Source organism: Notolepis coatsorum, assembly GCF_963971535.1.
Source record: "Notolepis coatsorum genome assembly, contig: SCAFFOLD_302, whole genome shotgun sequence".
Classification (NCBI taxonomy): domain Eukaryota; kingdom Metazoa; phylum Chordata; class Actinopteri; order Aulopiformes; family Paralepididae; genus Notolepis; species Notolepis coatsorum.
Window position 1 is genome coordinate 54,479 of NW_028173907.1, and position 59,150 is coordinate 113,628.

General features: G+C 41.4%; 2 protein-coding genes across 4 annotated transcripts; one reads left to right on the forward strand and one right to left on the reverse strand.

The window, feature by feature from the left end:
- Positions 1-10,801: 10,801 nt before the first annotated feature.
- LOC311247661 (mitochondrial inner membrane protease ATP23 homolog) lies at positions 10,802-18,347 on the reverse strand. The gene is made up of 6 exons (XM_084338673.1): positions 18,082-18,347; positions 17,499-17,544; positions 16,061-16,142; positions 14,789-14,926; positions 14,596-14,679; positions 10,802-11,573 (listed from the first exon to the last, which is right to left on the reverse strand). Exons 1-6 carry the CDS (start codon positions 18,230-18,232, stop codon positions 11,370-11,372), a joined length of 705 nt encoding a protein of 234 aa, XP_084194799.1. The 5' UTR covers positions 18,233-18,347; the 3' UTR covers positions 10,802-11,369.
- Positions 18,348-20,119: 1,772 nt separating this feature from the next.
- LOC311247662 (RNA polymerase II-associated protein 3-like) lies at positions 20,120-45,861 on the forward strand. 3 transcript variants are annotated; one of them, XM_084338674.1, is made up of 17 exons: positions 20,120-20,263; positions 20,738-20,902; positions 21,022-21,177; positions 21,280-21,396; positions 22,808-22,935; positions 23,203-23,324; positions 23,894-23,964; positions 24,064-24,198; positions 25,682-25,809; positions 28,448-28,569; positions 30,069-30,139; positions 30,533-30,625; positions 30,714-30,934; positions 36,216-36,435; positions 36,549-36,646; positions 40,154-40,254; positions 45,302-45,861. In XM_084338674.1, the coding sequence occupies exons 2-17, from the start codon at positions 20,747-20,749 to the stop codon at positions 45,385-45,387; spliced, it is 2,025 nt and encodes a 674-aa protein (XP_084194800.1). In that variant the 5' UTR covers positions 20,120-20,263; positions 20,738-20,746; the 3' UTR covers positions 45,388-45,861. The 3 variants fall into 3 exon arrangements, with proteins under 3 accessions (XP_084194800.1, XP_084194802.1, XP_084194801.1); XM_084338676.1 differs by having other exon boundaries at positions 30,825-30,934; XM_084338675.1 differs by having other exon boundaries at positions 20,244-20,365.
- Positions 45,862-59,150: the final 13,289 nt, after the last annotated feature.

Consider the following 59,150-nt stretch of genomic DNA (forward strand, 5'->3'; position numbering starts at 1 on the left):
AAAAAAAAAAACCCACTTCCTCCCAGACACCCATTCCAAGAGCCTGTTCGCTTTCCAGGTCTCTCTCTCTCTGTCTGTGTGTGTCTCTCTCTCTGTCTGTGTCTCTCTCTCTCTCTCTCTCTCTCTCTCTCTCTCTCTCTCTCTCTCTCTCTCTCTGCCACTCGCAGACTGTGTGGATTGACTGCCACTGAAAGTGCTTATGGGCGGAGCCAGGCCAATAACAGGCTGAAATCTTGAGGCTGGAAAATGATGCTTTTGAGTACTCTATTAGAAATATAAAACTATGATTAAAAAAATAAAAATAAACCTTACAGATGTCTTCCATAGACTCACAGGAATTGTGTAAAGTTGCCCAAATAGTGCTAGGAATAGCAATGCAGGTCCCCTTTAAAAACGAAGGTTTGAACGTCTGTTCGAAAAACCCTGACGAAGTTTGAATCACTTTATTCAAATTGAGGATTTAGTTTAAATTTTTTTTTTTTTTTATTATAAAATTATTATTTTTTTATTTAAATTTTTTAATTAAAAACGAAGGTTCGAACGTCCGTTCGAAGAACCCTGATGAAGTTTGAATCCCAAAAACAAGCTTCGGGGACAGCCTTACTACATTATTATATGCATTGTTTATTATTATTATTATTTATATTATTCAAATGGCCCTCAAACATGTTCCATTGTGATGTCACAGTATGATGTCATAATAGGCCATTTGTATGTCACAATAGAACATGTCACAGTATGATGTCATAATCAAACATTCTAGAACATTTGTGTAATTCTCTCAGAAGATCTCATTGTGCATCTTGAAACAGGACTGAACAGTACTGAACAGATAGACAAAACAACATAGATTGAAGCCTGCATTTCTCAACCAAGGTGCCTTGCCTACCGTTTTGCTGTGGAAAGGTGAGTGTCCACAACGGCTAGCTAGCTGTTCTACTTGAATACTGAATGTTAATATTGAATCAGACAATATTGAATACTGAATGTTAATATCAGACCATATTGAATACTGAATGTTAATTCAGGTTGACAGTTGACATCATTTGACAGTTGACAGGGGGCTGGAAAGTTGATTCAAAGGGGACATGCATTATAAATGCCTTTTTTCTGTGTTTAGCATGGTTTTATAGTAATACAGGTTAGTATCAATGGGTCGGTGTCTCTAATTACCATATTAACTCATCAGTCTAGTCTCGAGTTCACGCGATCTTCCCTCACTCAACTAAACTGTTCTGATTTGACGGTTTCTGTGACGTCTACATAGCATTTATCTGCAGTAATGCCCCCTCTATGGTTGTAGTGCAGTGTAACCCTACACTTCCTCAAACAGGTTTTCACAGGCAGAGAACGAGCGAGAGGGAGAGAGAGAGAGAGAGAGAGAGAGAGAGAGAAAGAGAGGGACGGCGGGAGGGACTGCAGAAGTGTGTGTAATGTGTGTGCGCCATCTCTCTCCCTCGTCGGGGACACACACACACAAACTTGACTGCGTGTGTGTCGGGGACATAGGCATAGTGTAACCCGACACTTCCTCAAACGGGGTTTGACAGGCAGAGAACTAGCGAGGAGAGGGAGGGAGTGACAGGAAGAGAGAGAGAGAGAGAGAGAGAGAGAGAGAGACACACAGACAGAGACACACAGACAGAGACACACACAGACAGAGAGAGAGAGAGACACACAGACAGAGAGAGAGAGAGACCTGGAAAGCGAACAGGCTCTTGGAATGCGTGTCTGGGAGGAAGTGGGGGGTCTTTCGATGTTGATTAAACGGCAAGCAACTAATGTCATGAGTGCAAAATTAAAGGACAATAAATCTAATCTAACTGAAATTGTGTAGCACAGACCTTTCTATGGATCAAAACCTCAATATTATTATTATTACGACGAGAAGGCCTACCGGGAGGAGGTTGAGGTACTGGAACGCTGGTGCCAGGACAACAGCCTGCTCCTGAACATTGGTAAAACCAAGGAGCTGATCGTGGATTATAGGAGAGGACAGCAGGAGACACACACACCACTGAGGATAAACGGGGCTACCGTGGACAGGGTGAGCAGCTTTAAGTACCTGGGGGTCCACATCTCAGAGGATCTGACATGGTCAACACACATAGACTCAGTTGTAAAAAAGGCGAAGCAGCGCCTCTACCACCTGAGACAGTTAAGGAAGTTCAGAGTATCTGGGAAGATACTCCAGTCCTTCTACTCCGGAGCTGTAGAGAGCATCTTGACTGGAAACATCACTGCCTGGTATGGAAACAGCACGGCACAGGACAAGAAGGCCCTACAGAGAGTGGTGCGCTCAGCCGAGCATACCACGGGTATTGCACTACCACCCCTGTAGGTTCTATACAACAAGAGGTGCAAATCCAGAGCAAATAAAGACCCACACCACCCCAACAACAGCCTGTTCATGCTGCTGAGGTCAGGCAGACGCCTGCGAACCCCAGCTACTAGGACAGAGAGGCTTCGGCTCAGCTTCTTCCCCCAGGCCATCAGAGTCTTGAACTCTGAACTCTCCACACACAAGCACACATGAGCACACACACGACACACACACTGTACACGCTCACACACTAGCAGCCACTTTAACATGAGCAAGCACACACTCATGCTGCACACGCCAACACTTATGGCCACTAAGGAAAGGTCACTTTAAAAATAGTATAGTATAACCTGAGATTGTATAAAATAGCAATGTACAGAAAGACCCAGTGCCTCATCCGTACCTAACAGTGTATTGCACTACCACAGGACCTAGCATGTCCTCCATGCTCTGTAAATAACTTATGTACAAATACCGATATGCCCTACTATGTTACTGTTTATTGCACAATGTTGTTTTATTGGATTCTATTATATGTTGTTACTACTGTATTGCACATCGTTGTGGGCAAGACCACCCGCATTTCATTGTATACTTGTATGCTGTGACAAATAAAACTCTTGACTTGACTTGTAATACTTCATGTATCCTTAATCCCTAGGCTAATGAGGCACAAAGATGTTAGTAAAAAAAAAAGAATGTATGCCAATGACAGGAAGTAACGGTATATATGTGTGTGTATGTGTGTGTGTGTATGTGTGTGTCTGTGTGTGTGTCTGTGTGTGTGAGTGAGTGAGTGAGTGAGTGAGTGAGTGAGTGAGTGAGTGAGTGAGTGAGTGAGTGAGTGAGTGAGTGAGTGAGTGAGTGAGTGAGTGAGTGAGTGAGTGAGTGAGTGAGTGAGTGAGTGAGTGTGTGTGTGTGTGTGTGTGTGCACTGCACATCTAGGGGCGGGGTGTAGATTTGGTCTCCCTGATGTTGACTCCTTAGCCACAGCCTTGGGTTGTTTAATACTGGACGAGTGTTTCATAACGGCCGTTGTGTGGGCCGGTTTTGGTGTTTGAAACTCCTTACTTGTGAACTCAGTCCTGTTATCTGATCTAATGCATTTCTGCCAGATACTTCTCAGTGGCTTGAACTGTCAATCTTCGCTTTCAGGAGATAAACAAACACTGCCCCTATACACACATCTGTAAATGACTGCATATACTTGAAGCCATTTATGGACTTGTTGGTAACTGGACCAGCTAAATCAGTGTTCAGCAACTCAAGTGGTGTCTTTGCTTTATCGGTCGGATCTCTGTTCTTAGTTTGGGTAAACTAGGAACAGAGATCCGGCTTAGACTTTGTACCCTTAATATGCATACCTACTGTACGGTTACATCCTTCAACTTTAAACATCCTCATAATTACAGTGACCCATAATCTCATGCCATGTTTCAATATCATGGCTGACGTGACACTTATCAACATCACACTCGGTTTGCAAATAGTACATCCTCTTACATACATACATACATACATAGACATAGTACCATTTGGTAACATTAAGATATATTTACCCTCGTCGAAGAACACCTTGGTGCCGTTAGCTGTAGCAGACAAAAGGTACGCCTCCCGTCCACCCCGAAGGTCCGCCTCCCGTCTACCCTGAAGGTCCGCCTCCCGTCTACCCTGAAGGTACGCCTCCCGTCCACCCCGAAGGTACGCCTCCAATCCACCCAGAAGGTACGCCTCCCGTCCAGCCAGAAGGTACGCCTCCCGTCCACCCAGAAGGTACGCCTCTCGTCCACCCAGAAGGTACGCCTCCCGTCCACCCCGAAGGTACGACTCCCGTCTACCCTGAAGGTACGCCTCCCGTCCACCCCGGAGGTATGCCTCCCGTCTACCCTGAAGGTACGCCTCTCGTCCACCCCGAAGGTACGCCTCCCGTCCACCCAGAAGGTCTGCCTCCCGTCCACCCAGAAGGTACGCCTCCCGTCCACCCAGAAGGTATGCCTCCCGTCCACCCAGAAGGTCTGCCTCCCGTCCACCCAGAAGGTACGCCTCCCGTCCACCCTGAAGGTACGCCTCCCGTCCACCCAGAAGGTACGCCTCCCGTCCACCCAGAAGGTACGCCTCCCGTCCACCCCGAAGGTACGCCTCCCGTCCACCCCGAAGGTACGCCTCCCGTCCACCCAGAAAGTACGCCTCCCGTCTACCCTGAAGGTACGCCTCTCGTCCACCCAGAAGGTACGCCTCCCGTCCACCCCGAAGGTACGCCTCTCGTCCACCCAGAAGGTACGCCTCTCGTCCACCCCGAAGGTACGCCTCCCGTCCACCCAGAAGGTACGCCTCTCGTCCACCCTGAAGGTACGCCTCCCGTCCACCCAGAAGGTCTGCCTATTGTCCACCCAGAAGGTCTGCCTCCCGTCCACCCAGAAGGTACGCCTCCCGTCCACCCCGGAGGTACGCCTCCCGTCTACCCCGAAGGTACGCCTCCCGTCCACCCAGAAGGTACGCCTCCCGTCCACCCAGAAGGTACGCCTCCCGTCCACCCCGGAAGTACGCCTCCCGTCTACCCCGAAGGTACGCCTCCCGTCCACCCAGAAGGTACGCCTCCCGTCCACCCTGAAGGTACGCCTCCCGTCCACCCAGAAGGTACGCCTCCCGTCCACCCAGAAGGTACGCCTCCCGTCCACCCAGAAGGTACGCCTCCCGTCTACCCTGAAGGTACGCCTCCCGTCCACCCTGAAGGTACGCCTCCCGTCCACCCAGAAGGTACGCCTCCCGTCTACCCTGAAGGTACGCCTCTCGTCCACCCAGAAGGTACGCCTCCCATCCACCCAGAAGGTACGCCTCCCGTCCACCCAGAAGGTCTGCCTCCCGTCCACCCAGAAGGTACGCCTCCCGTCCACCCCGGAGGTCTGCCTCCCGTCCACCCAGAAGGTACGCCTCCCGTCCACCCCCAGGCGTCCACCAAATCCATGCTGTGTTTCTCCGGCTTGAAGTTCTTGAATCTGCTATTATCGTTGGTGATGTGAGACAACGCTCCCGTGTCTGCGATTAATCCTTTTCTCTGGGTCTGTACTTGCTGTCGTACTGTAGGCTTGTCTCATCTGCCTGTACTCTGAGAGTGTCTTCTTCTTCCGCAGCTGCTCTGGCTTCATCTTGTCCATGACCCGCGTCGCCATCTTGCATGTGCATGCACCGAGCGCCATCACCGCGGTCTTTCTTTGTGCACGCTTAGTCTGTGTGCCCCTTGCTTTCACAGAATCTACACATTCAGCCTGGAGCTGAATCTTCTGCGGCCTCGAAGTTCCTCAACTTTGCCATGAACTGTCCCAACGTCAACTCAGCGTCACCGTGTGTCACCATTAATGTAAACGGCTTGTACTTCTCTGGCAATCCCTGCATGACCATCGCCATCATTAGTCCCTCACTCTGCGCTTTGCCCGCGCTCGTAATGATCTGCTCAGCTCAGATAATGTAATCAGTTACAGTCTTGTTACAATCTTTCTTCAGCACAGTCAATGTTACGTAAAAGGTGACATTCCGGGGTCTACCTTTTCCATTGTAGTAGTCCAGGAATTCCTTGAGACTTTCTCTGCCCTTTGTGTCTCTGAATATCAGTCCCAAACTTGTATTGTCGAGTAGCGGCGCTAACTCACAATAGACGTCAGCATTTAGCTTGTCATCTAGAGCCTTCTGATCCTCGGTCAGGTCTCCAGATGATGACGTTTCTTTCAATACTACTCTGTGCATGCAACACAGCATCCTCTCTTCCCAGAGTTCATACTCGTTTGCAGGTCCATCGAACGTGGGTCACCTGCTCTTCCTTGTTTGCTTATTTGCCATGGCTTTTGTGTTTGTAGCTCTTGGTAGCTAAGCTCCTTGTTAGTGTAGCTTTAGCTTCCCTCGGTTCTCCCGATGCTAAACTAGCTTTTAAAACACTCCTATGCTAATCGTGCTAACTCGCGGCCCTCCCACCCCGTTATCGCACATGCATACTCCATCTTCAAATTGTAGAATAATTTGTTGTAACCTACTGTATATGCAGCGGCAAGTTAAATATACTAGTAATTCAAAAGGATCGTACTGTTCACACTGTGGTGTCATTTAGCCATTCGATTCGGCGTGGCTTATTCACAACTCAGGTGTGTCAAGAGAGATATCAAGAGATCAAGAGAGAGTGTCAGGGTGTGTCGCTGCCCGTTTTATATCCATACAGTGACATCACAATCATGCGACAATACACGGCGCAACAGCGCTTCCCATTGGACACAGTGGTAGTCACAGCCATAGATATATAACACTAGGTGGCTCAAGGCGGAGTCTCCCGCGTACTTCGCCGGTGGCCATTTTGCGAGGGTGGACTACTGCTTTAAGGTGATGATCTGCACAAACAAAAATACTAAATTCGCTGAAATATTGACGGATTTATAGACGGTATGGTTTATTACAAACGTTATTAATGTGGCTATGATTCTAGCTTGGAAGCAAATTTTTTATAATTATTTATTTTTTCATATCAAAGTCCATTATAAGTATGCAGTATGATAACTACATCTCTGACGTTTTTAACAAACCAAACGGTTGAAAATTTAACAAGCTATGGTTATTTCAATAGTACATCATAGACATGCGTTGGCCAGCAGCGCGGGTAAGCCATCTAGTGTAATATATCTATGGTCACAGCTACTCACATAAACAAAATGGTACACAGACAGTAGTACATGAGAAGTCATACAATATACATATCTTTATATGTCATATCTCAACAATCATAACAGGTCAAACTAAATTAATGTGTGTAACTTCGGTTTAGAGTTTTGGGACATGTGAGAGGTTATGTAAACTATACATCAGAATTGTTTTCTTGTTGAAGTATTAACATGATAGTCTCTCAACAGTTCTACTCGGTAGGCCTACCTACTATAATCACTATAACCGTGCTCCAGTTCTTTTTACGAATACATTTCAGAATTTGTTAGTTTAGTTTGTTTATTTCGTGTATCAAAATAGAAAGAAAACAATATTAGTATGACCGAAAAAGTGTAGGAAGAAGCCTAAGCTTATATACCTAGCCTTCTTATATATATCCTTATCCTTTAGTAATTTAAAGGAACACGCCAACATTTTGGGAAATTATCTTACCGTCCAGAGAGAGACAGACAGAGACAAGAAGATACCAGTTTCCTCTCTGTGCGTTCAGTAGAAAGCCATATGGCTGCATGTTAGCCTAGCTTAGCACAATGAATGGAAGCGGAAAATGACGGGTAGCCTTCGGGAGAGGTGTTGGACAATGCCTAGGCTACTCGTCACTGTCCGCTTCTCTGGAGAAGACGATAAGCTAATTTCCCAAAATGTTTGCGTGTTCTTTTAAAACCTTCTAACAATATATTAACTAACCCTTTAGTCATTTAAAACATTATATACCTACCCTTCTTGCAATATATCCTTAACCCTTTAGTCCTTTCAAAACGTGACAACAACAGAGGAAATATAGAAGAAGAATTTAACAAAGAAAATGAAATGGATATTCAAAAGATCAAAACAATACACTTAGACAATTTATACCGGATATTTGTTTACCACAAGAGCATACAATTCGTCTTCAGTTTCACATCAGCCCATTTTTCTAAATAATTTGTAAGTTATTCACCCATGTCTCATAGTGAGAACACCCTTGTGAAGATTAGACACCCTGAAAACTTTTCAAAGACAAGTCACAAGTCCGTGGGTGTCCTCACTTTTCTCATTACCACTCAACTTCACGACTAAATCCAGCATTATTATAATTAATGAGATGAGTTCATCAGTGCTCTCGGGGGTTAATGCGTTACTGTTTTGTGTCCCAGACAGATTAGCGAAGTCGAGGGATTTCAGTGACTGAGCTTTCTCTAATTAGATCACAGTGGGCGCCGCCTGTTTAAATGGATGGAATAATGAAAGGAGATGTTCTGCTCAGTGGTACCGTGATTAGCACGTCGTATCTATTAGACTGTAAAAAAATTAAATAAATAATCCCCTGACATTCACCTGAAAAAGGACTAATTGAAATGGATTAAATTATCGGTCTCAATAAAACAGTGGTAGTTCTTGGTAAGTTGATGGGGCCTCCACTCATCCTGATGGTGAAGATATGTATAAGACTGCCATCCAAAGGACTGCAATGGTACTACTACGGTCACTGGGGGTTAAATTAAGGGCGCGTTCACACCTACCCTGTTTGGTCCACTTTAAGCGGACCATGGTCCCTTTAGATCGATAGTCCGTTTGGTTTGTACAGGTGTGAACACGCCCTAAAAGATTTGTCAAATTCACATATCCACTTGTAAAACAGTTGAAGTTGAACAGTTGAAGTTAAACATTTCTATTCATGACATGCCTCAATTTTATTTCTGGATCACGTCTAACATACTGATAACAAGTTGACAGTAGGCTTCACACAGTAACATGTACGGTACACAGACAAGTACAAGACGGTTGATTCTAGCTTTCTTGCTGAAAGTTCTCTGCATACTGAGGAGACACAATAGTATAAACCGAATAACACACAACTGATACAAGAGACTATATGTGTGTCATGCACTCTGGTTGGATGCCAAACCTCTTTTCATTGTACTGTACAGTACTTGTGCTGTATAATGACAATATATCTGAATCTAATCTAATTCTCTCGAGCACTAGGCAGATCAGACTTTAGGGCCCCACCCTTTTTAATAGGGCCCCCAACCAATCAGAATTTTCTTTTTGAACGATGGATTCCAAAATGTTTTCTCAATATGGCAACCAAATTAGTATCGGAATTATTTAATCAAGGCCCTCTAAGTTATTTAATTGGTCGTAGAGAGGTTAGTCAGCCAATCAGAGGGCCCCTCGGAACATCGATCACCATATAGAAAATAATTTCAACTGAATGGCAATGTGTTTAGGAACCACAATACGCAAAACATTTCTGCATGACAATCACACCATGGCATGGTTTTGCCCTAAAACCACAAGGGACTAGCATAATTTGATCATGGTTGTAAAGGTGAGACCCTAAAGATTGTGCTGAACTTTGCAACAATATTTAGTCCCCCTTCCCAACAAGCTAGCATGACCTTCTTGGCACCTACAGATTCCTATACAGAAATAAGCGATGTACAGGTAAACCAGAATAGTTTTTTGCCTAAACATCTAGGGATGGCTCTGAAGCAGCATCAAACTTGTTTGGCATGTATTGTTTTAACAAATAAGTACATTTAATAGTCATCACTGGATAATAGGGACGTCCGATATTATCGGCCTACCGATATTATCGGCATTAAAATGTGATATTGGAAAATATCGGTATCGGTTTTCTTTTTTTTTTTTACATTTCTATAACCTTTATTTACCCAGGCAAGCAAGTAAGAACAAATTCTGATTTTATTTATTGTCAAAAGTATGCATAATGTTGTGTTAATTCCACAACAAGAGATATATGTAATGTTAATTACCTGAAATTATTCAAATTTTTTGGGGGGGAAAACCCTGCATATATCGGTATCGGAAATTAAGAGTTGGACAATATCGGTATAGGTCAAAAAGCCAATATGGAGCATCCCTACTGGATAAAATATACAATTCCAAGACAAATTCCCATGTTTACTTGAATGTTTCAGCTTTGGTGGGTGGTATTTCTGAGAACCAAATGTCTTCTGCTGCTTTTGTGTTCTCATCATGCATTTGACTCACATTAATCCCAGACAGCCTATAAACAACTTTTTTTTGTTATTGCAAATTTCTTAAGCCTCTCACATTAACGTAATCTTCTTTCCTCATTCCATTCCACTCGGCTTGTTGTTTGATCCCATATAAATCTTGCTTTATACCAAACATGGCCTTTCCGATTGCAACACAGAGGGTGGTCTGCACACTTTGTGATAGCCAGAAAGCTGTCTTGCAGTAAATGGCGGGAGTGATTATGAGGCTAATTCCCATATAATTCTTCCTTATTAATCTTTGGGGACAGATAACAGATTCTTTGAATGCCAATGTCCAATAAAGACATCACCACTATCATTTTACAGAGGAAGTTGTAGATTTGTAAGATGTGCAAGCAATTTTGAAGCACCGATGGCCTCCATCCATCTTGAGAAACATTATTTATAAACGAACTCTTCCCAGTTGTCCAACCTACAAATGTTCTTCAGAATTGTCTCTCAGGAATCCAATTCCTTGAAAAATACATACATTGTCCCCAGAATTATTTACCTTTTCCATCTTTGTTTAGGTGCAGTAGGCCTACAAAGGATTTAAGGGGTATTGGTTCTGTAAAGGGGAGAACTTTAAACATGACCTTAATGTCTTCCATGTCACCGTGACTAGGCAGTGCATGTGCCAACAACTATTCCAAAAAACACAGCAATGCCACAGTACTCTAATACACACAGTGGGAATATGTCACAATTGGGATTAAAAACAAAAATGAAGAATCTGAATTTTCATAAGAATCAAACTTTAATTCCAACACAAGCCAACTCTAATTAAATTAAGTACAATCAAATATATTTACAGAGAGCGTCTCGGGTTCAGTCATTGTGGGTCAACATGGCAAAATAGAAGATGGGCGTTGTTCGCTGAACTGCACCCCCACCTGTGATGAAATGACTTGTCCAAAATCACAGTGACAGAATGCCATGGATGAAACACTGTATACTTTTCTTAAAACTGAGTTATCTATGTCTTTTTAAAAAAAAGAGACATGACAACAACATTGTGGCCACATCTAATCATTTTCACAAATGGGAATTACTCGATAGGATCCCTTTTTTCCCCCCCTCAGAAATAATAATTGTCCAAAAAGCACAATAAAATCGTTTTCATTGGGTCCTACTGTGGGTTTACAACATTTGCTTTCACCAGAGAAAACAAAACTCAGATGTTTCTTTTGAAGGAATTTCTGATCATTTTGGACACACGAGTCATTCTGCTGAGGGGGTCATTGTGGTAGCTGGCGCCCTGCTAACGCCAGGCTCTCTGTCAGCATCGTGACCAAAGCACCATTGGACATTTAATTAGAATGTGCTGATCAGACAGGTTAAAGGTTGGCGGAATATCGATCTCGGTTCTCATAATCACTGTAGGCAAACTTGGCGTCCTTGTTGTCGTGTGGAATCCGACCAAAGGGTGCATGGTCATTGAAGCAGGTGGGAAAGACCTCATCCACCACTTTCTCTGCCTCTTCTCTGGTGATCTTCCTGACAGCCAGGATAGAACGCAAGGCACGTCCCCGGACACACTCCTGGCAAACCAGGGGGAAACCAAGAACCAGTGAGCCAAACAGTACAGTGATGGATGGCCTTTAATTAAAGGAACACGCCAACATTATGCGAAATGCGCTTGCCTTCTTCTCCAGAGTCAGACAAGAGTTTCTTCTCGGTGCGTTCAATAGAAAGCTATCCGGCTGCAAGCTAGCCTATAGGTAGCTAGCGGATACGGACCACAAGCAATTTGTTTGTGCTAAGGTTTGATTGATTGATTGAAAACTTTATTAACAGATTGCAGAATGGGTACAATACAGCTCAATACAAACAACTGCTAAGAGGATGAAGACCAGAAAAAGACTTTCATCTTGTTTACATAAGGGTCCTCCATTTTCAATTCATCAAGACATTAACATACAAGACATACAAAAAAGGTAGGCTAGTTTGCATCCGGATAGCTTTCTACTGAACACACGGAAATTACTAAATGTTTTTGTCTGACTCTGGAGTCGATGGTAAGTGCATTTCCCATAATGTTGTGTTCCTTTAAGGTCTAAAGCACCAAACCGGTCTGATTATTTGGCCGCTATCTCCACCTTCATTAGGCCGGATACACATTCTGCTATTGAGGAAACATTTGCATCCATCCATCTCTGGTTAGGTACAGTATATGGATGAAGCCTCTTTTCCATCGCTTTGGTCTCCTGAGGCTCGCTGAATTTAACATTCATCAAAACGCATCAATTATGTATCAAGTTGTCAACAACATGAATCACAGACTGTCTGAGCTTGTCCCAGTCTGCCAACCACTGCACATCCACAACACAAGAAACAAGCATCTTATATCTGGCAAGAGGAGAAGGCTAAATTGTGCTAGCCTAAGCATAGCATGCAGGGGTCCACAGATCTGGAACAAGCTTGATGAAAATCTAAAAATGACTAATACCTTTAAAAAAATCACTGAAAGAGGAACTGATAAAATCATATCTCTAATTAAAATTATAACTTAGGAATAAAATTGTCTGTATTATGTATCTCTGTTATATGTCAGTTAGTAGGTAGGTGTGTAAACCTACCCACGTTGTATTTTTTTGTTTTGTTTTTGTTTGTTTGTTTTTGTTTATTTGTTATTGTTTTGTTTGTTCATATTCTGTTTGTATCTGTGTTCAGGCTCCCTCCAAAAGCTTTAAATAGCTTCTTGGGAGACCTGGCACATGCACACATTTTGCGACATGTTATCACATGAGGATACTCGCATGTAAAATGTATTGTGTGTGTGTGAATAAAAAATTAATTCAAAATTCATTCATTCACTTTTTCACTGCCAATAACCCACTCTGAATGCTAAACCTTTTAAGTATGGGCTAATACAGTGTACTGATGCAATCACTTACTGTTACTGAACAGTATAGACTTCCACCAGTATAGACTTCCACCAATCATTCATTAGAAAAGAAGGATCGAGGTAAAAAGCCATTTTTCTACATCAGAGAAATCCATTTAGTCACTTTGCTTTGATAATCGACGTGTTACATACGGCTCTTGATATTGGTAATGGGGAGATTCTCCAATGTCGATATCCCATTTTAATCTGGTATCAGCCTGATGGGTGATATTGGTATTGATTGAACACTTTATTAACAGATTGCAGAATGGGTACAATACAGTACAGCTCAATAAAAGGCGCTAAAAACAAAATTACAAACATCTCAAAACAAACTGGTCAGACTACTGCTTGACCTTACTCCTAGAACCCACCTCACCCCTGCCCACTTTGACAACCTAGGATGGCTTAGAGTAGACGACAGAGTACAGCAACTTGCAATGGGCCTGGTCTACAAGATACACTACACGACCAAGGTACCCATGTACATGACAAAATACTTCCCAAAGGTAAGTGAATACCACGATCACAACACCAGAGGGAGCTCCACAAATCATGTTAAACCCAGATTCGGCTCAAACAAGGGACTAAACACGTTTCGCAATTATGCCACATCAATGTGGAACGCCCTACCCAAAGCTGTAAAGGAATGTGAATCACTACCCACTTTCAAAAACACTCAAAAAACACCTAAGGGAGACTGCAACTCGAAACTGGCCCCTGTAAATGTCCGAACACAACCCCCTTCAATGTACAGTAAATTACCAAGTATGGTCTTGTCAATAATCCAATGTACAGTTTTGTTTGTACAGTTGTACAGTGTCCCCCACCCACCCCTCCTACCCAACCCCCCCCCCCCCCACTCCTACCCAACCCCCCCCCCACCTCCAATGTACAGTCCCCCCCCACCCCCACCTACCCAATCCAATGTACAGTTTCTACGTCAAATGTATATACTCTTTTTTTCTGGACTCTTTTTGCATCACAAACAGTACTGTAATTGTCATAAATGTATAGATGTAGCAGTACTGTCTATCTGTATGTCATGTATGTCATATATGTTACGATGAATTGAAAATGGGGGACCCTGATGTAAACAAGACGAAAGTCTTTCTCTGGTCTGCATCCCCTTAACAATTGTATGTATTGAGCTGTACTGTACTGTACCCATTCTGCAATCTGTTAATAAAGTTTTCAATCAATCAATCAATCAATACAACAACTGCTAAGAGGATGAAGACCAGAAAAAAAACGTGTTGTCATAAGGGTCCTCCATTTTCAATTCATCAAAACATTTAAGAGACATACAAATATACAGTACTATGGAAGCAATAAATAGCGTATAAATGTGCGTCTCTTTAGTTGAGTGAACACTGCTACTAAGAATATTTGTACAGGGGAGCTCCAGTAGCTCACCGCGTACCTCGAACGCTATTTCGGCGTCGGGGACAACCGTGCGCGTCACGGATCTGGGGTACACGAGTTCGACTCCCGGACTCGCCGTATTTTCTCAGAGTGTCTTTCCCCGATCTATACCCCATTCAACCTGTCTCTGTCGGTCATACTTGACCAGAAAAAGCGATAAACGTTAAAAGAAACCAGCTGACTGGTCAAAGTTTAAAAAAATATATATATATATATTTGTACGGCTGGCAGATTTATCTCCCCACAGTTACCTGATGGTGCTTTTTCAGGCCAAAATGGAATCTGGACAGTTCATTTCTGAATGAGCAGTCCCCACTAAGATTAGCCGCTCGAATCTGAAAAGATTAAAATAAATATAAATAAATACAACAACATTTAAATACTTTACAGAACATACTGTAGGAACACAGATGAGTGTACAACGTTGAACACATTAAGGCTCACCTCTGAGCAGGCCAGATGTTTGTAGCTGTTGAACCAGTCTACATCTGCCCGGCAATGATCAAAGGCGTGTACGAGCTCGTGTGTAACCACTCTGTTCATGTGGGACTGTTGGTGAATATTGTTCTGACACAAAACAATCTGAAATCAAAGAACATGCCATTAGCTTAACATTATACCATAAATCATACTATAAGTTGCCAGACAGAGGTTTTCTTATATCAAATAAGATAAGATATTCCTTTATTGATCCCTTTGTGGAAATTCAGGCATCATAGCAGCATGGGGGAGGGGAGGTACAGGTATGGACAGGGTAATAGTAGACATACATAAATATAGGCAGTATAATTAGATCTGAATATAAAAACATGAGAATAAATAGTGTAAACAATATAATTAAGTACATATAAGAATATGAGAAAAATAAACAGTGTAAACAAAGGTGCAGATGAGGGTCTGTTTGCCCTATCGGTTATATTAGGCCTACTATACGTTACAATCGGTTATATTAGGCCTACTATACGTTACAATAAATATAGGCAATAAAAAATTTGAATCTGAATTATTGTATATATACTATGAGTAAGAGTAAAGTAAACCGTATACACGAAGGTACCCCAACTGGCATGATTATGTCATACGTACGTACAAATGACAGAACTGGGATTTTATTTGGCAAAATACTTTAAAAAGGGAACACCCCAACATTATGGGAAATGCACTTACCATCTTCTCCAGAGTCAGACAAGAAGATGAGATACCATAGAATAGAAATCCTTACTAATTCAGAGGGAAATTCTGCACTTATCGCTCACATTGAACAACAATAAACATTAAGTAGTCAATAGGACTAAAATAGGAATAAGAATATAATAGTATTAAAAATAAGAATAAAATAGAACAAAGAATTAAATACGGTGCAGGATCTACATTCTGGTATGTATATACATTCTAAAATCTTAAATATACAACTATCCAGCCAGAAATATACAGTAAAATGTACAGTAATAAGTGTGAAAATGTAAAGTGAAAAGTGTCCAGGAGGATTTTGAGAAGTGTAAAAAAAAACATGCAAGTGTCCAGGAAGATTTCGGGAGAGGTGTTTTTGGCCTACAAGCTACAACTAGGCTAGCTGATCTGTATGCGTTTCCATTCATTTGTGCTAATGAGGAAATTGGTATCAATCTTCTTGTCCGACTCTGGAGAAGACAGTAAGCTCATTTCCCATAATGCTGGCGTGTTGCTTTAACAAGTCTACCAAAATATCTTCCTTACTTGAGATGTGGTGGCATCAAAGCCACCACTGACAGTCCCATCGCAGTCCTCACAGGAAAAATGTCGGTCTTTGACGACTGTGCTGTGTCAATAAAAGGATACATAGCATGTCAAAAACCACAACTTTGCCGTGTTGCAGATAATGCGTCTAAAACGTACCGTTTCAAATTCAAGAACTATCGAGCCAATGTTCATACGTGCTTCAGTCAAGTTTCGAATGAGAGGGCTTTGGTGCTCAACAGCAGAGGACAGTACATAGAAGCAAGACTTTCCACCCGAGCACTTCAGAATTGACTATCCAAAGTAAAACACTCATGAAGCCTGCACATTTATTGCAGAGGGGAAGCGTCAGTCAACCCCAGGCTTGCGTTGGTGATTTCAAAACTGGTTGCACGGTGTTTGCATGACGCCAACGTGCACGCGCGCTCCCGCGCATGCGCATAAATGTTCCCTCACGTACGCACAGACTAAAGACAATGCCTAATTGCCTCTACGAATGGAATGTAACATTTCATTCACAAGTTGTGTGTGAATGTATCAGAACGTATTTGAACACACCTGACGACCTGATCTATTGATATGCAAAGTAGCCAGGTGGGTACTTAGCGAGTTGGCGCATCAGTCGAGTGCAGCGCATTCCTGTGTGCACGTGCGTGCACATCCGTGCATGTGCGTGCTTCTGCTCAGAGAGCAAGGTTGCACGGCGTGCAACCCCAGTCCCATGAGCAACGCACCTCTGGTCACCCCACCTGCAATAAATGTGCAGACGTTATGAGTGCTCCAGTGTTCCACTTTGAGTAGTCTATTCTGAAGTGTCCAGGTATGAAAATGGAGGTAACTCTCCTCTACTAACATCATTCACATGGTCGGCTTGGATGCAGCCAACAAACACACACACAACCAACAAGCTTAGGCTAAGCTAGAGGGAGACAGACAACCTGTCTGAAAAGTTTTTCAAGTCACCTGACATTAGTTACATTGAAGACAGCGCTTAACCGGAAATGTTTTTGTTAGCAAGGCTTTAGCAAAAAATGCATGCGTTTGTGAAATACAGAGCATACGACATAAATGAGACTTGGATTATACTGCAGGAGTTGTGAGAGAGTTTGTAAACGGATGTTTTGATATAGTTTTGCTATCGTTAAATCAAATCGCCATTAACTTGAATTCATCAAGTATTTCTACTGTTTCTACGTTCTACCCCAATTTAGACTCTAGGGTATTGATTGATTGATTGATTGATTGAAAAGTTTATTAACAGATTGCAGAATGGGTACAGTACAGCTCAATACACACAATTGTTAAGGGGATGCAGACCAGAGAAAGACTTTCGTCTTGTTTACATCAGGGTCCCCCATTTTCAATTAATCGTATGGAGATATTGAACTGCTGTCTAACTCTATGATACTTTCAGATCTTACAGAAGAAGAATACTTACCATCCTGAACTTTTCATGGCTACAAGGAGTAGTTTTGCATATGGACCTAAAGGGTTACAAATAACAAATGCATTAACGTAATGCCAGCTCATTAGATCAGCAGGCCTTAAGTGACTTACTAACGTTAACAACGTTGGCATTATGACAGCACGAGTAGCATAGCGGCAGACAGGGTTTAAGCAGTAACTGAGCTCATTGATTGATTGATTGATTGAAAAGTTTATTAACAGATTGCAGAATGGGTACAGTACAGTACAGTACAGCTCAATACATACAATTGTTAAGAGGATGCAGACCAGAGAAAGACTTTAGTCTTGTTTACATCAGGGTCCCCCATTTTCAATTCATCATAACATTTATGACATACATCACATACAGATAGACAGTACTGCTACATCTATACATCTATGACATATCAGATTTGCAAATACAGTACTGTTTGTGATACAAAAAGAGTCCAGAAAAGAGAGTATATACATTTGACGTAGAAACTGTACACTGATAGTGCACAGGCAATGGCATACATATTTCAAAGAAAGGCACGACATTACAGCTAAACTAGCTGGCTAACGTGGCTACTTACTGCTGTCCACAGCTAACTGCAACATGACCTGACACTTGTGATGAAAAGAAAACAGGCTTTCCCCAATAGACCCTTTCTTGTACTTCCTCGCTTTCCTATCCGGGAATAAGTTGTATCCATAGTCTTCTTCTTGTTGTTTAGTCTGATCCATTTCATGGAGTTTGTCAGACTATAAAATGTTAAACTTGCATGGATGTGTGGCGCTGGTTAGCTAACTGCCAGCTAGCGTTAGCAAGAGAGAGGTCATTTTCTGTTGTGCGCGTCACTTCTTCTTCTTCTTCAATGGGTTTAATGGCAGATCGCGACCACAAAAGGCGCATACCGCCACCTACTGTACAATCCATTTTACAATGTCTTCTTCTTCTTCTTCTTTTTTTGCACGTCACGTGACACCCCTGTTGGTCATGTAACAACATATTTTTGAAGAGGCATTTCACTCAACCTGCAAAGAAGGGAGACACATTTAAGCACATTTAAGTTAAAAAAAAACATTGTTTTGCCCTCCAAAGTAACATTTGTATGATCAAGTTTTTTTTATTGCTGTGTTTGAACAATTATAGACAACTTTGAAAACAGTTCACACATGTTTTAGTGCTTTAGTAAGCTACACCATGAGTCTATACAGTTAGCATGATGCTAGCTCAAAACAGCTGGTGGATGCATTTCTTTCAAAATGGTATAGGCTTGGGGTGATTTGTGCCAAAGGGCCTGGGTTAAGTTGTGCCAGATGTTCTGTTAGTTAAGTTGCCCCAACTTATAATTATTAACTATATATATATTACTTTATTGTATTTTATTGTTATTGTACATTGTATTCTTACATTTGATCACTAAAACTATGTGATATTCTTAATTTTAGACCAAAATCCATCATGCCACGCACAAACGGAAGACAGACAGGGTTTCAACTCCTCTTGAGAAGTTGGAAAGAGTGAAAGAAGTGCAACATGGGAAGACTATACATCAGGTTGGAAAGGAGATGAAGATCTGCAGGATGCTTTTACCGCTTTTGAGATTAAAATGATCTGTTTTACTTAAAATTATCAATGGCACAATTTACCCCAGTGTATTCTCTCTAATGTCACAACTTACCCCGCACAGGGGCAAGTTGTGCCACAAAACCACTTTTTTTTTTCCAAAGCTATATTTCTGAAACAGTTTATTTAAGATCCAAAATGATTGTCCCCAGGGATGCACAACATCCTAAACTATATGTACATATTTTAGTTGGGGGCCTTACTGTAATCCCCTTGCTTTAAAGGCACTTTAAGTAAAAATTGGCATTCCTTACCCCACTCTCCCCTACATGTCAAAATACTTCCCAAAGGTCAGTGAATACCACGACCACAACACCAGAGGGAGCTCCACAAATCATGTTAAACCCAGATTCGGCTCAAACAAGGGACTAAACACGTTTCGCAATTATGCCACATCAATGTGGAACGCCCTACCCACAGCTGTAAAGGAATTTGAATCACTACCCACTTTCAAAACCACTCTCAAAGAGCACCTATGGGAGACTGCAATTCGAAACTGGCCCCTGTAAAATATACCCCAACCCCCTCCAATGTACAGTTTCCCCACCCACCCAACCACCCCCCCTCCCACCCACCTACCCAACATCCTCCAATGTACAGTTTCTTCCCCCTCAAATGTATATACTCTTTATTTTTTTTTATTTTTTTACCCTTTTTGTATCACAAACAGTACTGTATTTGTAGATCTGGTATATGTCTAGATGTAGCAGTACTGTCTGTCATGTTATGATGAATTGAAAATGGGGGACCCTGATGTAAACAAGACGAAAGTCTTTCTCTGGTCTGCATCCCCTTAACAATTGTGTGTATTGAGCTGTACTGTACTACTGTACCCACTATGCAATCTGTTAATAAAGTTTTCAATCAATCAATCAATCGACGTGACCGCTTGGGTGAAGTGCCATTGAGCGCGTGCACGTTGAAGTAGTCTATGCGCATGTGCAACACAGGAGTGTCGCAAAGCCTGCTGGTCCTCTGCTGTCATGGCGCTGAGCATGAAACAAAAAACCCGATAGTCGAGAGAGACTGGTGATGATAGATTGTATTAATAATAACAAGCCACAACCCTCACTTAACGTCAGCTACAAGTGAACTCCTACAGCCAACCTCGGGGGTCGTGAGGATCCAAGGGACACACACTCTCGGTTTGTTTGTGTATTTAGTTTGCTAGGTTAGCTCAGCTGTGTGTCGATGATCTTCTCGACTGTAATGTTACTCCAAGCTATAGTTGGTTGCCAACGCGTCAGGTTAGCAAGCGAGCATGACAACAACAACACACGAGTCCCGTTTTGGAAGACTTAACAAACGCCTTCCATTAACCCTTTCACTGCCACACGACAGAAGGTTAGCCCTTTACTATCACACAACCGACGGCGATGATCCATCATTAGCATCATTAGCTCCAGAGCAAATGCGGAGCTAATGATGCTAATGATGGAGCATCGCCGTCGGTTGTGTGATAGTAAAGGGGCTAACCGTCTGTATTGTCACAGTGAAAGGGTTAACCGGCTGTCATGTGGCAGTGAAAGGGTTAATAATATATATATATATTTTTAAATCCACAGCTCAACGACAGCATTTAATAAAATAAAACAAACATCTCTCTCTCTCCTTCACAGGAAAGTACTATGGCTGCTGGAAATAAAGCCATCGAGTTACAACTTCAAATGCGCCAGAATGCAGAGGATCTGCACTGTTTCATGAAGGACCTCGACGACTGGGAGACGGACATCAAGAAGAAAGACGAGGCCCTGCGAACTGGGAACCCCGATGGAGACGCTCAAGTATGTTGTTGTCGTGCCGCTGGCTGTAGTAGGAGTCGTTGATCTTTGTCATGATTAGGATATATCTCTCAAAACCGTCATTCAGGTCACAGAAAGTCTCACCACTGTCTTTATTGTAGACAACCCTTCCAGCTGTACGCAACAAGGACTACAAGAAGAAGAATAAAAGACACAAGAAGAAATCCACATGCACTGCCGATAAGAAGACTGCACCCACGCAGGCAGACAGGATAAAAGCATCATATGACTATCAATCATGGGATAAGTTTAATGTGGTAATGATGAATGCATTATTTCCCCACAACTTGCAGTGTTTTGATTGATGAAACTGAGGACAAACTGACGTGTGGTGGGCCTGTTTGTTTCACTGATGGCAGGACAAGGCTCTGGAGGCGATGGATAAAGGAGAAAGCCCGGTGGAGTCGAATGACTCTGATTCAGAGGAAGCTGCTGTGTCTGTGGACCGCGACACTGCACTGGCAGAGAAGGAAAAGGTGTGTATTTTACTGCAAATAGACAGACATTTATATTGACTAGTAAGGTTGGAAAAAATGCATTAAAGGAACACGCTAACATATATAATATGGGGGGGGGGGGGCGGGGGTTGGGGTAGGTGGTGTGGGGGGGGGGGGTAACTGTACATTGGATTATCGACGAAACCTTACTTGGTCCCAAGAAGAGGGTCTCGACCCGTGTATTATTGGATTAGGACATTTACTGTACATTGGAGGGGGTTGGGTTAGGACATTTACAGGGGCCAGTTTCGAATTGCAGTCTCCCGTAGGTGCTCTTTGAGAGGGGTTTTGAAAGTGGGGTAGTGATTCATATTCCTTTACAGCTGTGGGTAGGGCGTTCCACATTGATGTGGCATAATTGCAAAACGTGTTTAATCCCTTGTTTGAGCCGAATCTCGGTTTCACATGATTTGTGGAGCTCCCTCTGGTGTTGTGATCGTGGTATTCACTGACCTTTGGGAAGTATTTTGACATGTACATGGGTACCTTAGTCGTGTAGTGTATCTTGTAGACCAGGCCCATTGCAAGTTGCTGTACTCTGTCGTCTATTCTAAGCCATCCTAAGGTGGTCAAAGTGTGCAGGGGTGAAGTGGGTTCTAGGAGTAAGGTCAAGCAGTAGTCTGACCAGCTTGTTTTGTGATTTTTGTAATTTTGTTTTTAGCGCCTTTGAGGTGCTTTGGTACCATGAGGTGCAAGCATAGTCGTAGTACCCTTGAATGAGTGCTCCTGCCAGAGTCTTCATGGTATTCTTGTTTATCAGAGAGGAGATCCGGTACAGGAATCTAGTTTGTTGGTTGACTTTTTTTTATTACATTGGATGCCATTTTGTCACAGGAAAGATTTGCCTCTAGGATGGAACCCAGGTAGGTAATTTCATCTTTCCTTGTGACAATATTCGTGTCACCCACTGTAACTGAGAAGCCGTCGGTCTTGCTGAGTTTGTTATTTGAACCAAAGAGAATGGACTCTGTTTTACCCAGGTCTGATAGTTTGTTATCAGCGAGCCATATGCAGATTTTGCCTAGTTCCGAGCTGAGGGTTTTTTCAACCTGTAACTTGTTCTTGTCAGAGACCAGCAGGGCTGAGTCGTCTGCGAACAGGAACAAGTTGCAGTCACAAGCTGACGACATGTCATTTGCTTTCAGTAGAAAGCTAGGGGCAGGTGTTTCTGGCCAACAGCTAGGCTAGCTGGTCCATATCCACTTGCATTCATTTGTGCTAAACTAGGCTAGCTTGCAGCTGGATAGCTTTCTACTGAACGCACAGAGAGGAAACTGGTATCTATCTATCTTTGTCTGACTCTGGAAAAGAGGGTAAGTGTATTTCCCATAATTTCGCCAAAAAATTTGATTATTTAACAAATATGATGATAATCCTTGTGTTTTTCCAGGGTAACAAGATGTTCAAAGAAGGGAAATATAATGATGCTGTTGAGTGCTACACCAGAGGGATGGGTGCAGACCCGTACAATCCCATCCTGCCCACAAACCGAGCTGCCTGCTACTTCAGACTCAAAGAGTAAGTCAAACATAAACCAGCATTCAAGAGCGGACTATCTTTGATTTCCACTCCGCTGTTTATATTAGCCAACACTGCAACAGGAAATGAACTGTATTCTAAGCGATTTCCTAGCAACACATCAAACATTTCCACTGAAACAGTCTATACCCGTCATACTAGGCTATTATGAAGAACAGTGCTCTTTGATACGTTTTGATAAATATGTAGTGATAAGGTATTCTAAGATGTAAGCCTGTCAATCATTGAGAGTTTTGTTTTTGGCAGGTATACTGTTGCAGAGTCCGACTGCAATTTGGCAATTGCTCTGGACAGTAACTACTTCAAAGCATTTGCACGAAGAGGAGCGTGTCGGTTCGAATTGCAGAATTATGAATCTTCCCTAGAAGGTGACAGTGTTTTAACAGATGGTTGTAAATAGGCTAGTTTTTTTTTCCTTCTTTTTAAGTTAACTGGTTTCTCTTTTTCTCTTATGGGTGATTATTCTCTTATGGGTGGTTTAGTTATAGTATAATAAAATTAAAACAATACAATTATATAGAAGTATAATACATTATATACTTTAATAGAACAGTGTATAAATATATAGATACATCTGTGTGTATAAATATATAGATACATCTGTGTGTATATAAATGAATGAACCTTAGTAAATATGCAATTAACTGATAGATACACAAAATGTATTTATTTATGTTAATTTAATTGTGTTAATTTCTGCTAAATAAGTATGTATTTTTTTTTTAATTTGGTAAACATTGCGCTATGAATAGTCTTATCGGTGTACTGTATGTGTGTAGGGGCAGGTACAATAAGAGTTTTCCTGTTCCTTTCGGCCATGGAATTTAGTGGATCATATTAAGTGAACTACCTGTATATGTATTGAAGACACTGTTGGACTGTAACAATTCCATGTACGAATAAATAAAATTATGATTTGAATATTGCTTATTACTAGATTATGAAGCGGTTCTCAAGCTTGATCCTCGGAACCCGGAAGCAGAGACTGAAGTTAAGAAAATAAAAGAGGTGAGTCCTAGAATCAGGGTTTTGGGCTTCGCTGCATTTCTGTAGTCCGTTCCTTAGTAATCTTCCCTCTTTCTCTCATGTCGCCTCATCTCTCATTAGACCATCGCTCGTCAGGGAGGTAAAGTCACCAGTCAAGCCGCCGTGGTGGAGGAGACTCCTGTGGTGGATCCTAAGCAACAGAAACTGTTGGAGGAACAGCAGAAGAGACAGGAGGCAGTGGTTCAGAAAGACAGGGTGAGTTCTAAGGGTGGTGAGAAAAATCAATATAAAAATGTTTTATAATCACATTTACTGCAATACAAATTATTTGAAATGAGGTGAACAGCCTGAAAATCTTTCCTTATTAGATAACAAAAATTAAATATATATATATATTTTTATTGCAAATGGTAACTGTTTTCCGTTGGGGTCCGGGGACATAATTAATAGTTATTATTAGTTAATAATTCATAGTTAATAATAATTTTGAAGTTTTATTTAATTTTAAGTACATTGTTTCATGTACATTTGACCAGTTTGTGATGCACACTAAAGAATCTGATAAGGTTTCATGTAAATTCTGTAAATAAATACATCATTCCTGCTTGTTGCAGCTTTATGGGTAATTTTTCTTCTTCAGTTACACAGATATTGTGATGTACCGTAGATGAAATTTCTTGCAATATAATGATTATCGCAGATATTGTGTATCGTGATATTAACGTTATCGAGGGCCAAATTTGTCACAGTATCGTATTGTGAGTTACTCATCTTCCCACCCCTAGTGAGTTCTGCATAAACCAACCACTTATTTACCCTCTGAACCTTTCATAGCCTAATGTATAATCAGGGATGTGATTTCTCCGATTTTAACCGGATTTCCGGTTTTTCTGACCTAAAATCATGATGATAAAATATTCATATATTAATTTTTTTTTATATAATATTGAGCTTTATGTATGTTTTGATTATTTTTCCACCTGGTCTAAGCGAAACGCGGAAGCAACATTTATCAGTTTTGTTGAGTGGCGCGAGATGCTGTAAAGACGTCAACACACTAACACTGGTTGCTTTTGTAAAACTGACCAACCAGGGAAGGTTACTTGCAAGCAGTGCAGCAGTCTGCCACTCAACACTACTCAAGGGAGAGCAAGCATTGTCCAGTTAATGTGAAGCTCTGTAGAAACATCAAACTCTCAAGCATGAGGCACAGAAGCCAACCTAGACAAGAAGCTGAGATGGAGAAATGTCACCACCTTCATTCTCAAAATCGACCTGAGAGCAGAAGAAAAGCAAAAGAGTCCCATTAGTCCAACTGCAGCCTTTCGCAGTAGGCAAGACTTCCAGAGGAGGCGGTTACAGGTGTTGCACAATCTGGTTGCAAAGAAGAAAAGATAAGGTCCTCTAACGTTAGTGTTTGAGCCAGGATGACTTGGGAGGGGTCAAGATGACCCCCTTTACATTTTTTAGGGGGACACTGAGATATTTGATTCATTTTCTTTGTCCCTTTCCTCTCCCACCTTCCTCTTCCTCTTGTGAACAGTTCAATCTATACAAATAAAATGTGTTCATTCATTCAAATGGTGTGTTTATAAAAAAAAATATATATAGTTTCGTAGATTTTCAGTTTTTTTTCTTAAGGCGCAATCACATCCCTGATAATGTATGTAGCAATTCTAGTCCATAAGCTTACGTCACAGTTGTCACGCTTATTGACTAAGAATATGACATTTTTCAGGGGAACGCTTACTTCAAAGAGGGGAAGTATGAGGCTGCTGTTGAGTGCTACACCAGTGGCATGGAAGCAGACGGTACCAATGTTCTCTTACCTGCCAACCGAGCCATGGCCTATCTCAAGCTGCATAAGTAAGCATCACAAAGTGCTTTTGATTTAAGGTGCTAGAAAGAGTTATTGCAGAAACATATTGAGACAGATGAGAATGAAAGGCAGTTGATGAGACTTTGACAAATCCATTTATGGCCTCTTATTTTGTATTCATATTGTTTCCACCGGGTCGGATCCACAGGAATCCGAATGGCATTATGGCGCAAAGGAAGCCTTTCCAAACAACCTGCTTCTTCAACAAAAATAACTCCCATGTTCATGGTTTGCAAGGGATGTTCACCCTCTCCTCTTGTCATCAAAACAAATCCCATATGGGAGACTGCTGGGGGGCAGGAAGCCGGGAACAAATGGAAACATCTCCTTGCAACAGGGTTTATGGGAAAGTGGTCTTATCATGAGAATTAGGCTACCAATTGTTTCGACAATGGTCTCATTTGTTTACTGTAATTATACCAAGGTATTCAAGGCTTGACATTAACTCAATCAGCACCACGCAGTTGAGCATCGTTTGTACTTAACAGGCCGACGCTCTAAAATATAGGAATACGTGGCAGTGTTTGCAGGGCTATAACTATATTCTATATTATAGCTATGGATACAATACTATGGCCCATTTGACATCGACTATCGTTCAATATGTGTTAAAGAAAGATCTTTTTCATCCATACATTCCCGTTTTATACCGTGGTGAATGAGTATAGTTTTAGAGTAATCCTGTCTAAGCCCAGACAATTACGCTATGCAGCAATACGTGCAATTCACTAAAAACTTAGCCCTTTCTCGCCTGTACACACTACTATTTCGAAATCACATCTATATTATCGGTATTATGTTTCATCATGAATGCATGAAAGGGTGGGGGGGGGGGGGGGGGGTAGTTTTTTGATGCTTTGATCGTCACCAACGGCACACGTTGTTGAGTAACGTTACACACATATCTTGTGATCGAAGTGAAGTCATGGTTGGATCACAGCAGGATTAATACCATATAGGCCTTACCTTCACTAGGATGTACCCCAAAAAGAATATTCCAATTATCTGATCGCGAGTCCCAGTATTGGTGTCGATCGTGTCGCCAACATAATCCGCCACACATCATGCACCAGGAGCATTTTACACTTCTCAATCCGATCGACAACCGCTCCCCTTGCCCGACCAATACAAATCCGACCGGAGACTTTGGGCGTCTCTGTTTCTCCCTCTCTCTACTGGTTCAATTAATGTTTAAATAGCAAAATGTTGCACTATAAAACGAACTGGGTAGTTGATGATAATAAACATTTAACTTCATTAGCTGAAATATTCTAAAATAATTTAAGCCATTCTCCCTTTCTCTGTGTGTGTGTGTGTGTGTCCCATATCTGGTCTTTGGAAAGACCAGATGACGTCAGAGGAGTTTGATAGTATTTACTGAGGATTGCCAGATAATGTTGATATTTAAACATAAAAAAATGATAATACATAATACATGTATACATGATCTTGCAACATAAAAAAAAATTGTTGTAGGAACTAGGGATGGGCATTTTAAAGAGAAATCCAGATCGATTGATCGCATGCTATACTCTATTGATAGTGTATTACTCGAAAAGGGGGAAAAAACTTTAAAAAACTTTATATATATACCGTATATATATTCGATTATTATAATTTTTTTAACTTATTTTTGTTCATTCACGTATATATGTTTAAGGAAACCAACAAACAGTTATAATCTTACACATACATGTGAAAAGATATGTAAAAAAAATAATTTTATAAAAAGATTTCATTAAAATGTATACATTTTTTTTCTTCTATTTTTCTCATAGCTACGAGTTGCCCATCCCTAGTAGGAACGGTTTGGGAGAGGGAGGTAGGGAGGGGTTTTAGATCGTGTGTTGTGAAGTTTAGACTTCAGAGAGAGAGTAAAGTACCGAAAAAAGGTACCGGTATCGATTCCCAGGTAAAAAGAAACATTTCCAGGCTCGTTGTCCCAAGCAGACCCACCGCGTAGGCCAGATGCAAGCCGCATTTTACAATAAACCTCCGTTGGGCTGCTTTAATTTTTTTTTATAATAATTTTATAATCAAATTGAATCACAATCGCAATATCTGTCCGAAAAATCGCAATTAGATATTTTCCCAAAATCGTGCAGCCCTAGCGTAGACCAGGGTTTAACCCCTGGTCGTCATGAGAGGGGCGATGAGGAAGATGAGCTGGTGCTGATGGGGAGTGAAGATGAGCTGGAAGACTGATCATACAGTATATAATACCACACACACACAAAAATGCACACACACACTGTGTTTAAGTTATTAAATCATAATGATTGTCCAAATCTGTCGGTTTTATAAAATTTCTAATAGGCCTTTATTTTCACAAGTAAGTTTCGGACGAGTAAGTTTAGCTTTCGGACAAGTAAAATATCTGAAGTTAATGTCAAGCCGTGGTATTACAACTAACTTTTTAAAATCATTCTGTAGAGAATTCCACAGTTTTACGCCACATACTGAAATACACATATGCTTTAAAGTGATTCATTCATTCTAATAAAAAAGAAAAAGGAGGATTATCCCCATTATCAACGGCAGCCCTACATTTTACCGTACACAAGTATACCCTATGTATTATGGATCTCAGACTTTCTCATCTTGCTTTCTCATTTCTTCCTCCAGGTTCAAGGAGGCGGAGGAGGACTGCAGTAAAGCCATAGCCCTGGACAACACCTACTCCAAGGCACTGGCCCGCAGAGGGACAGCCAGAGCCGCGTTAGGCCTGCTCACAGGAGCCAAAGAAGGTATTGCATGCTAGGTTAATGTTAATGCTAACATTTCACCTGCTTAGTTCATACAATCTAATATTCTAATTGTAACCTTTTGTGCATAGATCTCAAGATATATCTGCTTATAATATGCACGATGAAATTGGCTAAATGGATGTTCAATGTCTCGTTGAATACTTGAGCTACAAACTTAAAATTGTTCTGACAGCACAATATTGATCTAACTAAAATATTTGCTGGGGGAAAGGTTTTTAATGCATAGCTCAATTAACAAAAACTGGTTTGTGCTGCAGACTTTTGGAAATGTTGGTTGAAATTAAACGCTGCGACTGCGAGTACTCATTCAGAATGTTCAGCGCCTGCAAGCACCTCTTCCCAAAGTGCCTGGATTTGGGAAAAGTCCTCCCCTCAGACCAGGGTCTTTTGGGGGGGTAAAATAACCGGTCTCCGGTTAAAGTTCCTGCGGTGCAAATGTGACTATTGAAAGGTTCTGTTTAAAGGAACAAGGCGACATTATGATAAATGCACTTACCGTCTTCTCCAGAGTCAGATAAGAAGATGGATAACAATTTCCTCTGTGTGCGTTCAGTAGAAAGTTATCCAGCTGCAAGCTAGCCTAGCTTAGCACAAATGAATGAACCAGCTGGCCTAGCTGTTGGCCCAAAACACCTCGGACTCTAGAGTCGGATGAGTCTGGAAATAATCAGAGATCCCCCTCATCCAGGCAATGCACCCTTTGTCCCCCTCCCTTCTAGAAGAAGGTTTAAGAGTATAATATGTAAAACCACTCGCTTCAGTAACAGCTCGTACCGAATTCCTTTAACTCCTCACCATCTGTTCAGGCCGCGTCTAGTTTTTTACCAACGGATTTCCAGTTCTGCGATCTGATAGGCCACTGACGTTTCTGGTGCGATCTGATTGGCCACTGACGTTTCTGGTCATGTGACATGTGCGCCCAATCGCGTGACGCGGCCATTTACGCCTGCAAACTACCTAACGCCTAGTTTATCACTGGTTAAGCTTAGGCGACTCTTTCGAAGTTGATTAAGGTTAGAGTTTGCAATCAGGGCTGGTGTTCTATCGGCCTGCTCTAAGACAAACTCTAACCTTAACCAACTTCGAAAGAGTGCCTAAGCTTAACCGGTGATAGAAACGGGCGTCACACGATTGGCGCAACCAGAAACGTCAGTGGCCAATCAGATCGCAGAACGCGAACGCGGAACTGGAAATCCGTTGGTAAAAGTAATCAGGCATTCAGGCCATGCTGCCCAGATCAACCGTGTCCCCTAGGGAATCTAAAACATACTCCATCTAATGCACCAGACACTTTATTATGTATCTGTATGCCTATGAGTATTTACTTTATTTCCTTACTTTGTGTATTCTTTCCACGTCTATTCTGATAGTATTATACTGTACTGTTATGTGTATGATTGTTGTTTACCTGTGCACTCACAAGTTTGATTGAAATGGTAATTAACTATTGAATCTTGATGGATTGTTTTGTTTGATAGATTTTCAGGAGGTGCTGAAGCTGGAGCCGGGCAACAAGCAGGCAACGACTGAGCTCCGGAAAATCACAATTGTACGTTTGAAAATGTTTATACATTTATCAATCCAGTTATATTTAGATATTGTTAAAAGTCATATTGAAATTAAAGCAAAAAATAAGTTATAATGCAGGTATGACATTTCAAGTTACATACCGTACTCAAGTCATCTAGTTATTCTTATAATTAAAATAGAAATCATAATAATGAAGCCTAAGTAGAGACATTTTTACTTCATGTATGAATGAATGGTCTATTCTGCACAATATAAAATAATCAAAAAATAACAATTGGAACATTAAACATTAAAACAAAGTGTGTGAAAGATAAAAAAAAATAATTAAACAAAACGATAAAGAAATACATTCTCTCGTCTGAAAAGGAATGGGAAGAAGCCCGATGCTTATCAGGTGACTACTCTTTTGTAGGACATGGGTACTAGTGGACTTCTGGCCACAGAGGAACCAGCGCAGAGGAGAACGGTTCAGCCCGTCAACAAAGCGCCACACCTGCAGTCCACTGTGAGTTATTCTGTGCTCACGCCGAACGGTTTCCCCCGGCCAAATTGGGGTTTGATTGACTTTGGGACAAACATCTTATCCTTCTCAGAAACCACTGAGGAGAATTGACATCGAGGAAGTGGGTGGAAAGGTCCTGGTCTCAGAGGAGTCCGCGGGTGCGTCAGCAGCCGGACCCCCTAACCCTGTGACCTCTGTCCAGGACATCGTGAAGGAGGGTCGGGGTGAAGCCTCCCCGCTGTCTACGTCCCCCAGCGCCAAGATCCTAAAGATTGAAGAGGTGGCAGACATGCCCTTGCCGTCGCCTGTCACGTAAGTGATGCTGTTTTCAAAGCTTTATTACGGCTGTGATCACATTTGACAGGGTTCGCACGAGGTCCTTGAAGTGCTTTAAAGTGCTTGATTTCTTACCAAAAGAAAGTCATGGCCTGGAATCCCTTGAAAACAGCAATTCTTTTTAACAAGGTGCTTAAAAAGTAATTGAAATTCAAATCAACCATTCACATTGAACGTTTTGTTCATCCATGATACACATAAAATACTGAATAAAAAAATGCAGTTTTATTTAAAGTGTAACTAATTGTCGGAAATTGGTTTTAAGCCATAAATATTGGATCCGATATTTTTTCTATAAAAAAAAGCATTTAAAAGTGAATTGTATCCTTTTAAATGCCCTTTTTAAAAATGAAAAACGGGGCTTAGGAAAGTACTTTAATTTCATTTTGCAATGTCTGTGGGAACCCTCATTGGATGCCTTTTTCTTCAACTTCAAATTACTTTATTTTCCTTTCGGAACTTCATTTGTGCAGTGGTTAAAAGACAAACATACAGTCACAATACATAGACACTCACCACTATAAAAAACTTTCTTGCACTCAAGAGAATCGAAAGTATACTGTAGGGCAGGGGTTCCCAAACTTTTCAGGCCGTGACCCCCAAATAACGGTGTCAGAGAGCCGCGACCCCCACTATTATAGGAGGTAAATTTTTTTTTTTTTATATATATATAAATGGAAATGTATGGTTGAAACATGCAAACGTTCAAACGCACACACACTAATAAGCATTGGAGGCTTTTAACCAGGGCTGGACTGGGGAAATCATTCAGGTCAGGAAATATAGTGCAAAATATAGCCCTAGTCAGGCCACTTTTTAAGCAGGGGGTCTGGGGGTCCCCCACCGGGACATTTTTTGTTACAAAGACTTTATTTCCTGCATTCTGGTGCAGGATTTTTTTTATTTGTACCCTTTAAATGCCAGTGTTTGTGATGGCATCACAAATTATTGTTAAAAAACAGGCTATGTATGATTAGCAACAACACTGATTTTGATGGATTTTCATTTTTTTTGTAATGTCAGATTGAAAAAAATACAATCTTTTATTCAACTTCAGCCCTGATCATAACACCACATATTCATTTTATAATTCTAACCCTTTAAATGCCAGTGTGATGGCATATATTTGCAATATATCAAATGCAAAGTAGATTTGTCTGGGGGGGATTATTACAGGCTAGCATGTGTCAATGGTTAGCAACAACAGTTTTTTTGTAAGGGTCCCACCTCCACCAATCACATGCGGCTCCCTTTGTGTGTGTGAGAGCAAGAGAGAGAGAGAGATAGTTCTCCAACTTGTGTGAGTTGCAGTGATCTCCTGGTTGTTCCCCACCTAGGTTATCTAACTATTGCGCTGCTGCAACTAGAAACACTGGCCTGGCCTGCTTCTAAGTTCAGTGGCCTGACTGCATAATTTTTTTTTTATTTTTTTATCATCTGGCAACCCCCTCCGCGGCGGCTCGCGACCCCCACTTTGGGAACCCCTGCTGTAGGGCACACATGGTGCAACAAAGCCATACCACTGATTACCATTGCTACCTCAGCTAATGTTACATAAGTTATATAAATTACTACTCGCAGCCCTCCAGGTGTTGCTGTTCATATCTCGGTCGTGCAAACAAGTTTTGTCGGAAACGGCTAAAATGAGCTTCTCCTCCATTATCGATTGGTTTCGCTTTGCCTACAATTTCTCTCCAGATACATCAGATTTGTAATCCCTCCCCTTGGTTGATTTGATTGGTCTGTTGACAAGAAGGTGACACTGACATTGGTGCCCTCCCCGGCTAAAGTTTAAACCTTTTCAAAGAGAGCGCCCCGAAAAAAAGAGCCGCTTCAAATACGTGAGGTGCGTAGTTTGGAGGAGACATGTACCTGTTGTGCCGAGACCATTGAAAACAATAGAAAAAAGGTACAGAGACGTTCAACAAGGTGTCCAATGTGATCACAGCCTAAAGCTTTTCTGTTTGATACATGTCTTATCATGACTCTGATCTTTTGATTTGGTTCACAAATCATCACTCGATTCTGATTGACGAGGTAAAAGCAATTGATCAGTGAGCTGGATGCAATCCTACCTTGAGGGGAGAGAACAGATGGTGGAGGTAAATGGTACTCTACCCCCCCCCCCCCCCCCCCCCCCCCCTCACAGTGCGCTGTGGTGTTCCACAAGGAAGCATACTAGGACCGCTACTCTTCCTATTATATGCAAATTACATGTCGTCAGCTTGTGAGTGCAACTTGTTCTTGTTCGCGGACGACTCAGCCCTGCTGGTCTCTGACAAGAACAAGTTACAGGTTGAAAAAACCCTCAGCTCAGAACTCGGCAGAATCTGCACCTGGCTCGCTGATAACAAACTATCATTACACCTGGGTAAAACAGAGTCCATTCTCTTCGGATCAAATAACAAACTCAGCAAGACCGACGGCTTCTCAGTTACAGTGGGTGACAATATTGTCACAAGGAAAGAAGAAATTACCTACCTGGGTTCCATCCTAAAGGCAAATCTTTCCTGTGACAAAATGGCATCCAATGTAATAAAAAAAAGTCAACCAACAAACTAGATTCTTGTACCGGATCTCCTCTCTGGTAAACAAGAATACCCTGAAGACTCTGGCAGGAGCACTCATTCAAGGGTACTACAACTATGCTTGCACCTCATGGTACCAAAGCACCTCAAAGGCGCTAAAAACAAGAGTACAAACATCACAAAACAATAGGTCTGACCTTCGAATTTTTTTTGGAATTCGAAGCTTCGGGGCCGAGATTAGATTTTAATTCGAAGCTTTGAATTTTTTTTAATTTTTTTTTAATTTTTTTTTTTATGTTGTGGGACTTGTACAGCACTTTGTTCAACTTTGTCAGTGCTGTAAAGTTGAAACCTTTTTAAATCTTAGACAAACAAAACATTGTGAGGCTTTATAAAAGCAGCACAATGAACACAAATCTGTCAGTGCCGAGTCCGACCTCATCTTAAATAACAAACGGCATTGCTTGTTGTAGTTAACAAAGAGAGGCAGAGTTGATTTTGCACACACATTTTTTTATTTATTTTTTAATAATCGAATTTTATTTTCATATTCGAATCCCATGCCCATCGAACGAAGCTTCGATGTATTTAAGATAGCCCTAAGACAGACAACTGGTCAGACTACTACTTGGCCTTACTCCTAGAACCCACCTCACCCCTGCCCACTTTGACTACCTAGGATGGCTTAGAGTAGACGACAGAGTACAGCAACCTGCAATGGGCCTGGTCTACAAGATACACTATACAACTAAGGTACCCATGTACATGTCAAAATACTTCCCAAAGGTCAGTGAATACCACAACCACAACACCAGAGGGAGCTCAACAAATCATGTTAAACCCAGATTCGGCTCAAACAAGGGACTAAACACGTTTCGCAATTATGCCACATCAATGTGGAACGCCCTACCCAAAGCTGTAAAGGAATGTGAATCCCTACCCACATTCAAAACCGCTCTTAACACTTTGATTACTACTGGTGAACATGGTAAAACGTGGTTAAATGCCACCACCCACTTCAATGATAGTGCTGTGAACGCATAATCTCTTGTCCTAAATTATGGCTATGTGTCTAATCTGCCCGTCGTTTATCAATGACTTGTTTGCAGTCAACACTGTCGAAACGGATTGTTTTTTAATCGGTTAATTTCCGTTTTATAGCATTTTGAAAAGCCCTCGTTTTGCAGGAAAATATATAGATTCCGTGATGGCATCGACGGCATTTACTGGAATATTCTGGCATACACAAACGTTAATTTTTTTTTTACATAGAAGCGGGCTGAAATATCGATTCTCATTTCCTGATCAGCGCGCACACACAGACACACACACACACACACATATGGGACACGTTGATATATCTGTGAAAAACTCTGATTACCCCAAGACTGGTAAAATAGATTCCTTACCTCAGATCAGATGTTATCCAAAAAGATTATTCCAATTCCTGATCGCCATTCCAAATATCGATGGCATTTATTGATTCAGCGTTGGGTACTGTAAATATATATTCCACGTGTTTTCTGGGCCGGCGATCAACTTGGGTCTCTTCAGTTGGCTTGACGGAAAAGTAAAATGAGGAAACTGGCCCCCCCCCTTCATCAGTCTAAACTAATGGGGTGCAGTTACACAGGGAGAGACGATAGGAGGCGGTATCTTCCCAATTGACACTAGCGTGAGGCTCGATTGATGAAATATGAATTCAAATCGCCAATAAATAAAAATACGACAAACAAACGCTATATGTCGTTGGCGACACTCAACTGGCGGCATGAACTAACGACTTATAGCGTCGTTGGCATCCAAAGTGTTAAAAAGCACCTACGGTAGGCGGCAATTCGAAACTGGCCACCGTAAATGTCCAAACCCCCCCACCCCCTCCTAATAGACAGTCTCCTCCCCACCGCATGTATATATTCTCTCCCCACCGTATGTATATATTCTCTCCCCACCGTATGTATATTTCTCTCCCACCCACCCACCCCCTCCTAATGTACAGTCTCCTCCCCACCGTATGTATATATTCTCTCCCCACCGTATGTATATTTCTCTCCCACCCACCCACCCACCCCCTCCTAATGTACAGTCTCCTCCCCATCATATGTATATATTCTCTGTTAGGATCTATGGGTAACAGTACTGTATATTTGCATATCTTATGTCACAAATGTAACAGTACTATATACCTGTAAGTGTAAGTCATGTATGTCCCTATGCCATAAATGTCATGATGTCATGTATGTTGTGTATGTCATAAATGTCACTATGAATTGAAAATGGGGGACCCTGATGTAAACAAGACAAACGTCTTTCTCTGGTCTGCATCCCCTTAACAATTGTGTGTATTGAGCCGTACTGTATTGTACCCATTCTGCAATCTGTTAAATAACGTTTTCATTCATTCAGACAGTAAATGCTCAGTGGACAGTAAATGTGTGTGAGCCTTACACTTAAATGAGGTTTGAATAAGTTTGAGTATGAGCCTCATTTGGTTGTAAGAACTCTGGTTAACATTTTAGAGCTTCAACAAGTGTATTGTTCCATCACGGTCTATGCAGCAGCCCCAGATTTAGCCTCCAGATGACATAACACATGATGTCTAGCACTAGGAGAGATTGCCGCTCACAAATTTTGACTGAATTGTCCCGGGGCACAGGAATATGTATGAATGTATTGTTCCAATGGATGGCGTTTCCCCCTATAAAGTCAGTGTTTCTCTGTTTTTCAAGGGCTCCTAAAGGGGATGATGTTTGCAGACAGAAAGAAAAACACAGGAAGGAACAGATCAGCCAACCCACACAGACCCAGAGCGCCTCCTCTTTAACTCCTCCACCCACACAGACCCAGAGCACCTCCTCTTTACCTCCTCCACCCACCAGCAGCTTCCAGCTAGAAGCTGACTTCAGGAAGATTGGAAATCAGCCTGAAATGCTTTACAAATACCTGAGGGTGGGTGTTGCACGATGGATATATATATATACGGTATATATATCATATTAAAATGTAACATGGTTATCATTTATTTTTCAGTGTAATATTGTTTTGTATCTATTCTCTTGCAGCAAATCAAGCCTGAGGCATATGGAAATATGTTCCAGAGCTCCCTTGAACCTGACCTTCTCACTCAGATCTTGAGGACATTACAAAGTTTCTTCACTAAGTGAGTAGTACAATAATAATATAAGTAGTATAATAATCACAATCTCTGGCAGGATAAACGGGTGGTTAGAGAGAGACCTCATCCTATCATAGAGCTTATCCTATTGTAGAATTTATCCTATCATAGACTCAATCCTATCATAGAGCTTATCCTATCATAGAGCTTATCCTATCATAGAGTTTATCCTATCATAGAGCTTATCCTATCATAAACTTCATCCTATCATAGACCTCATCCTATCATAGAGCTTATCCTATCATAGAGCCTATCCTATCATAGACCTTATCCTATCATAAACTTCATCCTATCATAGAGCTTATAATAGATCTTATATCGTAGAGCTTATCCTATCATAGAGCTTAGCTGAAGTCAAACATGGCCCCAGCCTTTTGTGTGAGTAACCTAAACATAATGAATCAGTCATAATGAATTACATACTTTACATCACTTTCTCAATCAGCATCATGTCTGTACCGTATCATTAAGAGACAGCTATGCTTGGGGAAGGGGCGTGGGGGACACACACAAAAACCAACAACAGAACAAAAAAATAAATAACAGGTAACCCAGAATATACTACGTGTCAACCTCTCTTCTCTGGGTGTAGTACAGCAGTAACAAACATTCTCTTATACCAGAGCTTTGGTTGTTTCACCATCACTGCATTGCAAATCCAACCCTTCATCACTGACCTTTCTCAAAAGCATGTAAATGCATGCAGTTAGGATTGCGTCCTTCCCGTTCACATATCCCTACTATTCAGCACCAAATCAAGGCAGTACAGATATGCAGATATACCTTACAACTAGTTCTCAACCAACTGGCTGTACCGTGTCATCAAGAGACAGCTATGCTTGGGGAAGGGGCAAAAAAATAAATAAATACATTAACAGAAATAAAAAATAAAAATAAAATTATAATAATGTTAAAAATAAAAATAAACTAACAAATAACAGGTAAACCAGAATATACTACATGTGTAGTTCAAACCATTTTAAAAATAAAATGACAATAAAATGGGGAGTGAGATGAAAATAATAAGATTAAAATAAGTAATACATTGCCTTTATAGCCCTATTCGCTCTATACAAACCCACTTTCTATCGAACTGTTCGCCTTGCAACCTGATCAGATGAGTCATCCTCTCCATGTCCTGAATTTCTTTAACTTTGTTTAGCCATTGGTTATGTGTTGGTGGACTGGGTTTTAACCAGTTAATTGTGATCATTTTCTTGGCATCAGTTAACAGTATTTGAAGAAGATACACACTTTTCCTTTCCTCAATGCCCTCTGGTATGACTCCGAGGATGGCAGTTTTGAAATCTTGTGGAATGTCCATGTCGAATACTTTTTTTACATCCATGAATACATCATCCCAGAAGTGACATAGTTTTGGGCATGTCCAGAAAATGTGTGTATGGTTACCTATTTGTTCACCACATCCCCTCCAGCATTCGCTTGTGGGAGTCGTACCTGCTTTAGCAGTCAATAAGGGGGTCTTGAAAAACCTACTAATGACCTTCCATTTATATTCTCTCCAGGAATTAGAATTAGTCACCTTATGTGCTTCAGTACAAACATCGAACCACTCCTCTTGTGAGATCTCCTGTTGCAGCTCAGCCTCCCACTTCAACTTAATGTATAGCGAGTCGTTGGGGTTCATTGATATTAGGTTTTGATATAATTTAGAAAGAATTTTTTGTATTGAAGCATCAATTTGGATATTAGCTATAAAGCGTTCTATAGCAGAAGGGTGTCGAATTCTGTCCCAATCTTCCTGGTTTTCTAAAAAATTTCTTAATTGGAGACATCTGAAAAAGTCAGTAATAGGAAGGCTAAACTCCACTCTGAGTTGTTCGAAGGATTTAAGCTGGCCTGAGTGATTAAGTTGGTGAACAAATTTCAGACCCTTTGTCCTCCATCCACTGAATCCTGCATCCAAAGTTGATGGTGTAAAGTCCCCAATAAAACCGATTGAGGTCAGGCCCGATGTTGAAGGCAACCTGAACTCTTTCTGGACCTCTCTCCATATTTTTATCGTAAATCTGGACCACACACCTATTGAGTCCTCCCTTATCTTATGTCCAGAGAATAATAAGGCAGTAAGTTGTTTCTGTGTAGATAAGTCTTTTTCCATTTTTAACCATCTTGATGACAAATCATCTGTAATCCAGGTGTGCAAGGGTCTAAGTTGAGCAGCCCAAAAATAATATTTGAGGTTAGGGAGGGCCAAACCGCCAGCAGTTTTGGCCAGCTGTAATGTTTTGAAACGCACTCTAGGTAATTTCCCCTGCCATATTAAACGTGAGAGTAATCGATTTAGTAAGTTAAAAGTGGGGTTATCAATTGGGATGGGCAGCATTTGAAACGGATACAGTAGTCTAGGGAGTATGTTCATCCTGATTATTTCCACCCTCCCTATCAAGGAAAGAGGCAGAACAGTCCATCTATCCACGTCCTCTCTGATCTTATTGATAAGCCTTGTAGGGCTGGGCGATATGGAAAAAAATCATATCGCGATAACGATATGATAATTTTATTTTATTTCTCGATATCGATAATTATCGAATTGTTATAAGTATAAATTTTTTTTTTTTTTTTTTTTTTTTTTTTTTTTAACAACAGATGTATGTTTATTTTGCAGCAATTCTTTGTCATTGCCGCCATCTTTAGTGTTACATCCCCTCACACTCCAGTTCTCAGGCTGCAGCTGGTTTAAAAGCTAAAGTAAACCGGCTTCTCTGCTGGCTGTGGCTCCAGAGGAGTTGAACAGTTCTGGCTCTGCTAGTTTATTTTCGATCTTTTGGCGCTTTTTTGGTGGACAAACCACCACACATGTGCACCGTGACTTGTGACTGGAGTCTAGCTCTGCTAGCACACATAGCCTACTGTGTACAGACGGTTTCAAACTGTATTTTAAATTAGAAAGCAAACAAAATAAATGGACAAGAGAAAAATAAATCTGAATTTGGTCAGTATTGTCATTTGGACAAGCAAAGCCATTACTTTAAGTTGCAGGCAAGAAAGACAAGTCTGTCCACTGTCTCTGGTTTTAAAACTGCCCTGTTGCAGGTAAAAAAAAAAAAACGATTTTTCATTTTTTTTTTTTGATATTCGATATCAATTATTAAAATATATCGCGATATTTATCGTTATATCGCCCAGCCCTAAAGCCTTGTGTAGTTGGCTTTATACAATTGGTCAAATGTGGGTGTTATGGTAATGCCTAAATATTTAATACCAGTGCTTGGCCATTTAAAAGGGAAGAGGGATCTGGCCTGTTGAGAAATGTTCCCCCCAATAGCCAGTGCCTCTGTTTTGTCTGTTAATTTTGTATCCAGAGTAATAACCAAATGTTTTAATTTTACTCAGTCATAAGGCATGGAATCGACCTCACTGGGTCGGATAGGTAGAGGAGGACATCGTCCGCATACAATGAAATCTTATGTTCTTCCCCTGTCTGTACTTTCTAACGCAACGTTATGATGTTGATCAACTCTGCCGCAGGAACGAAGAGCCGACGCTCATCCTGGAGATCCTCAGGAGTCTAGCAAGTGGGAGACGATTTGACATGGCCGTCATGTTCATGTCCTCCCCAGATAAGAAAGGTACGGTTTCTTGCATGACGGAAAACTTATATACACCCTCTGCATGATGCAGCAATTCTATCATATTCTATCAACAATTTCTTTGTACAAAATACAGGGTTCGCACAAGGTCCTTGGAAGTGCTTAACACATTGTCTGCCACGCAGTATGCCCATCCTTATGCCCAGTCTGCCAGTGCTGTAACCCTATGGAGATGTTTACCTTCTTTGCAGGGCTATAACTTTTTAAATATTATAGCTATATCGACATTACTATGGCCCATTCAACATCGGGTATCTATTGTTCCGGATGTGGGAACGTTATATTTTTTCATTCATACATTGTTGTGTTAATACCTTCGAGAATATAAGTATGTTTTTAAGGTTTTCTGCAGTAATTCCTAAAAACGCGAGTTATAGGCCCTGGCGCAGATTATCGATTGGCGTTTCTTTCCTATACATGCTATATTAAAAAATTCAAATTTATATGATTGCTATACATTATGCTTCATCATGCGTGAAGGAAAGGGGGGGGGGGGGGGGGGTCATTTATAATTCCTTGATCGTCAGTAACGGCTTTATTTAGTATGGGTTGATATGTTGATCAGATGGATTGCCGTGAAATGAATAAACAATCGGGCTGAAAATATCGTTATATTCCTCTTACCGAAAATATTCCAATTATTTGACGTCGATCCATTTCCCGTTTATATGTCGCAATAAACGCCGAAATCATATTGATTATTGCGTTTCGAAAGCGATCCCATGCACTCGAGTGTGTATCTAGACCCACGTTACAAGATATTATTGCCGGAGGAATTTCCTCGATGCACCGAGCGCCACTTCCAGTTTGGCTTGGAGTGTAACTCGTCCGATCATCCACCAGGCGGCGGTATTGAGGCGTTGCAATATCAGACAGGGTTCAGCTGCAGTCCCGGAGGGAGGCTGGATGAATTATGAATGCCATGGCGAAAAAATTTAATATTGATCCCAAAAACGAGTTAACTTGTTTCTGGCGCACAACGCATCGTGGGCAATAACGAGTATACTCGTTTTTGGCGTCCAATGTGTTAAAGTGCTTGATTTTTGAAGATAAAAAAAAGTCAAGGCCACGGACATGTCCGTGTTTCGGCGCCATGCTTAACACTTTGGTTGCCTAAGGTTAAATTAATGATATACCATAGATTGCCAGCGCTATTTGTCTATGGAGAAAGTCCCCTTCTTTGCAGGGCTATAACTTTTTAAATTCTATTGCTACATTGCCATTATTAGGGCCCATTCAAAGTCCTATATGTATTGTTCATTGTGTAGCAACGTTAAACTTTTTCATTCACATATTCATAGTAAAGTATGGTCTAATGTATAAGTATGTTTTCATCTCTTTCTGCAGCTTTCTCCAGAACGTGATATATAGCCCCAAATGCATTATATTGATGATGAAATACAGTTTGATGGCAATCAGCGCGATATAAAAAATTCCAACTAGACGTACTTCTAGAAGTTACTACACGTCATCTGATGTTGACCGGATGGGCGAGGGGGCGTTTATAATTCCGTGGGCAGCGTTATACCAATCATCTAATGTGGGTCAAATGTTGATAATATCAGTTATTATCGAAGACGGTAACGTTACACGCTGAAACTCACCCCAGTCTCCGCGCGCCGTTGGGCGATCATCGTCGAGTAGAAATTTTATCATTATGGGATATATTATTACCCGGTCCATCTCCAGCTTGTATAATGGTATATACGTCCAAATCATGTTGTTTATCGAGTTATTGGCAATCGATCGCTATGTAGTGTGACGAGCTAGAGTGCCGGAACCTATCCCGAGTGGCCGGAAGCAATACGGACATCTAGCACAACCTCTACTGCGCTTCCTGTTAAGCGGTTGCGCGATCGGCCACCAGATGGCGCTCCTGAACCGCCAGAGAGCTCAGTGGGTCCTGCTGGTGTATCTCAGGCCAGCGGAGGGACATTATGAATCCGATCGCAGATTTTTGAAATATTGATATAAAGACGACGTACAGCGTCCCCCGGCAACTTTAGCATGGCCAGCAAAGACGTCTAAAGACGGCTCCCGGCAGTCAAAGTGTTAACACTTTCAATGCCTGAGCTTAACGTGGTAAAACCCTGTTAAATGCCACCACCCACTTCAATGATAGCGTTGTGAACGCATAATCTCTGTCTTAAATTATGGTTATGTGTCTAATCTGCCCGTCTTGTTTGCAGTCAACATTGTCAAAAACGGATTGTTTTTTAATCGCTTCATTTCCGTTTTTATAGCATTTTGAAAAGCCCTCGTTTTCAAGGAAAATATAAAGATTCCGTGATAAGTGGCATTTACTGGAATATTCTGGAATACACAAAAACGTTGTAATTTTTCTGCCTATTTATGAATAGTTTTCAAATAAACGCTAGATTATCGTTAGTATATGGGTACTTATGCACGCTATAGAAACGGGCTGAAATATCGATTCTCTCATTTCCTGATCGCGCACACACAGACACACACACACACACACATAGGACAAACGCTGATATCTCTGTGAAAACAGCTCTGATTATCCTAAGACTGGTAAAATAAATTCCTTACTTCAGATCAGATGTTATCCAAAAAGATGATTCCAATTCCTGATCGCTATTCCAAATATCGATCGCGTTTATTGATTCAGCATTGGGTACTGTAAATACATAATCCACACGTTTTCCAGGCCGGCGTTCACAATGGATTCTTCAGTTGGCTTGACGGAAAAGTAACATGAGGAGGCTGGCCCGCCCCCCCCCCCCCCCCCCCATCAGTCTAAAGTAATTGGGTGCAGTTACACGGGGAGAGACGATAGGGGGCGGTATCTTCCCAATTGAGCTCAGAGAGAGTCTGCAACACTAACCTGAGGCTCGATTGATAAAATATGAATTCAAATCGCCAATAAAAAAAAATACGACAAACAAACGCTATATAACGTTGGCGGCACTCAACGGTCGGCATGAACTAACGACAAAACGCGTGGCTGGCATTCAAAGTGTTAAAGGGCCAACCACGGACATGTCCTTGGCAAGGTTGTTTTGGCTTTTATTCCATTTGAATAACCTACTCAATGTCACCGAGCGGCACTGCAGATTTACCCCACTCTTCGATTTCTGAAAAGTGCATTACCGGCCAGATCCTCGTAGGGGCGCTGTCTCGATAATGCAGTGTTCCCTGTGGCAGAACGGTGCATTATTTTTTTTTTTACTTTCAATGGAGTTTCCAGTTAGCTGGATTCTATACGTGTAGCCTGTCGCTTGGAATACCTTTTGCGACGCCGAATTCACTGCAGTAAAAATATCATCAGCTAATGGACATATCGATCTACCAGATGGAGATCGATAACTGGGAAATCCTTTTGGGGATCCAACCGGCCCACGGTAAGATATTTTTTTTGTTGCATTGATAGCCAACCAGGCGATCAGCGAATGTGGCTACTGAGGCTATCGCGGTTATTGGTAATCAATAATCAGAAACGACGCCCCCCCCCCTTTCATGCATTCATGGTGGACCATGAATACCGACAATATGCATTTTGCGTTTTAGCTCTAGCTTCTGTAGTGCCGAAACGTTGTTCGATTTAATGTTATTAGCTTAGCGCCCTGTATCTCGCCTTCCGGGAAATATACTAGTCCAAATCCCATATAATGCTTATATTCACGAGGCTATAAAATGAGAACGTATTGATAATTTTTTCTTCTTTAAGCCATTTTGAAGGGACGGTTTATGGTCTCAATTGACAATGAGAATGGACAGATAGGAATACTATAAAGTATAGATTTAGCTCTACAAACAGCCTCACGCACAATGCACGTCTGTTTTGAAATGCTGGCCTTATAGAGTGAGATTAGACGGCCCCCAATCGCCGGGAAAGTGTTAACCAGCCCATTTTTTTTACATTCAAATCAACCATTCACATTGAAAGTTTTGTTCATCCATGATACAAATCTTTCTGAATCAAAAATTCTTTTTGTGTAACTAATTGTCAGAAAATTGTTTTAAGCCATACATATTGGATCCGATTTTTTTCTATAAAAAAACAGCATTTAAAAGTGAATAGTATCTTTTTAAATGCCCTTTTAACACATTGATTGCCAAAAACATAGATCTACGGTTCTGTCGCCCGATCGTTGAGTGCCGGAAACGTAGATCTACGTTTCTGTCACGGTATTTCTTTTATTGGCTATTGCCATTCATAATTCAGCGGGGCACCTTGTGCATACTGTTCTGAGTGTGTCTGAGCTGGCAGACAGTCTTATACCGCCCTCTAACGCCTTCCGGCATTATTGCACCCCGTTAGAAACGGGTTAGTTTATTTTCCCTACCGAGCTGCGGTGTGGGGGCGGGTCCTAAACACTCCGGCAAAACACACGCTTGTAGGGATGGTTTGGACTACTGATCCCGCCCGCCCGTTGAAGTGCAATGCCCAACAACGTCGGAGACGGGATCGCTGTGGATAACTGGAATGGCGATGAGATTATTGGATTCTTTTTTTGCATTACTTCAGAGACCAGGTAAGGACACCATATATGAAAGCTTGCGTTGGGTTGCGCGCCGGTCTAAATCACATTGCATGTGTGCACGGCGAAGGATAATAATGATGATCTATCGTTGATTTCAGGAAGATCTGATAATCATGCGAAAAATGACAACGTGTTTATTGAATTACACAAAAACGCTGTTTTCATGTCTTTTCCCTGGAATTGCTCAGAAGCAGCCGGACTATGTTCATATTCAAAACGGAAATGTATGGATGAAAAAATAATCTGTTTTTGCACGTTGACCAGAAGCAGCTCACTGAGACTCGAGGGCGTTATTAGACCCATAGCTATACTATAAAAGATAGGTTTAGCTCTACAAACTACAACTACGTTTACATGGGTTTACTGGCCGGCACGGACGGGGTCACTTCCCGGAAGAGGCGTGGCACTCAATGTGTTAAAATGAAAAATAAAGTCCTTGAATTTCATTTTGCAGTGTCTGGGAACCCTCAAAATAAATCAACGTCTGATTTCTCCCCCCCCCCCCCCCCACCCCACAGTGCTTCAAGAACTGTTTGACTTTCTTCATCAATCCGACCTGGAGGGAGCTTCTGTTGGAGCCTTGCAAAAGAAATATGGCGTGTGACGCTCACACCTCATGGAGATCTGCAAGTTTTACAGACTTTGGAATGTCACCACTGCAGAGTGCTGCGTTGGATTTAAAGCTCTCTAAACACGTTTGATATCGTTCTGTGCACATTTGGAAGCATCCGTTTAGTTTTGGACCACCATATTGGTAGTCCTGTACCTGCGGAATCTTGATGCCACTGACACTGTCCATTTCTATGGTTCAACATGAGGAAATAGGTTGGTTTTCTGCAAGATCATGTCCTTGTTTGAGTGTTCCCGTTGTCAACCGTTAGACTTGACCCGTTTGAGAAAAATGTTTTTGTTTGTACTATGCATGAAGCAAAACCAGAATGCTCTAAAACTGACCGTCAGAATTGTTGGCAGAACCACGCAATGGAGGATGGTGGTCAGTTTAATTCAGCAGTCCTGCTGGAGTATTTTATAAAACATGCACTGTCCGTGTTTGTCTTTTCCAAGAGAACCTGTTGACCGCTACAAATAAAGGCTCCTGTGTTTTATTTATGACTATGAACTAAACTAAAGTAGACTAAAGACACTCCCGCCATGTGCTGGATAACTTGAAACATTTTGTTCTGTTAAGATGAATGTTTAGTCAGTTATTTTAGAACTTCATATGATTTTGAACTGAATGGGTATCATTTCGACAAATTGCAACCCGTCGGGAGAAGGCACGTAACCCGTTTTGGGTCCCGACCCATATTTTAAGAAACCAGGATGTGAAATATTCTTTAATGCTGGTATTTGTAGTTTTCATTAAATACCCTAACTAGGTGAAAATGACCACTGCAAATCCACTTCAATCATCAAATTTTGATGTGGAAAGTACAACCTGATAACTATGAATAACATCCTAATGTTTTTTACACTGAGTGTTATAGAGTTGTGTGCCTCTTTGTACTTTACTGTACCCAAAAATCACCTTTTTCCATAATTGGAAAAGCTGTCTCCAACCAAGTGTATATTCAAAAATGTGACCCCAATTGTTGGACAAAAACATTCCCATTCCTCATCAAGCTATTATTGAAGTGCCCTTGAGCAAGGCACTTAATCCCAGACAACTGCTCAGTGGCCAAGGGTAGACACTGTTGATTGCAGAGACTGGTTGTAGTGGACAGCTCCCAGTTGCGAATGTCTGACTGTATTTGGCAGGGTGTAGCTGAAAAAGTGCTCAGCTAATCTTTCCATGGATACATGTTAAAACACTTCCCAGTTTTCACATAAACCGTGTGTTGTATCGGATAAAGATACTAGGTACCCGCGTTGTTGTCAAACCAGAAGTATACTCTAGTTAAGAATGGGATGTCCAGACAGGCGCTCCTGATGTTTCTTGCACGTTTATTAACAAAAGCACACATTGGCTGCTTCTTAAAAACACTTGCTGTCACTCAAAAACACTGGATGTATACAACAATTCAAGTTCTGAATCGGCGTTCTCCAAACTAATCTAACAAAAATGTCCGCTGATCGTATCCCGTCTTTGGCAATGTGGATATAGGCTATTCTTCATCGCTGGGGCAGTCCGTTCTACGTATCCTTCCTTGTCTTCATCATCTTCTCTTTCATCTCTGCTCTAGTGTCTTGATGGCCCTGTTTTTATAGCAGGCCTGGGTCCAGCTGATGACATCGCAGCTAGTGACATCATAACAGGTTTTCCTCCAATCCACAAACAGTTCGTTTTCAGTTTGAAAATGTAGGCGTGGCCTATCGCTAACTGCCCTGCTGAAGACGGTATTTCTTTCCAACTCATTTTAAGACTAAATCATTGTTACTATTACATTTACTACACATGATATATGAATATTAAGGTACTTCTCTCAAGGACACACATTTCAACATAACACATTACTTGTTTTGTCCCAGAGTAAACCACCAAGCTGACATTCACATGAGTTATTTCCAATTCAGTGTATTTATACGGCATTTCATATTATTTGACTTATTCAACTTGTTTACCTAGATTAATTAAAGTCTTAAACCATGCCTTTCTAAATAATTACATTTATTTAACACTCGTATTAGCTATTTGAAAATGATCTTTCCTTAATCCTGTACATTTGGCTATAAACCACTAAGTTTACTATCAAAATGTTTCCCTGGTTAAACACATCATTTCAGTGATAATTGTAGTTAATCTGGTTTAAATTGAATATAGAAAAATACATTTCTAATGTGTCCTAATTACTAAACATCTCCTTCCTCCTATCTATTTGTGCCCCAGCTTTTCACACCTCAGAGAAACGGCTGTGAGCCTGCTTGTATGCAAATGCATTTGTCTCCCTTCTTCAGTTACTTACCGCATTTTCTGATTACTTGCATTTTTTTGTTACAGAATGAGTTATTCTTAAAAGATATATACTTTATCCCACATAATACTTTGAAGATGTAATGCTTTAAGTTACTTTTTTAAAAGTCTTGATTCAACCAGAAGCTCGGGCCATGTTTTATTTCATGATTCAAGAGCAGCCTACCTGCGGGCGGCTACGTGGTGCAGTGGGCAAGGCGCTCACCACGAATACTGGAGACTGGGCTCGAACAGGTTCGCCTCCCTGTTCGAGCCCAGCGCTCCACAATGCTTTCAGTTTAGCTGGTCGTCCGCACTAATACACATTGGCAGTATTAGGGGGAGGGAAACTGATGGGTGGGGATCGGGCGTTGTGGACAGCGACTCCTACAGGTCGGTTGGTGCGCCTGCGCAGTAGAATCAGGAAGCGACGGGGGCGGGGCCCCTCCAAAGCCCAGACCCCTGACGCTGAAAGATAGAGCCGCGCAGGTGGAAAGATGCGACTGCTGTTACCTCGAGTATTGGATGGGACTCGTGCTATGTATGACTTAGTCCACATTGCAGCCAGCTTGTGGGAGGCATGAAACAGCGTTCAAAGACGGGGGAGGGTTGAATTGGATGATACGAAAATTGGGATGGGAGAAAAAATTGAAAATGGGAGAAAAAGTGGATTAAAAAAAAAAGAGCAGCATACCTGCTCACACAACACTGTGTTGAAATAGCTGTTTATCACATATACATGTGATTTGAATGTTAACACCGTCATTGGCCGAATCATTCTTTGCGTCTTCGGGGGTGAATCATGAATCCCTGTAAAAATACATTTAAAAACATCTTTTCATCATAGAATATGCATTCTTAATAATAACACTTGGTCTTCTTTAGTATAAACAGTTTCTCCACCAGATTTACTTAACACATATAATCTGAAGATGTACTGTTTTTGATGTTATTTCTTGAAGACTTTCTTTACTCAAACCGTAAGTTATATTTCACTTGGTCTTGTTCACACAGCTGGGACCATTTTGGGTCTCAGCCACCATATATCTTAATTTCACATCCTGGCCTGAAACTCCTCACTGACCTGACCAGCTGGTCTCGTTGTTGGCAAAGTCTTTGAGGCTCCTCGGCGTGTGAACTTTTAATCAAGAAATTCAAATAGCCTACTGTTCTAAATTTAGTTGCTTAGGTCACCACACTTTTATCATTACCTTCCCATTGTCTTTGTAGACACGCTGCCTTGCATGGCCACAGACAACTTGTCTCCTTTAATGTTTTCCTAGTTAAGGTCACTAGAGGATTTTCTCTAAATGGCTTCCTCCTGAATTCCAAATTGGGAGTTAATATGTATAATTTAACAGCCAAATTATACTACAAGTGTTCCTCGGTGGATCATTTCACCTACCTCGGCTCCACTCTGTCCTAATGCTGCTCCCTTGACGCGGAGATACACACACGTATCAATAAAGCCGCATCATCCTTTGGTCGCCTACGCAGTACGCAGCAGGTTTTTTGAAAACCGAAACCTGAAGTTCAGTACCAAGGTTGCCGTTTACAACGCAGTATGTCTCTCCACTCTGCTCTATGGAGCAGAATCTTGGACCTCATACCGCTGGCACATCACCAACCTGTAGGCCTTCCACATCCGTTGCCTACAAAGGATCCTCGGCCTGACCTGGGAAGATCGAGTCCCCCACGCAGACATCCTCAACAACACCATCTCAATCTGTATGGCCGCAGCTGTGGCCAAAAAACATCTTCGTTGGATAGGGCACACCATACGTATGCCTGACTACCGCCTGCCCCGCCAAGTCCTCTATGGCCAACTGAGAGGAGCAAAGCGGGCTGCTGGAGGCCAAAAGAGACGCTTTAATATTATACCAGGGACCTCCTAAAGTGTGCAAACAACACTTTTGACTTGTTTACATAAGGGTCCTCCATTTTCAATTCATCAAGACATTTATGAAATAGAAGACATACAAATATACGGTACTGTGTAAGAAAAAGATATAATAAAAAAATATATATAGCGAAGGAGAAGAAACTACATTGGAGGGGGGGGGGGGTGGGGGGATTTTGACATTTACCGGCGCCAGTTTCTAATTGCAGCCACCCGTAGGTGCTCTTTGAGAGTGGTTTTGAAGGAAGGTAGGGATTCACATTCCTTTACGGCTGTGGGTACGGTGTCCCACATTATTGTGGCATATTTGCAAAACGTGTTTAGTCCCTTGTTTGACCCGAATCTGGGTTGAACGTGATTTGTGGAGCTCCCTCTGGTGTTGTGGTCGTGGACTTCACTGACCTTTAGGAAGTATTTCAACAGGTACATGGGTATCAGTGTTTCCCTTATATGCATTCAGCAGCGGCACATAATTAGGACCGCCACTGCTATGAACTAAACTATTAAAAGAAATTATATATATATATATTTTTTTTTTATCATTTCATTTGGGCTGTGGGAGGTGCTTAATGTAAAAGACTGACCTGAGGAAAAGGCTGCAGGGAGAACATCTGGCCGCTTGTATGCGTCTCAGCATCAATGGACCCCTACCAGTGAATTTCCCAAAGAGCCCCTGGAGCTTTTCTTTCAAAAGCCCAGGAAAATGAAATGCTCTAATGCAGAATGTAGCCTATCTATGCCACTGAGACTTCTTAGGTGTAAAGTGCTGTTGTAGTGTTATGATTTGTGTATGTTAGACAGTTAGTATGTTAGTATTTATATTATCTATTAAATCATCTATATCTATGTTCAATACAAATAGTGTACAAGTGTTGAGGCATGTCATTAATCTTGACATTTATTTTGATTACAACTACACTGCAAAAAAAAATCTTATCAAGTGAACATATCTTGTATTTGGTACAATAAGTCTATTGAGTAGGATTATCTTGAATGATCTTATCCCACTGGCAGATAATTTAGCTTTTTATCTGATTTTGGTCAATTTAATCTTGTTTTAAGAAAACAAGATTAACATTTTCAAGTTCAAGTTTCTTTAATAGTTGTCATACAGAAGTACAGAATACTTTTATACAAAATGCTTCTTACTGTTACGCTCCAGAGACTGCTAGACAAGATAAGTATGAAATAAAATAAAGTAGCATGTAAAAAGAAGTAAAAATAGAGGTCACAGTGTTCAGTATAGACATATGTACAATGTTCGATGCAGACTAGAAGTAACTGAGTTACCATACAATATACAATATACTATGCAATATACTAATATACAATACTATATAGTGCAAAGCAGAAATGGGATGAGGTACAATTTAGGTACAATTTACAGTAAGGTGTACGAGTTGTAGTGCAAATCCTTTACCAATAAATATAAAGTGTGTTTAGGTGATCGAAAGTGTGGAGAGTGGGTGCTGCAGTGTGTTGTTTGTTTAAAGTGAGTGTGTGTGCTGTGTGCATTTGATGGTTGTTGCATAGTGTTTATTGTTCGTTGAGCAGCCTGATGGCCTGGGGATAGAAGCTTCTTCTGAGTCTTTCTGTGCTCGCCTTGAGACTCCGGTATCGCTTGCCTGACCGCAGCAGTTCAAAGAGGCAGTTCGGGTGGCTGGAGTCCTTGATGATTCTCTTAGCCTTGCCCCTGCACCGCTTGTTGTAAATGTTCTGGAGGGTGGGGAGCCCCCCTCCAATTGTGCGTTCCGCTGAACGTGTCACTCTTTGTAGTCTGCTTCGGTCTTGTGCAGTGCTATTCCCAAACCAGGAGGTGATGTTGCCAGTCAGGATGCTCTCTATTGTACATGAGTAGAAGTTCTTAAGGATCTTCTGACTGACTTGGAACTTCCTTAGGCACCTGAGGAAGTAGAGGCGTTGTCGTGCCTTCTTCACAACACTGTCAATGTGTGTGGTCCATGTCAAGTCCTCGGATATGTAGGCTCCGAGGTACTTAAAGCTGTTGACTCTCTCAACCGGTGCCCCGTCGATGCTGAGGGGGCTGTAGTCCTTGACCCCCGACCTCCTAAAGTCCACAATCATCTCCTTTGTTTTGCTGACGTTCAGGGAGAGTCTGTTCTCCTGGCACCATCCCGCCAGGACCTTGACCTCTTCCAGGTAGGCCCTCTCGTCGTTGGCAGAGATCAGGCCCACCACTACTGTGTCGTCAGCAAATTTGATGATTGTGTTGTTGCTCCGCTGAGCCACACAGTCATGTGTGTACAGGGAGTAGAGGAGGGGACTCAGAACACAGCCCTGTGGGGCCCCTATGTTGAGGGTGATGGATGAGGAGGTGCAGTTGCCTGCTCTCACCACCTGGGGTCTGCCCGTCAGGAAGTCCAAGACCCACTGGCAGAGGTCATAGTTCAAGCCCAGGTCCCTGAGCTTGGCTATGAGTTTGGAGGGGACTATGGTATTGAATGCTGAGCTGTAGTCGATGAATAGCATTCTCACATAGTTCCCCTGCCTCTTGTCCAGGTGTGATGCTGCTGTGTGCAGCACATGGGCATTTTCTTAAAACAAGATTAAATTGACCAAAATCAAGAAAGAAATCAGCAAAATTATCTGTGGAATAAGATAATTCAAGATAATTCTACTCAATATTGGACTTATTGTACCAAATACAAGATATTTTCACTTCATAAGATTTCTTTTTTTGCAGTGTACAAATATGCAGCTACATGCGCCTCCAGAGCACTTCTAGTGTCAGCGGACGCACCAAACACATCCTAGCAAATTCACACGCACATGACTCCATGAACATGAACATCTCTAACAATTCTAAGGTAGTTTTAAGTTATTTCTCCGGCAGCGTGCGCGAATATGGATTCCGGCGGCACGTGCGCACGCACAAATATGGATTCCGACAGAGTGCGCGCACCACAGCACCGCTGTTGAATTTCTTTTCGGGGGAAACACTCTTAGTTGTATATTGCATAGTAGTGTATATAAGAACCAGTTTCTCAGGAACCTAGCATGTCTTTTTTCACCATGCATATATTGTGTCTTATCTATTAAATTTTTTCTATGCCTATTTTATTATTGTATTTTGCACAATCAATGCAGGCATGACCACCCGCATTTCACTATGCCCTGGTATGTATGTGACAAATAAACCTCTTGATTCTTGATCTTGTAGACCAAGCCCATTGCAAGTTGCTGTAGGGGAGACCGGGGCACAGTGGATCAAGGGGCACAGTGAATCAGTGGCTATTTATAGAAACTTGTACACAGGAATGCCTTGATGATGTCATCAGTGTGTGCCTCTGGTTAATCCATATCTGAAAATGTGTTTAATTTCCAGGCAACACACTTTTGTGAAGAATTGAAAGGTAATCCCCGTTTTGTACCATCAAATGTAAAATTTCGGGTTTTTTAAGTGATTCACTGTGCCCCGGTAAAAGGAGGTTGCTTTGTTTGTTGACTAACGGCAATATTAACTCCTCAATTTAACTTTTTTATTCCAAATATAACTATATATATATATATATTATATCAATCTGTGCCATACTATTGCATGCTTTATCTGGTTTCAGAAGAATTATGTATAATATATGGACTGATTCACAGTGCCCCAGGTAGCGATCCACTGTACCCCGTTACTGGGGCACAGTGGATCAAATATATTTTTACATTCAACCCCATCTCAGCATCTCATATTTGGCAGTTGGCAGGATATGATAGACATGTTTTATAGAGAACATATTCTGCTATCAATTCCACAGTAGACCAGAACCATGCTGTCATCAAGCCAGGAAAAATGCTGAAATATAAGATTTCTGATCCACTGTGCCCCGGTCTCCCCTACTCTGTTGTCTACTCTAAGCCATCCTAGATTGTCGAAATGGGTAGGGGTAAGGTCGGTTATAGGAGTACGGCCAAGCAGTAGAGTGACCAGTTTGTTTTGTGATGTTTGTAGCCTTGTTTTTAGGGCCGTGCTTTGGTGGGGCGACAGAGGCTCGGGAGGTAGAGCAGTCGTCTGGCAATCCGGAGGTTCCCGGTTCGATTCCCGCTCAGCGTGTCGATGTGTCCTTGAGCAAGACACTTAACCCCTAATTGCTCCCGATGAGCAGGTTGGCACCTTGCATGGTTTCCTCCACCGTCGGTGTGTGAATGTGTGAGTGAATCTGAGTGAATGGATAAAATGTGAGTAACAAATTGTAAACCGCTTTGGATAAAAGCGCTATATAAAAAAAGCAGCCATTTACCATTTACTTTGGTACCATGAGGTGCAAGCATAGTCGTAGAACCCTTGAATGAGTGCTAGAGTCTTCAAGGTATTCTTATTTACCAGAGAGGAAATCCTGTACAAAAATCTTGTTCGTTGGTTGACTTTTTTGATTACATTCGTTGCCATTTTGTCACAGGAAATATTTGCCTCTAGGATGGAACCTTCAACCCAGGTAGGTAATTTCATCTTTCCTTGTGACAATATTGTCACCCACTGTAACTGTTGGCCTTGCTGAGTTTGCTATTTGATCCAAAGGGAATGGATTCCGTTTTACCCAGGTGTAATGATAGTTTATCAGCGAGCCAGGTGCAGATTCTGCAGACTTCAGAGCTGAGGGCTTTTTTCAACCTGCAACTTGTCCAGAGACCAGCAGGGCCGAGTCGTCCGCGAACAGGAACAAGTTGCAGTCACAAGCTGATGACATGTCATTTGTTAGGAACAGTAAAGGTCCTAGTATGCTTCCTTGTGGAACACCACAGCTCACTGGGAGGGGGGGGGGGAGGGGCAGTGTACCATTCACGTCCACCATCTGTTTTCTCCCCTCCAGGTAGGATTGCATCCAGCTCACTGATGAACTATCATCAGCAGCTCCCTATACTTGTCCTCAAACACACCTGAAACAAACACACACACGACTTGTCTTTCTACATTATCTTATCCTTTCTGCAACCCCTATGTATGTATTGTATATATTATGTGTGTTCTGGTGTAATTTCACTGTTATATTTGTTATTTCTATCTATCTATCTATCTATCTATCTATCTATCTATCTATCTATCTATCTATCTATCTATCTATCTATCTATCTATCTATCTATCTATCTATCTATCTATCTATCTATCTATCTATCTATCTATCTATCTATCTATCTATCTATCTATCTATATCTATGTCTGTATATAGGGCTAGGTCTTAACAGGTTAACGGACATTTAACTAATGATGCAGCTAATAGTGTGAAGATCTGTCTGTGTGTGTGTTGCTACCTTTTTACCTTTGGGTAAAAGAAGTGCAAAGTAGTGCAACTACTCTCAAACGATACTGAAAAGCAATGATGAATCAAACCCAGTTCTCCCATGTAAAAGGCAGTGTAACTGACCGCCAAGGGTAAAGATGACTGTCAGTAAGCTTTGATTTGCGTTGGTCTAGATGATCAATTTCTCTGTATTGGCTCAGAATACTGAGCTCTCTATTTATCTATTTAAGAAAATAATATTTCGGAGCCACTTGTGCATTTTCATTTAGTGTCCACATGGGGGCAGAGCTCGTCTTCCTTTAGTATAAAAGTCACAGCTTCCTGTGTGACCAAGGCGGAAGTAACTCAGAGATAACGACGGAGCAGGCAGCGAATATGTATGATAGAAGGACCTTACTCCAGTTAAATTAACTACCCTTGGTAAAGCGGAATAAGGTATGTCGAACACTCAAATGTATTATTATTATTACTGTTGTTGAAGATATGTTGTTGTATATTTATGTGTGTAACCGCCAAACATTTATAAACATAAAGTGGTGCACTCACGAAGTAGCTTCTAATCAAAGGCACCTGCTGCCGGACAAGTAACGTTATTATATATCATTGTTTTTCCCTGAGTGCCTTTGTTATGGAAGAAGAGTTCACCTTTAAATATCTTTGAATGCAATTGTTTGTTTGAACACGTTGGTATAATAATGAACAACATGTGAACAATATTGAACTGTGAAATATGTAACTAATTGTATGTTTGTGTTTGACTGTCCTATGCAGTTTTCACGGTGCAAACGAGGTGCAAACGAGGTGCAAACGGGGTGCAAACGGACCAAATGAGGCAACCGTCACTACCTGTACAAACGACAAACTACCAAAGAAAAGCTACAGTACTGCTAAGCTGAAATGCAAAAGAGAAAACAAATAAAAGCATCTGTACGAAACATAACCGCATCTTTATTTCAACACCAAGCCGGGGGGCAGTTACAGGCAGCATAAATTACCACTACATCATTCATTATCTGAAAGGTGGTTCAAATTCTATCAAGTTGCTACAGTCAGCCATTCCAACTCACATCCATAACACTGCACCATAAAGCTAATAAATTATCACAAAATTGTAATAATAATTTTAAAAGAAAAATAATATTTATATATATATAATTTCTTTTTTAATTATTATTAACATATTGTGATAATTTATTAGCTTTATGGTATATATAATCGCTTTTAGGATACTGATCAAACAAATCAGTAGAATTAGAATATCACATGATTTACAATAGTAATAACCAATATAAAATAATGTTTGAAAAATGTTTTTTAACAGTTGAATTTAAATGAATACACACATACCAAGGAGATTCCCTTTTAAAAAGTGAATACACATTTTATATTGTTTATTATTATTATTATTATTGGAGATTATTAAAGATAATATAATTTTCCATAAGAAAATAATATCACAGTGACATTACATTAGTAATTGTATTGTTCTGGTTTCTGTGCTATTCTGTTGTCTTGCTATATGTCCACATCAAAACCATACCCCCCCATCAGCTGTGGAGAATTTCCAGTGAGATTTGGACCATTATGTCATTGTCATTTGCTCTGCGCAGGTGTTAAATTCTCCTAAGTACATACCCAAGTAAATGGAAGATTGCTCCAATTCTACAAGGAACATTTGCATGTTCTTGGTATCTATAGGGACATCTATGGACCTCAGGGAATGTATTCCCAGTGTCAGAAATATTGTGTCTTAAATATAAATTCTTCGTTTATTTCCACAACAGCAGTGCACACACACACACACAACGCACGGACGCACGCACACACACACACACACACACACACACAGAATAATTGGCATCTATGTACATTAAGAATAAAATGCAGGCATGATTGATTAATCAGGATCCATGTTTTCACTTCACGAGACGAAGACATTCGTGCAGTTTTTCAAACCTGTGGGGACTCGGGAGCTTGTTCCACTCCGTTATGGCTTTAGAGGAAAAAGCAGACTGCACAAAGTACCAAGTTTTGGAATGCTACACTGCCCCCTAGAGGTTGACCTTGGAACAAAGCCCTTAAGGAGTGGAGGGGCAGCACGTTGTGTTCCTCGTGGCATGGCTTTGTGACTTGAAGTGTTCTACAGTATGTGTTCTCGTCTGAGCCTTCATGTGTATGGTTTGACTATGGGGGGGTTATGATTGGTCAATTATAGCCATTGTAGACTGAAACCTGCCTATTTTTCCTGGTATATGAGTGAATGGATGACTTCAAGGAAGGTGATGAAAAGAGGCGAGATGCCACAGTGTCTCCATGGTCCTCCCACAGTACGTGTACAAACTGCACAAAGCCTTGCTTTATATGGCAACATTCAAAGAACAAAAAGCATTTGATTCGTTCTCAGCCGGTGTAGTCTCTCCATTGCAGATGTTTATAAGGCATTTATAGGCTTAAACACCAGGGATGATCTTGATCCTTGCCTCCTTCTTATTAGTGCTCATATAATTGCTGCACCGCTTGCTCACATTTTCAATCTAACATTTATCTCTGGTAAAATCCCAAATGTGTGGAAAGCTGCTCAAGTCGTCTCTTTACATAAAGGTGGTGAATCCAGTGACTTAAATAATCATCATCCAATATCAAAATGATGCTTGTAGCATTTTACAACCACAGCAATCAGGGTTTAGACCGCAGGGCATAGTACAGTTACAGCTGCACTTGTAATAAAGGATCTTGATAACCGTCAGCACTATGCTGCACTCTATAGATCTATCAAAAGCATTTGACACTGTTGACCATTATATTTGAATAAGTAAGCTATCTTCCACAGTACTAGATGAGCTTTCTGTTAACTGGTTTTATGATTATCTCTCAGGGATAACTCAAGAGAACTGTTGCACCTGATGGTATCAAATCAAGCTCTCTTGAAATTAGCAAAGGTGTCCCACAACCACAAGGGTCTATTCTGGGTCCACTTGTTTTTACATTATATATAAATAACATGGTATTCTCTTCCCTGCATTGTGAATGCGGCACGGTGGTGTAGTGGTTAACACTGTCGCCTCACAGCAAGAAGGTCCAGGGTTCGATTCCCGCTTGGGGACCAGGTTTCCATGATGCCAGTTACCCAGGTGGAGTATCTCCCAGGCCTTTCTGTGTGGAGTTTGCATGTTCTCCCCGTGCTCGCAAGGGTTTCCCCCCCGATAAGATAAACCCAATGGAAAAACATGCACAACAACAAGATCGCTAACGCTGTGGCGTCCTTGACGAAGACGGACAGGAGCACTTGGATTGGTCCCCTGGCGCGGCTCACGTTGACGCCTGTCTGCTCCCGGCTGCCCTTGGGGGGAAGGACGACGGGATGGGTTAATCGCAGATACGAATTGCATGCATGCATCGCATGTGTGCCAATTGATGACCTCGGAGCAGGTCCTAAATTATAAATTAATGATGAACATTTGTATGCCGGTGATGCAATCTTGTATGCTACTGGCTCCATTCTTAACTGGCCACTACACATTTACAGTCTGCAATTGATGCCTTTCAGATATCTCTCATTAACCACAAGCTTATCTTTTATCTATCCGATAAAAACAAAATGTATTTTATTCTCAAGGTCTTGTGTGAGGAATACTCTTAATATTATTCATAAACTTCAAGGTTCTCACATTTTTATTGTAGAATTGTTTAAATACTTAAGGATTTGGTTAGACAATAGGCTATCTTTTTACACCCATGTGGAACACCTGTCTAGAAAGTAAAATGTGATTCTTGTATAGAAGAAAATTGTGCTTTTCTACTGCCAGTAGGACAACCATTGTACAATGAACAACTATGACTGTATTTTATTATAGTGACATTCTGTACATGCATGCATTTTTCTTCCTCCACCTTATAATCCCTAGATGCTGTGTATCATAGTGCATTGCATTTCATCACTTTACATTTCTCCCTCACCATTGTGTTTTATATGAAAAAGTGGGATGGCCTTTTTTAATAATTTTGGTATTTATCTATACGGCTCAGCTTATGAAACATCCCTATTATCTCTACTTCTTGATTGCTTTTAAATACAGCACATATGGTGCTAGGTCACAGGTACACCACATGTAAAAACTGAGCTTGGCAAAACTAGTTTTAGATATTATGCTGCATACAAATGGAATGAACTACAGAAAACAGTTCATTAGAAGTCTGTCATAAACAATCATTAGAAGATTTTAAAGTTTTGAACTCTGATATTTGATTGTAACTGTTTCCTTTGGTTTCCTTTGTTCTACTTGTTTGTTTGGAGTTTGACTTGTTTGGTAATCTATGTCTAAACTGT

Bases quoted from the DNA above. Each gene is read 5' to 3' on its own strand.
- LOC311247661 (XM_084338673.1), bottom strand. From the start codon at position 18,232: ATGGATCAGACTAAACAACAAGAAGAAGACTATGGATACAACTTATTC. The intron at 16,143-17,498 runs GTAAGTATTCTT...TTATTGACACAG, and splicing joins GCCATGAAAAGTTCAGGATG to CACAGTCGTCAAAGACCGAC. The intron at 14,927-16,060 runs GTAAGGAAGATA...CTTTGATTTCAG, and splicing joins TTGATGCCACCACATCTCAA to ATTGTTTTGTGTCAGAACAA.
- LOC311247662 (XM_084338674.1), top strand. From the start codon at position 20,747: ATGGCTGCTGGAAATAAAGCCATCGAGTTACAACTTCAAATGCGCCAG. The intron at 21,178-21,279 runs GTAATGATGAAT...CACTGATGGCAG, and splicing joins CATGGGATAAGTTTAATGTG to GACAAGGCTCTGGAGGCGAT. The intron at 30,140-30,532 runs GTACGTTTGAAA...ACTCTTTTGTAG, and splicing joins AGCTCCGGAAAATCACAATT to GACATGGGTACTAGTGGACT.